Raw genomic sequence first — 72,089 nt, 5'->3', positions numbered from 1 at the left:
ATACAATTATAGTCAAAATAAAATATGTAGAAAGATACAGAGACATCCCAAGTAAAATCTAGGCAAATATACCCCACCCTCTATTACAGTTTTTCAAATGCAACCCCTCTTCAAAAAAAGGTAGAAAGATTGCTTTCATAAAAAGTAGCACTCAGTACAAAATAATTAACCAGCATGGTTAATTACAATTATCAATAAAAAAATAATGAGGGGGGGGCGTGGAGCGGGGACTGGGTGAAAGAAAGTGAAGAGATTAGCCAGATAATATATATGCATAACCCATAGACACAGACAACAGTGTGGTGATGGCCAGAGGGAAGGGGGGTTGGAGGCTGGGTGGGGGTGGGCAAAGGCATGGGGAGAATGGGGACATTTGCAATAGTACCAATAATAAAAATAAAGTTAAAAAAAGTAGCCTGGCCATTGTGACTGTGGTTGAGTATAGACCCATAAACCAGGACATCGAGGTTTGATTTCTGGCCAGGGCATATGCCTGGGTTGTGGGCTTGATACCCAGCAGGGGGCATGCAGGAGGCAGCCAATTAATAATTCTCTCATCATTGATGTTTCTCTCTCTCCCTCTCCCTTCCTCTCTCTGAAATCAACAACAAAAAGAAATAATAGGAATAGATTTATATGTGCCAAATAATAGGAGTAGATTTATATATGCCAAATGAAAAATAAAGAAAAAATTCCTAGAAAGCTTCTAAGTAAAGTACATATTTATATAACTCTACTCTTGGAATGCACCCAAATTAAAAAAAAAAAAAAGGACTCCAATATAGAGAAAGAATCTTGGTCATTAACGAAACAAACAGCCTTACTTCTATATGGATGGAAGCATATATGTAAAAAGCAACACGTTTTAGACCACATTAGAGGAGGATATGTGATCCAGAAGAAGATTTATCTCTTAGATGTTATGAGAGATGATTGAGACCCCTACAACATCCCCCAACCTGGAAAGGGAGTACTGTGTCATGCATGGCGTAGGGTCCATTTCCACAGCATAAAGAAATCTGGGAAGGCAAAGCTGAAGAGGAAACCACGTGGTCTTGATGTTTAAATTTTCTCTGATGGGCCGAGGGACTGGAGAGGGAGTGGAGTGGAGCAGGAGAAAAGTGGAAAAAATGACCTTAGAGTCAGCTGTGCCTCTTTGAGCCAAGTCCAATGAGCAGAAATAAATGAGCTCTGATTCCCTCCTCCCCAGACTCAATGTTTGCAGTTTGTCTGAGCTGGCCTTCTGCCAAGGTGACCTGTTTGTTCAAGAGGAGAAATGGCTGAAATTAGAAGGGAGAATTTCCCCCAACACATACACCACCAACCCGCCCAAGGAACCAACTGCTAGGGCGGGCAGAGCACATTGGAAGGGGAAGGCTCAGAGGTGGTGTGCAGAGAGTACTGATGCTTGTTTGAGGGCCGCCAACAGGCAGGACCCTCACGTATCCCCACTGTCTGTGGGGTCATCCGCTGTGACTGCACTGGCAACATCGTGCTGCTGCTACACACATTTCAGAAGGAACCACCTCCAAGCTGCACTGCTTCTTGGTCCCTCCAATGGCATCTACAGGGAGAAGCTAGGGGATGTGGATTTCAGCTAAACAAAGAGGGACCTCCAATATTCAGGGATGTTAAAACATGGCCCGTTGTCCCTGGGAGGAACTGAGAGTCCCATGGGTGGGCATTACAAGCAGAGGGGCTTCCCTATGACGGGGCTTTCGATCACTCTGGAAATTGGAGGGTTACTTGTTGCTGGGACTAGGAAGAAGGGGATATAAAAGGTGAATGTGTCAAAAGCACCTTAGGCACCTCTGATTGCAACTTGGATGCACCCCCACGTGTGGTTCGAGCTGTGCCGTGCTCCCTCCACTGCAGAGTGAGACTCGTGCTCCCACCTTTCCCAAGCCACCGTGGTGAAGAGCGAGCCTGCACGGCCCTCAGAGCATGGGGGTCCCGCCTCTCCTGGCTCTGGAGGTCTACAGTCCAAGGTACATTGCCATGTGCTGAACCTTGAATCCCATGGTGATGTCTTCACCAGTAACCCTCTCCATGAGCATTTAGGGCTAAGAGGAAAGTGACTGTTTTCTGTTGTTTTTACCTGTTTGAGTGAGCTTAATGCTATAATTTCTACTCATATCTTCACAATTTCCTTCCATCGGCTTGCTTTGCATTTATTTTGCTCTTCTTTCTATAGTTTATTAGGTGGAAGACTGAGTTAACTATTTGAGACTATTTTACTCCTCAGATAGGTTGTTAAACTTTAACTGCTACTTTGGCAGCATCTCATAAAGTTGAGATTGTTTTTTAGATTTTTATTTATTCATAAAATATTTTATCAAGTTTCTTAAGAAAAAAAAAAGCTCACTGCTATGGAGAAGTAAGATAGAAGGTCCCACAGGTGTGGAGAGCGACTGGTGCATAGACTGACACGTGCCAAGTTTATGACGGGAATTGAAGGCAGTGGTGCTTCTAAGTGACCCAGATTCTCCCAGCCCACAAGGTCTTTCTGTATCTGAGTCCTGACTTTTCCCTTTTGTTCCATGAAAGCACATGTGAAAGGCAGAGCTATGTTTTATCAAGAAATCATTCCTCGCCGGAACCGGTTTGGCTCAGTGGATAGAGCGTCGGCCTGCGGACTGAAAGGTCCCAGGTTCGATTCCGGTCAAGGGCATGTACCTGGGTTGCAGGCACATCCCCAGTGGGAGATGTGCAGGAGGCAGCTGATTGATGTTTCTCTCTCATCAATGTTTCTAACTCTCTATCTCTCTCCCTTCCTCTCTGCAAAAAATCAATAAAATATATATATATTTTTTAAAAAAAGAAATCATTCCTCCTTTGTTTGTTAACATGACACCACAACCATTAAAGGGCCATCTACACCTCCTATTTATAGTCTATCAATCATGAAAGAGGGTTGTATCCACTCTTTCCATTGCTGGTCGTCAGGAAACAGCTGGCATTAGCTGATACTGTGTCAGTCTGTGCCCTGCCTGGCATGTGTGTTGAATAGCTAGTGCCCAGGGCATAAGGGTCATGAGGTATTTTAAATGCCTCCCCTGCCTGGCACCAGCCCTCACTGCTTCCCCTTCATGTTGCCAGTCTCCCTTCCACAAAATGCTTCCCCCAGCCAGATTGGACAATGCTCCCCAGAGCCCTGGCCCTGGTGTCACCTTGCTTATAAAACTCTGACCTTTCTCATTTGTCTTCCAAAATTCTTGGTCATTCATGAGCTGTCCTCAATGTACTTTTTCTAGTCTTAGTTTCCATGACTTCTCTATTTGACGCTCTGCTTTTGGCAAACCTGAGTATTCCCAGTTTGCAGTTGACCATCCACTTACCAGTCTACACCTGGCATTGCCATTAGACATACTGACTTGTACATTGAACTGAATTCTGTGGGAGAAAAGAACATCTGCTTCACCCCTAGACCCTCAGCCCACTCTGGAGGCCCCAGTAAATTGGTTACTCTCCTTGACCCTTTCTCCCCACACATGTTCTCTCCCTGCCTGCAAGGCCAGTGATTCCCAAAGATGACCTTTAGCATAGACCTCCCCTAAACACAGACCTATTGCCTTTCCAAGCATCTCCTGTCAGATGATCCACAGCCGATGAAACCTAACACCTGCACACATAGCCTAATTGTTCGCCCCATGTGTTTGTTTTTGTTTTCCTGCATTTCTTACCCAAGAGGAGGAGTGGATTGAAGCCAGCATCCTCTATCTTCCTTTTATGTTTTGTTTGATTTTTTTTTGAATTCTTACCTGCGGATATTTTTTCCATTGATTTTTAGAGAGAGTGAAAGGGAGGGAGAGGGAGAGAGAGAAACATGGATGTGAGAGAGAAACATCCATTGGTTGCTTCCTGTATGTGCCCTGACCCAGGCCTGGGGATCAAACCTGCAATCCTGTACATGCCCCTGACTAGGAATTGAACCTGTAACCTTTTTGTTCACAGGCCAATCAGGCCAATGCTCTAACCACTGAGAAACACTGGCTAGGGCTTACATTTATTTTTCAATTACAGTTTACATTCAATATTATTTTATTTTAAGTTTAAGGTATACAGCATAGTGGTTAGATAATATACTTTACCAAGTGTTCCCCCAATATTTCCAGTACCCATCTGGCACCATTCATAGTTATTACAATATTATTGAATATATTCCCTATGTTGTACTTTACATCCCAGTGAGTATTTTGTAAGTGCCAATCTGTACTTTTTTTTTTTTTGAACCATATATGAGCACATCTTCCAATACTGCTGACAGTGTGGGAGAGCAGCAGGCCATCCACAAAAATCTGCTCTGCAGCCCCCCCATAAACCAGCTGCCTAGACAGGGTAGGATAAGGATTACAGGGGGAAGCGGGGATTACAAGCATGGGGAAGTAGGAGGCTGGGATGGGACTCCATTGTTTGAGCAACAAAGTTGTGTTCCATGATAATAGGCAGTTCTTGAATGAGAATGGGCTGCATTCAAAGGTTGACTCCCAGGTCCCAGGATACACAACTCCCAGCCAGGTTAGAATGTATTTTCTTTTTTTTAAAAAAAAAATATGTTTTATTGATTGTTTACAGAGAGGAAGGGAGAGGGATAGAGAGTTAGAAACATCAATGAGAGAGAAACATGAATCAGCTGCCTCCTGCACACCCCCTCCTGGGGATGAGCCTGCAACCAAGGTACATGACCTTGACTGGAATCGAACTTGGGACCCTTGAGTCCGTAGGCCGACACTCTACTGAGCCAAACTGGTTATGGCAGAATGTCCTTTCTTTAACCAACACAAGGCAATCATGGTTAACAGAGCATGATTAATATTTCCCATAATTATAGCTAGTCCCCAACATTCTATTTTTGCCCCTAATATCTCCCCACTGCTATTTCTACCATCTTGTATCCACGAGATTAGTTTTACATGAAAAGTCTCATCCTTTTGGACTGCATCTGCTTCTGCCTTGAAAGCAGTTCCCAGCGATGGAATACACCAAATGCAGGATCTTGGATCATGTTCTATCAACGGAGAATTGCCAGAAAGATTAAAACAGCACATTCCTTTAAATTCCTCACAACCCTGGTTATGCTGCAACAGCAAATAATCTATTGCTTACCTATTTTTTAGAACTATCTCCCTGACCTGGCTCAGCTCTTGATTTACCCCATGTATAGCCCTGGAGGTGGCATTCAGGGCTTTTTCCGTGCTACAAACCAGCCGGGTCACTTCTGCATTAAGGGAGCCTACTATTACCAGCATAACAAAAATGGTCAAAGCAATATAGGCAGCAGCGCTCCCCAGGTGAAGGTCGTCATTGCGGTCTGGTGCCATGGCCTTGAGAAAGTCTCTTTTGGTTCACACTGTGATGTTTCTGAGGCATTAAGACAGTTAGTCATCCTAAGGAACAGGGCCCCCCAATGCTGTTAGGACAGATAATTACCCCACATATCAGAAACCAACCAGCCAGCAGCTTACTATGTCCCTGACTATAAAGGAGGGTGAAATTATTAGAACAATTCTTATCATAGTTATTAGATACTGGAAGACAATAACTAGAACACTCAGCAACAGTCAGACATTTGCCACGGGGAACTACTGCAGTAACCTTTAGAGGAAACATCCTTGCATCCTTTTCCCAGACAGTGGATCCCAACATATAAAGGTCCCTGTATACAACTCCCCAAAAATGAATGGAATAATTCTATATACTATCAATAGACTTCTCCCACTCAGCAAATATAAAGGCTAGTTCTACATAGTTTCCTCCATTGCCAGCTTCAGAGCCGTTGGAGTGGTGAGAGGCATGCCTCAGGGTCTCGTCCATTTCTTCTACGGTAGGCCCATTGTCCTCGCTCTGCTTACATCTGTCTAACTGCCCATCACATCCCCCTACAAGGATCTTGACTCTGAATTCTTTCAGAAAAAAAGGGGTGCAGGGTCTCTTCTGTAACTGCTTCATGCTGAGGAGGCAAGAGATCCTTGCTCTCTGTCAAAGGGAAGATGAGGCCTGGTCATGGAAGGAGGCGGCAATGGTGTCTAGAGGTGATATTCCCTGAGTGCAAGTAGGGCTTGTAACCTGGTGGAGATAAACTGTGTTATAAAACAGTATTACCGGGCCAAGGTTGTAACAGCAAGAATTATGACAAATAGTCTGGTGGAAGAAAAAAAAACATTTCAGTTATAATAATTCCCTATTGAAACACAATTTTTCTCCCTGAAATCACCCTCATTTTTATTAAAGAACCAAGTTAAGACTAATTTATTTAGTATTAAGTCTAGTTACAATTTGGCCTGATTGTTTGCATGAACCTAAAAAGAATAACAGTTGGTCACATAGGCTATTTAAAAAAGATATGCTTTGCTGGAATTTCATGATCAAGCTTTAATTAACCTTGCAGGGCAAAGAAGCTGAGCCACTAACAGCCATCAGGTTTGCCTGCAATACCCATAGATATGGGTGAATTCCTCAAGTTGAGGTCCCCAGTGATGTCTTGAGGTTCCTTCTTTGCCATCTCTCAGGAAAGCAGCCTTCGTTCCTTACCTGGAGAGGCTGCCATGAGCCACATGACCAAGCAAGGTACCAGGCTTTCTCCAAGGTGCTCTTATTGGCTTTATTCCTTAAAGCAGCGGTTCCCTTTGGGGGTCGAACGACCTTTTCACAGGGGTCGCCTAAGACCATCAGAAAACACATATGTAATTACGTATTGTTTTTGTGATTAATCACTATGCTTTAATTATATTCAATTTGTAACAATGAAAATACACTCTGCATATCAGATATTTACATTAAGATTCATAAAAGTAGTGAAATTACAGTTATGAAGTAGCAATGAAAATAATTTTATGGTTGGGGGTCACCACAACATGAGGAATTAAAAGGTTGCAGCATTAGGAAGGTTGAGAACCACTGCCTTAAAGCTTTCTGGTGACATCCAGAGTCCGGGCATATCTCTCTCAGGCATGACATTCCAGTCAAAGTCTTGGTTACTATAGCCACAATTGGAAACAGTTCTTATTGAATTCCTGCAAAGAAACATATTGCCACTTATTAAGAATTGCCAGATTCTCATAATAGAGACCATTATAAACTTTTGAACAATAATAGATACAGAGGCAGAGCTGCCTCAAACAGATTGTCAAACTGCAGCTGGAAGGCCGGGGAGGGTGGGAGGGCAGGAGGGAGGGGGGTAAGAGATCAACCGAAGGACTTGTATGCATGCATATAAGCATAACCAATGGACATGAGACACTGGGGGGGGGGGGTAGGGGAGGCTAGGGGACTGTCAAGGGCGGGGGGGGGGTGGGAAGGACACATATGTAATACCCTTTGTAATACTTTAAGCAATAAAAAAAAAAATAAAAAAAAAGAATTGCCAGATTCTGGATGGACAGGTAGGGAAAAATATAATTTACAAAATTGCTTTAAATATGCTTCCTTATATCTGAAAAACAAAAAGTTTAAGAACCAGCAATACTTTCAACAAAAGTTATAAAAACTATATAATTATTTTCCATTCATTCAGCCCCATAACCAAATTTTTGTTTCTCCCGATTTTTCCTCCCAGCACTTCTATAAATCCAGATACTTTACTATATAGTAATGCAAATGACACGGAGTCTTGTTCTTTCTGAAAAACACAATATTCCAGAATAACAATTAAAGCTGCAAATGAAACATAATGCAGTTATTATTATTTGACTAAGCTTCCCATGTACCTTAAGCAGAAAGTTTTCCTTCATGAGAGAGAAAACAAACACTTGAGGCATTCCAGAGACTATTGGAATGATCTAAAGTCAATTTTAGGTCAAGAAAAAGTTTCTTAAAATTCAAACCCTGGAAGGATTATCAAACTTATTTTACCAAAAGATCATATATCAAAGTGTATTGAACACAAACATAGGCTAGCAAACCTTAGTTCCCATGATTAAAATGATGACTTTTTATAAAAATACCTGATTAATATAACATATAACCATTTTAATAATTTATAGAACTTTTGCTGCCTGGGTAGAAAAACAGGAAAGATCCTTTCCCTTTTAACAGACTAGAAAATGACTAACCAAAATAAGGTTTATTCTCTAACTTCATTTGTCCTTGGGTGTGGTCAGCAAATGACACTAATTGGATTTCTGCTATGTGTCTCCCTGAGTAGGTTGATATAAGCTATTTACCTTCTGGTTAGGGAGGCAAAATGCAAATCATTTACTCCTAAGTGTCCTTGGTTTAGGGAATTTAGGATTTACTAGATGGCTCCAAATTGCTGTTTAACCATCTCAATTTCCCTATTCTACTACTCCCGAATTACTGGTCTGTTTCATTTATACAACTTTCTTTCAACATTTCTCTTCACAAGCATTCTACAACTTTCACAAAACTTTCTTTAGAATCTTACAACTTTCAGAAATAACTAGCTTTAGAATCCACTTTTTTCCCCCCTTCAAAGTGCATCTCCACACCTCATGCCTTCTATTAAACCAAACCATAATTTCTTTCCAATTAGTTAGACTTATTAACCCTTAGAAAACTTAATTTTTAGGTGACTTGTAAGTAATTAACATTTCTCAGGTTAGCAATACATTCACATTTTAAGAGATATTTCAAATAAAATACAAAACTTATTCATTAACAGATTCAAATCCATCGTCTATATTCTCCATACAAGGCAAACTCAGATTAATATTTTAGTATCCTGTTATTTTAAAATACCTAGATATTTTATCATTTTTATTATTTAATCCAGCAAACTCCAGAGTTTCAGGTTACTAAAGACTGAAAAACTATGTTTAGGCACATATAATTACCATTGAAAAAGCTTTATCCTATATCCTTCATTTTAGTTATATTTATTTTGCCTTAAAAACTTTTGAGATTTTAAAGCCAATTATTATTACCCAAGGCATTTTCTTGGCAAATTTTGTAACAGGGATAATTCACCAGTCTCCAATGGCTTTAATGTAAAAGTACTACTTTCTTTTCTTTTTCCTTACAAAGATGGGGTTCCCTGCCCCCAACACACACACACTGCTATTTCTGCAGCCTGCTGGAGGGAACTTCTGTAGATCGGATTTTCCTAGGAAAAAGACTTGGGGGTTTAGAAGGTTTTATTTCCCATATTTTTTCTTTCCGAGTAGACTAACAATATAAAATCTTGCATATAAGAACAGATCTTATAAAAAGAAACAGAAAAACTCTCCAGTAAATGAATGAGTACTCAGAGAAGGATGGACTGGGAAATTAGCCTTAGAATCTTATCTCACCCTAACCCAGCACAGCAAATGGGTTCTGAGTGGCACACAGCCCAAACAGCAGAGAGAGGATTCCTTATGTTCAAAAGATGGCGAAGAGCAAAAACTAAGTCCCCCAAAGATAAGAAAGGCAGCAAAAACATCAGTAACCAAGTTATATCACAGACAGACAAGAACTTTCACTAGCTAAGAGTTTCCAGCAGCTGATGCCTTGAGAGGGAGAGCAGGAAGAGTCCCCAAGATTAAGAATTCTTGGCAGCTGCTGGGAAGTTCCTGCAATCCCTGCCATGGGTTCAGCCTGCCACAAGCAGCTGGGACCCCTAGTAAAGTGGGATGTACCCTGTCTTTAAACAAATTAAACCAAACAACAAAGAGACACAAAACAACAATCAACAGAGATACTCTATGTACAATATTTACAGGTGGGTACAACCCACAGACAAGAGCTTCACACATTGATTGATTATTTTCCATACACCCCCAAACAGGAGATAGAACCCACAACTTTGCTGTGTGTTCTGCCTGGGAATCGAATCCACAACTTTTTTTGGTGCATAGCGATGCTCTAATCAACTGAGCCACTCGGTCATGGCTGTGTATGCCTCTTGTAGTGTGAAACCAGCCACTAGATGCGTTTGTTCTGGTGCCTCTTGGGAAGGACTTTGGTCTAGGTCAATGCAGACATTGCCTGTGACCAGCTCTGGGTTACCTGTTAAGAGCTACAAAAAGATCCAAGGTTCATAGCTGTCTATGCTGGCTCTGGGTGTGTGTGAGAGAGGCCAAGGTGCATACCAAGCTGGCTGCCTCCAGTACCAGGCTTGGGGCAAGTCAGCAAAAGGTCCATGGCACCTGAGATACACTGCCATCTGCCTGCTGCCCATTAGGCTCACCCACTGAAAAAGCCTCAGGTGGTATGTGAGTTGCAATGAGTCACAAGGTAGGGCAAGTTGTGTTTACCAGGTTCACAGTGATTCAAAGTTGGTGCCAGTACTGGCGCTGAGGAAACTCAGGAAAAGTCTCAGGGTACGGCAAAGCCAGCCACCACCTGCCTGGGGCCTGGGGACCTTTGTGATGGGGCGGGGTCTCAGGGACTTATCAGTGTGGAGCCACTAGAGTTCATTAGGCTAATACAGATTGAGATGTTCCCAAATAGAGGGAGGAGTCTGCAGAGGGATGGTGGCACCTGTCAGGTATGTGGGGAAAATGTCCCTCACCTTACAGCCTCTCCCTATGTGTCTCTGGAACCCCCTGGACTTGCCTGTAATTCCTCAAGTGTTTTTCAAAAATGACCAGATCAGGGGCCCAGGCTTAGCAGGATGGGGCTAATCAACTCCCCAGGCTGATGCCGTGGGGAGAGCCCAGCACAGGAATAGTGTAAGTGTTGTGCCTGCAGGGAAAGTTCCCTCACTAAAGGCTCACCACTCAGTCTCTCTCTGTGTGACTCTGACACCTCTCAAGGTGGTCTGGTAACCCCAAAAGTTTTCGAAGAAAACTGCATTGAGGGTCTTGGCTGGTTGCCACTAGCAGAGCCCACAGCTGAGTGCAAACTTCTCAGGGCTGGGCCTCAGGAAGTTGGCAGGGTGGGGCTAGTATAGCTCTCCAGGCTGATGCTGAATGGAGGGGAGTGTTCGACCCAGGAAAGATGGCATCTGGGGGTGGTGTGGCAGAGGGACTCAACCAGGAAACATTGCGGCTGTCCCTCCAGCTCTCTCCCTGAAGGTACACAACCCAGTCTCTCCCTGCATGACTCCATCTGTGCTCCCATTCCTCTGCTGGAGCTCAGGGTGAGAGCTTGTGAGTGAGATTTTGTGTGTGGTCCCTTTAAGAGGGTGCCTGGGTTTCAGCAGCCCCCCATCTCACTCAGGTGGACAGAATCCCTGTTCATTTTCACAGCCAGGTGGTATGTGGGCTCTTCTTCCTGCACTAGTGCTCCAGGATGAGGGGCCTGGCATGGGGCTGAGACCCCTGGTTCCTCAGGGGAGACGTCTGCAGCTGAGATTCCCTCTGGGTTCTCAACCACAGCACATAGCTGTGGGGGCAGCTTGTTTTGCATCTCTACCCCTTCTACCAGTCTTGGTGTGGCTTCTGTATGTCCTCGGTTACAAGGCTTTTTAAACAAAATATATTTTTATTGATTTCAGAGAGGAAGGGAGAGGGACAGAGATCAAAACATCTTGCACTCTCCCTACTGGGGATCGGGCCCACAACTGGAACATGTACCCTGATCGGGAATTCAACGGTGACCTCCTGATTCATAGGTTGACACTCAACCACTGAGTCACACCAGCCAGGCTATAAGACTTCTTCTTTTCAGCTAGTCTTGGTATGGTTATCCAGGTTGATTGTTCTATAGTTCAGTTGTAATTTTCACGTGGTCCTTGAGGGAGGTGCCCGTAACTTCACCCACGCTGTGATTTTGGACTCGTCCCCCATCCTATATCTTTTCATTCACCCACTATTCTTCTTCACTCCTATTTTCCACCAGCCACCACATTCAAACAGAGTTTCCACCTTGACTTCTCTTATATTTTCCTACAGCTCACCAACTCCAAATCTTATAATCTAAGCTGTTTCTCAGTTTTCTAAAATTATTCCATTTTTTAAAAATGCTTTTAAAACTTCCAGTGAAATATAACTCTCCTCAAACTGAGTTGCATGGATCCTGGGGGCACTTCTCTGGGTTCCAGGGCACTTGAAGCCTCGTGGGAGATGTGGGATATTATTCTGGAGTATCCATTTTACTCAATGATAAGAACTATTTTTGAACATTAAAACAAGTGTCAATCTAGTACAGAATAGAAGAAAAGTTGGAATAGTTTAAATAATCTCATGCACTGGGTTTCCCTTCATCATGGCCTAAGACCCTTGGGGGGTATAAGATTTTTCTCCTTATCATTCTGAAAGAGACCATTCTATCTAACAGTATAAACTTCCTGGTATATCCTCTAAGGCCCTGATAGATCTGGCCTTCTCCATTTTCCCAATCGTATTTGTTACCATGTCTTTCCTCAGTGCCCATGCGTTGGCCACACTTCACCCTATTATGTTTTTGTTTTTGGTCACAGAGGTTTCTCTGCCAAGATTGCCCTTACCCCATCCCTTTCCACGTGATAAATGCATATTTATTCTTCTAGCTTTAGCTCCCCATTTACCTTCTCTCCAAAACATCTATTCTTTCCTCCCCAAGTGGAGTCACACGGGCCCCTTCCCCCTAAGCTTTCTAATACATTAATCTTGGTAAAGTGACGTTACAGCTTTGGTGTCACAAACACTAGTAAGAAATTCTTTTCTACCTGAGAGTGTTTTAGTGGAATTGGAAAGCAGTTTCCAGCTAAGGAACCTCCCTGCCTAGACAGCTTCTCAATGACAACTCTTTATGTAGAAATGTCACTTAAGTGGCCTTGATTCTCCCTCTTGAGTCATATCACTGGGTTACATTCCGGGTAAAATCCCATGATCATTTCCCAGCAGTATTTCCAGGACTGCCACTGGGGGGACCCTGCCAGGGGCTGCGTGGAAGGACCTGCTCTCCTGCCATCACCTATGAACACCCAGCTTTGCCACGGGGGTCCTCTCCTTCCCATCCCGTCTCACTTGCTTTTGCCATTCTTTCCTCCTTGGCTATGAGAAAACTTCTCGACACGACCTCTTTTATGTTCCTTTAGAAGATTGCAAGCTCCAAGACTTCGAGAACTCGCACTTTATTCCTAAATGTATAGCAGGTGCTCAGTAAAGACTAGTTGGCTGATTGGATGAAGAGACCACTGCCATGCATATTTTTAAAGTCAGCCTCAGAAAACCTGCCTCTCAGTACAGTGTTTTCCTCAGAAAGGAGGAAGCCCCTCACAGCCACAGTCTTTCCCTTCGACAGGACTGTGCAGACATCGCTGAGGAGCACCAAGCTGGCATTAGCTCCTGCGCACACCTGCCTGGTGACGCAGGAATGAATATGACTCCAAGCACCTAAGAGCCCTACGGGCATGCCCCAAAGCCAGTAGGACTTCTGCCCTTTCGTTCCCATCACTGAATGTGCTTTCTTGAGAAAGACTTATTCACCCACTGCCTTGGCCAACCCACACCATGACTAATCCACTTTCCCAGCCACTGGAGCTTTCTCTGTCATGTGGTCTCCAGGCTCCATTTTCTTTCCGGGACAGGCAGCTTCCTATGACGCCAGCATTATAGGTGTTCATGAAGGGCTGGGTGACCCCAGGAGTGTGGATTATGCAGATAATTAGAGGATAATCAGTGCTGTAGTGGTGGCAAATAAACAAGCAATGCAGCCATTGATAGAGAATGAATAATCCTTCTTGGAAGGAAAGGAGAGTAGGGAGCATATTCACCAAAGGGGTGGTATTTGACCAGAAAGATGGGTAGGTAGCTGAAAAAAGCAGAAAGAGAATATGAAGAATTCTTTAAGTAGAAAGGAGAAGAGTCCACAGAGGAACAAAGGTATCCCTGGCCAAAAATTATCCTTCAGTCCAAAAATTATCCAGGATGTGTTTATTTACATGCATTAATGTTTTCTCTCTTTCCAGGGGTAATTTTATACCTATGGAAACTACTTAAAAGCCCTTTTATTTATGAGAATTAAAAAGTCTATAAGAAAAAGATAAAAACAGTGTGACTAATGTTATCTCAGACAATTCAGAGCAATTTAAATTGACATCTGGAAAGCCCATCAGCAGACATCCTCCTGTTGCTCTCTTCTCTTCCTTCTCTTCCAGCACAGTTTCCTCCATCACTCAGACCCATGTGTGTGCATGCTGGGAGCGGCGGGGAGCGGCGGGGAGCGGTGGGGAGAGCGGGGAGCCTCAGCCCCTTGGCTGGCTGGACACTGGCTCGAGATTGGCTCTGGCTTCCAATGGAGACATGGAGTCTGACTTGGAATTCCCCTGCACAGTCCTGGTGGGGTGACCTCATGCGCATTCTATCTTGCGATGTGTTTAGAGTGTGTGAGTGTGAACTTTCTTTATGCACAGGAAGCAAAGGAAGGAAAGTGAGTTTAAGACAACAATGGCAATCTTTAAAAATGGGTCACATTTTAAACAAAAGTATCCTAACCTGTTCCATATTTCTGCTTATTTGGAAAGAGTGCTGTGAAGCCGTCTCGACTGGCTCCTTAGAGTGAGCAGAGGCTCATTTCATGCTTTAATGTGGAGCTTGTGGTGAAGTTTGGTGAAATGAACCCCTTGGAGTTCATAGGCTGACACAGCCCTGAAAAGTCAGAGACAAAACTCTTAGCTATTAAAGAGCTCTTGTGATTAGGTTAGTCTTGCTCAGATCATCTCATTAATCTTATGAACTATATTATTCAATCCTCACTGGAAGGTTTTATATAGAGGCCTGGTGCATGAAATTTGTGCACTCAGGGGGGCCTCTCAGCCTGGCCTGCACCCTCTCTTAGCCTGGGAGCCCTCGGGGGGATGTCTGACTGCCGGCTTAGCAGGCTTAGGCTGGCAGTCAGACATCCTTAGCACTGCCATGGAGGTGCCACCGCTGCTGTGCTCGCCAGCCATGAGCCCAGCTTCTGGCTGAGAAGCGCTACCCCTGTGGGAGCGCAATGACTACCAGGGGGAAGCTCCTGCATTGAGCATATGCCCCCTGGTGGTCAGTGAGCATCATAGCAACTGGTCGTTCCGCCATTCGGTCGATTTGCATATTAGCCTTCTATTATATAGGATGAGAAAACAAGCTCAGAAAGTTGTTCCTTGCCTAAATTCTCAGTACTAGTGAAGTGGGGCAGAATCTTGGGTAGGTTCATTGGATGCCAAACACCATCACACAGTGAGGACATAGAAAGAGAACGGGGGGTTGATTGGGGGGGGGGAGGACCAGTGAGTGCTGGCCTGGCATCCAAGCCTGTGATTGTCTCCGTTGCGGTACATTAACATGTTTGACCAACAGTTGATCCCAATAAGGGGACTTGGAAAGACAAAGAGAGTAATAGCAGTCATATGGTAAAAGTGTTAGGGTTTGTAGATGTAATGAATCAATTGAAGAAGAAAATAGTGAGGCTGAGAGGAGAGAAATAGCTTCCCCAACATCCACGCTCAACAAATTTGTTTTTGATTCAGCCTTCCACTTTTTAGTCCAAGTACTACATCATGTCAGAATGTTCCTGTCTTGAAATAGTAATCTAATAATCTCCAAAACCTTCAGGGACATGGAGCATCATTTGTTCCCTTCACCTTCTGCCCTTATAAAACACAGGTTTTGGACAATTTTCTTTGGCTCCTTGGATTTAAGCACCTGGGGGATGGCATCCCGGTGTGGTTCAGAACAGACGCATGCTCTCCTCAGGCCTACACAGCTCCGGCTCCAGGGAGCCACCCTTGGCCTCAAGTTCTTAATCTTGGTGGGGTAAGCTGGACCCTTCACCTACTTTACAATTCATGACTGCTTTGAGAACGGAAGGCGGGCCCTTATGAGCTAGAAATAATGTTCTTGGCTGCCACTTCCTTCTCTTTCTATTTTAACCCTCAGGGACATGGTTTTTTATTTTTTTTACTTCTATGAGATTTAGGAATCTTGAGGTTTTATTGCAAAAAGAATAATTCTGTGTGGTTTTAGAAGGCAAGTCACTTTGAGTAATTCAAACCCTCACTTATCCAAACACAAAGACTAAAGGACCGTTAAACAAACTGGGCCTCATGTGACAAAGCTTTTGGCACAGAGTTGATATCTGCTTTGTGCACTGCCCATATGTTTACCAAGCAAGTCCCATAGTCATCTTACCAGTCAGCCTGGCCCTACTCGGTTGTCTTCATGGGTGTGCGTGTCATGCACATGTATGCAGATGCCTGTGCTCAGGAGCACGTGTGTGCATAGCGTCATGTGGAAAGAGGAGAGTTTCCGGCTGTTTACTAAGCTTGTAACAAATGAGGTTCAGGGATAATTAAGAGTAATTCCCCTTGGCAAAAACGTGCCTGTTTGGGTCTGCTTCTCATTTTGGACAATTGGAAAAGGCAATCACTCAAGTTTTATTGATGCCAAAGAGGTTTTCACCATCATCAATATGGGTTACAAAAGTGCAGTTGTTGACATCTTATTTCTGGAGGGTTTTCCTTTAGATGATTGTGAGCCCTCAAGCATCATATATTCTGAAATAAGGCGGTTCCACTCCATAGTGAGCGTTCCCAATGCATTGCATGAAGTTGATCTCTATGAGAGTTAGGAATCTTGAGGTTTTATTGCAAAAAGAATAATTCACAAACACAGTGCCAAATCCCGGGCAGCTACATCTGTATCCATCAAGCCCATTTAAAATTTCTCCCTTGGCTCTAAGACTGCTTTCTTTGGTCTTACTTTTACCCAAAGGTGCATGAGATAAGGTTTAAATCGCATGTGAACATTTTTAGCCATCTTTTTCACATTATGTATCCTATATAATAAAGAGCTAATATGCTAATTAGACTGGACAAAGCCAGGGCTGCAAGGGCCAAGCCCCTTGCACGAATTTCGTGCATCCGACCTCTAGTGTATATATAAATAAATACATATTTATTAAACAATTTTTATAAGTACCGCGCGCTAACCGATTGCGCCACTGGAGCTCCTTATTAAACAATTTTTTTCAATTAGAGTTTACATTCAATATTATTTGTATTAGTTTCAGGTGTACAGCATAGTGGATCTAATCTCATTATGTTTATACAGGGTGGGGCAAAAGTAGGTTTACAGTTGTTTATATGGAGAACAATACAGTAATTCGTAAATAACAATACAAGAGTAAACAGTGGTTCAGGGATCACACACCTCCTTTTCCCCCATCCTGTGTTATTGGTAGGAATGCCTAGGTTGTGGTAAGTGGACGTTGGCCCGCTCCCTGGGCCCCACTTTGGCTGGGTCTCCTGGACTATTTGGTTTCTCTCTTGGAGTGATCCAGTGATGAGCTCCTGCAGGTCCTCAGCACTCAGAAGCCCACCAAGGTCCCCCACAAGCGCTCACCTGCCCTGATGGGACTGGGAGGAGACCGAGGGAGAGCAGCTGGCCTGGTGCTGTCCCCGGCAGCCTTTGTCCCAAAGGCTGTGGGGCAAGGACAGCCAAGAGGAGAGTGGGAAGCTGGCTCGGCTGGTCCAGAGCTGCCCTCTGGGAGCCTGTTCCTCAAGTTGGGGGCCAGGCTGACCTCATGAAGGGGGTGCTATTTCCCTCAGGCCACCTCCCTCCGGGTTCAAACCAGGTGCACAGGAAGCTGAGTCATGATGGCTGCCCTGCTGCTCTCAGCCCAGAGGGGCATGGGGAAGCTCCTGACAAGCTGTAAAGTCCACACCATAAAAGTACAGGTAGCACTACCCCAGGCAGGAAATGGGTGACCCGACAACAATATGAGACACTGAGTAACTCCATGGAAGTCAGAAGGTCAGCTGTACCTTGCTTGAAATGGAGAGTTAAGTGGAATGATGGGATACATGGAAAGGACTTGTCAGACTGTAGTGACGATTTCACTTGCTTTCAATCATTACTGAAGTCAACTTCAGGAACTGAAGTTTTTTCTTGCCAAGCGACCCTCCTCAGGTGGCTTTATTTATCGATTTCCACTGAAGCCCATGTACCCTCTCCATCTCCTTTCATGTACAGGGAGCTGAAAGTTAGGCAAGATTCTCAAGGCCACAGAAGATTTTAACAAGACCCGAATATTTTTCTCGAACCACCTCTCCATCACTCACCTAAATATGTGTTTCTCCCTTGGGACGAGTGTGACAATGCAATCAGTGGCCATGGGGGTGAGTAGAGATCGTGAAGCATCTTTGTGGCCTGAACTGCAGACACACGGTGAGCACAGGGCCAGCCAGCGCCTGGAGAGTCTGCGGGCGCCTGGGGAACCTGTGGGGTCTGGCACATCCCTGCTGCACGTTTAAATGCTGACTTCACATGAGGGGCTGCCCTGGCCCTTGGGGTAGAGAAACGCCTTCTGTGAACTGCTGATGAGAAAGGACATTTAAAAAGGAACCCTTTGTAAGTGGTGAATAACATTCTTTGCTCCCCTGCTCACAGGTCTGAATTTGTGAGGTACAAATGGCCCTGAAAGAGCTTTAATGTTCCCACAACTCCCTGAACTCTGCTCATGGCATAGTTGTTGTTTGCCTTGCCCCTGTCTTTCTGACATCACTTACAAGGTGTTCCTTGTAACTAATTACCTGTTCCTTACAAATGCAGATGAAGTCATACAGCATGCGAAAAATCTGAAGTTTCAACGATATGAATATATCGACTACTAAAGGTCTATAAAGATTTTCTATTTTTAGATCTTGCCACTGATGAGGGGACTGGGGTCTGAGCCTGCTCCAAAGCAGCTGTCTCTGTTTTCTGCCTGTCGCAACCGCCCCGCCCAGCAAGGCTGCTCCATATGGCACCATGGCAACCCAGCTAAATCCTGTTTCTTCTGAATTTTGAAAATGAGACACACAGAGGGATACCAACATTGGAATAGCACATGCCAGATAAGAGAGAGGGGGAGGAGAGAGAAAGAGAGAGAGAGAGAAGGGGGGGAGGAGAGAGAAAGAGAGAGAGAGAGGAGAGGGAGGAGAGAGAGAGAGTTATTGAGCAGAAGCCTCCAGACAGTGGAGCCAGTGGGAGCAGACATATATTTAACAGCAAAACAGCAACAAACGAAGACACAGAGACAAGAAAAGCTCAATTTCCATGTGAAGGACGCATGGGCCGGGCAGTGGGCACCCGTGTAGAGGGCTGCCTATCAGACATTTTGGTCAGTGATGTTGGTTTCTCCTCTCTCTTTCCCGTTAGGATGAGCTGACGGGGTGGGCATCCTGCAGCTGTCTGCCCGCTCATGCCTGGGACCCTACCTGCCACAGCTTCAGGAAGCGCTCTGATGGAAGTGAAATCACAAACATCACAGGGTCAGACTAACCCAGCAGCATCTGGGGACCCATCAGGTGGGATAATGGCACGCCGAAAAGGGGAACCCTGATGCCCAGCCTCTGCTTGGCCACGGCCACAGGACCAGGCGTGGGAGGCAGGACAGAGGCAGGTCTGGACATGCAGTTTACCTCAGAGTGAACACGACACCATTTAAAGTCTTTTACTAGTAAGCATTTTTCCACTTCCTGATTTTCTCCCCTTTTCCTCCTCTTTGTTCCCTCCTGCTTGGAGTCACCTCCATTCAACTTTTCATCAGCTTCCCCGTGTTGACTCCAGGCCTCCAGGCCCACTCCTCTGAGGAAACTGGTGTTATCACATCCTGGCTGCGGGCGAGGAGCAGTCAGGGTAATTAGCTGGCGACTCCTTGGAGTGGAAAAGTTCTGCCAGAAATGCTTTGAGTTCAGGGTGAGTGCCTGAGTCATTTTTGAGTTCTGATCTACAAGCTTGAGGGCAAGAGATCAGGGAAATTAATAGCTGGCATCTTTTCTGAAGTCCATTTCTCTCTGGAGGTCAGTAGTGAGAAAGTGTGCGTGGGAGTAGAGTTGCGTAAACTGATATGAGCAGCTACACCATAGTGTATAGTGTCAGGCTCTGTCCTGAGCACTTACATGTGCTAATCTATTTGCTTTTCACAACAACCGCAGAAAAAGGTACTTTATTATCCCATTTTCTGGATGTGGAAACTGAGGCCAAAAAGAGGTTATTTAAGTTGCACAGAGACTGTGTGAGTAAATGATGTGCCACACACCGTGGCTCTGAGAATGATATCCATGTTATATCACTCAGCCTTCCCATGAGTCTCTGCACCTTTCTTCATTCTTCATCCAGTGAACTGTAGGCTTGGCTATGTCTAGAGCTCTCTCCATACTAGAGTCAATTCTATTTGAAGCCAACACCTAGAATAGCCTTCAACATTTTTTGGGGAAAAAAGAAGTCTTCCTATAGACTTCGCCAATAGGAGGAATCCGTCCAGTGGAGTGTCTTGCCGGGACTTGGACTCTCATGAGGTTGCCCAGGTTCCCTGCTCAGCCTGCTGCTCCTTCCCTTGATCGCAGGGAGTGTGGTGCTTCAGAATTATGCTGATGAGGAGGCGAGGGTGACAGGGAGAACTAAGGATCCTCCAAGACCCAGAACTGCCTTCAAAGACACACTTGACTCTGACCTGGATTCTTTTAGTTTCCAGTGTATTTTATTAAAGCCTAATTGTTTGAAAATCATAAATGATGCTCTCCTCCTGGGATCATTTAGGACAGCATGGGGTTGGCTATTTGACAGAGTGAAGAAATGACTGCCCTTGACCCTTCTTTCCAGGACCTTAAGCTCAGCTGGAGGTGCTGCCATGCCCCTTCCATTGACAGGAGATAGCCAGCTGAGACAGGGCTGCTGCAGGTGCCTGAGCCCTCTGATCTGCACAGGAGTGCAGTGAGCAGGACCCAGGAGGGCGGTGGGGAGGCTGTGGAATCACATCCTGGTCTTGATCGAGCCTTTGTATTTGGGCAAGATTAAACTTGAACCCCACCTTAGCCTGCAGCTCTTCATCTTTGAAATGGGGGTCATGGTAAGGCACCTAGAACTGTGCCTCACACAATAACACAGAACAAGTACTCTGGCCATCCATGAGAAGTCATCCCTAAGTGATGAAAGTGACTTGGGACATATGGGCACAGATGAATAAACACAGATATGTAAACTACCTCATCCTCTGCCTTTCATTCTAGTCATTACAGTACATGTGTCCTTCAATTCTACATGCCCCATACAACTCATGGAACTACAAGTGCTCAACACCAGCCTGCTAAGTGAGGATTGAGCTCAAGTCTGCCTTAAATCCCTCAGGTCCTGGGATAACGGCAAAATGCAAGGTGTCTTTGCTCATCACGGGCTCTATAGGTGCATGCAGCCCTTTGCAGACCCTCACATTCATTCCAGCTTCATCTCTGAGCTTTTTTGCACTTCAATGAAACTCGAGCTCCTGCAAGTTTATCTTGCTGCCTGAGTGCCTAGAATTTGGTGCCTTGAGCTGTTTCTGATCCAGCAACCATGAGCCCAGGCACTGACATTTTGTTTTTTAAATAGAGCAGCCCTATAACTCAATCCTGCTTTTTAACACAGAAAAAATAAAACACTTAATTTTTATCTTTTTTTAGTTGATGTTCCCCCTCCAGGATGTCTTTAATCTTCCAAACTCTACTGATTCTTTAAATCCCCTGTCCCAGGCTTGTGCCGCCCCCCCCCCGCCCCGCCATTCATACCTAGTAACTAAGAACAAAGTACACAATGGGTTCTCCAGGAAAAAGAGAGCTCCCAGTAGAGTTGGAAGCTTGTTCTGAGGCTTTCTTTATTCAATTTATTGGGGGGCATTGGTTAATATAATTATAAAGGTTTCAAGTGTACAATTCAATGCTGTGTCATCTGTGTGTTGCATTATGTGCCCATCACCCAAAGTCAAATCTTATTGCATCACCGTATATTTGACCCCCTTAACCCTTTACAACCACTTCACCTGGGTCTTTCACTTCTAAATTTTCCTGAGCCATTGCTCCATCTGGGAACAACATGATCCCAAAGGGGTTTCTCCCCTCCTCAGAGCTCAGCTACCCCATGTGGGGAATTGGGTCCAGTATTTTTGCCATAGCGTCTTTGCTGTAGCATCTTTGCTTCAAGTATTTTTGCTGCAAACACATTTACCCCATAACTAATTGGCCATAAGTTAATTTTGCCATAAAAAGATGAAACAACTGGTTGACACTTTGATTTTTGTTTGTTTGGTTTCATTTCTCCATTGATGCAGTGGTGGTAGTCTTAAAATAGAGAGCATTTCTTCCAGATGACAAGGAGTTACCCAAAAGCTGGTTTTTTATTTATTTTTGTTTCTTATTTTTAAATACACTTCAGTGGGAGGGGAGAGTGAGACACCAAGGACTCTCTCTGAGGGCACAGAGTTGAACGCACCTTCCCCATAAAACAAAGACTAGTGCTTAGGTGCAATCCACAAAGTGAAAACAGTTCTCTGTGCAACATTGCCATGAATCTTCACACATTTTAAATGTACACAAATAAAATCTTTTAAATTTTATGTCCTGTTAATATCTCTTTTTATTTTTTGTAATTTTATTTTTTTATGGCAAAATTACCTTAGCTATGTGGTGAAATGTTTGTGGCAAAAACGCTCATGGCAGATACGTCCTGGGAAAGGACCCAGTGTCATGAGGAATGACAGTGGATTGGGTCCATGGCACCCTCAAGATGCTGCATCTGGCATCCCAGCTTTCCTAGTGCCTGGATACCCGCTTCCCAGGCGAATTCTTCCTCCCATCAGCCTCTGCCTCCCCTCCAGGGCCCCGATCCTCTTCTCCACCCGGGTCAGCATCAGCCTGGCTTCCCCTCAGAAGGAGGTCTTCTCTCTGCCTCCCCAACTCCACCCCTTCTCTGGATCCAGGCTATGTCCTGTCACTGCTCTGCTCTGCCACCCAGAGACCGAACATGTAGAATGAGAATGATTTCTGTGGGCTTCGTTGGGTGCTGGCCAACTTCCTGCTCTAGCACACGGTCTTCATGGGACCAGGAGCACAACTGTCATGCTCATCACTCTGTTCCCAGGACAGGTGTTCAGGCCCCCTCACCGATTGGCCACCATTGTGTGCCAAGAAATGTGCACCCATTCTCTCCTAAGTGCTCTTACCACTCCCATGAGGGAGACACTGTTCCCATCACCATTTCACAGATCAAGAAACTGACTCAGCCCTAACCGGTTTGGCTCAGTGGATAGAGCATTGGCCTGCGGACTGAAGGGTCCCAGGTTCGATCCTGGCCAAGGGCATGTACCTTGGTTGCAGGCACATCCCCAGTGGGAGGTGTGCTGGAGGCAGCTGATCAATGTTTCTCTCTCATCAATGTTTCTAACTCTCTATCCCTCTCCCTTCCTATCTGTGAAAAATCAATAAAATATATTTTTAAAAAAAGAAACTGACTCAGAGTAACTGAGGGAGAGATTCCCCAAACTGGCTGACCATCAGAATCACTTGGTAGTGTTTGGAAAATATATATTTCTGGACTTCTTTCCAGACCTCCTAAATCTTCATTTCTGGAGTCTAAGTACCTGTAATTTCCACGAGTTTACCGGGGCCTTCTGATAACAGCAGAGTTTGGGAAGGACTGACTTAGGTGTTATTCAGGACCAAAGCTAGTAGGGCAGAGGGTCATGCTTTTCATTTGAATAGAGCTGGCTCCAGGCCATCTGCCTGCCACAGAGTCCGTGGTGTGAGGGAAACTCATCCGCCTTGGAAAATGGAGCCTCTCTGAGGTTCCAGGTCACAGTGAGCCAGCGCCAAAGCAGGACTTGAAAGCCAAGTCCCGACTCTGGTCCAATGGCTCAGTCCCTTCCCTGGGCTGCTTTCCTGTGCACACTGCCTTATTAGTTGCTCTTGGCACCAACATTTAGATAAATGATCAGAATTACTTTAAAATGTTGTATTTATATGTAAAAATTAAGTAGTTGGCCAATGTAAGATGACAGAAATGAGTGCTATGTCACAGTTTTAGGGGCTGATCATTTTCAAATGAGGTGACATCTGAATGCGGCACAAGTGAGCTTGCTCTGTGGGTGGGGAGAGGCCCTGTCTACCTTCCCTTCTCAGAGGTACATGGTGGAGGAAGTGGGAGAAGCCCTGCCTACCTCCTCCGAGGAGAGCATTGTGGGTACTGACATCAGTCCATTTGCTGTGCTGGGAGGTGGTGGCAGCTCAGCTCTCTCGGGGCATCAGTGCTTATCGGAGCCTGTGTTAGAAAGCAGGGTGGAGAGGAGAGAGCGTACACTCACTGCTCCGCAGGGTGCACACACAGCTCAGCAATTCTCCAGCGCTCCTCAGGAGAGTGAATGGAGGTGCTTCCCACCAGCTGAGCGAGGATGGCCTGACTGCGAGTGGCCAGGAGGTGCCGGCCTTGCAAAGACCCGCAAAGTAGAAATGACAGGAGCAAATATGTGAGTTGAGTAGATCCTGTATTGGAAAGCGGCCAATTTGACAAAAACGTAGAGTATGTGAAAGAGAGAAGTGTCCAATGAAAGTCACTTGTACCTACTTTTGGAGATTTTTGATTGCTTTGGTGGTCAAAGTGATTACTTTTTCATTTGATTTTATTGGTCATTTTGATTTTTGTTTGTTTCTGTTTGTGCCTGCCTGGCGTCTATCTCTCCCTCCGGTAACAACTGCTCTACTTTGCATTGGTGGCTGTCTCTCTCCATTGGGTAGCTCTCTGGTGGGACTGTTATTCAATTTGTCCTGACCCACCCCGTCTCTGCTAACCAATGAAGGAGGAGATGACCCAGGTCAATTCACAATTCTCTCCTGGGTTTAATTTGCATCTCGCTGACAATTAGTGAACATGTTTCCATATGTCTATTGGCCTTCTGTATGTCCTCTTTGGAGACGTGTCTATTCAGATCCTCTGCCTATTTCCACACCTGCCAGAATGGCTGTCATCAATAAATCTGCAAACAAGAAGTGCTGGCGCGGATGTGGAACCCTCATGCACTGTTGGTGGGAATGCAGACTGGTGCAGCCACTGAGGAAAACAGTGTAGAGTTTCCTCAAAGGATTATTAATGGACTTGCCTTAAGACTTGGTGATTTCACTTCCAGGACTTTATCTGAAGAAACCCAAAACACCAATTCAAAAGAATATGTGCACCTCTATGTTAATTGCAGTGTTATTTACAATAACCAAGCTATGGAAGTAACCCAAGTGCCCATCAATAGGCAAGTGGATAAAAGTGCTGTGGTGCATATATACAAGGGAATATTGTTCAGCCACCAAAAAGAATGACATGTTATCTTTTGTGGCAGCATGGAAGGACCTAGAAGGCATTATGCTCAGTGAAACTAGTCATTCAGAGAAAGACAAATATTATATGATTTCATGTGGAAGCTAATGAACAAAATAAACTAATGAATAAACTAGAAACAGAGGCATAGATACATGGAACAGATCCATAGCCTCTAATACAAAATAGTTTTGCTTTTATAAACCACAGTTGTTTTCTGCTGCTACCACACATGTGCGCTCGCATGTGTGAGTGTGTGTGCGCGCGCACACACACACACACACACACACACACACGGGATACATGAGGCTAAGGAATAACCTCTTTATCCTGAGGGTGCCATTGAAAGGCACCATTGGAGAATTGCATGGTATTTGCCCTATGCTTTAGGAAATAACCTGGTAGCAATATACAGAATGAATGAGAATGAAGAACATTGAAAAGTCAAGGTCAGTTAATTTCAAAACCATCTCTACCATTGGCCATGCACCAGGACCCGAGTTAGCTACTAGTATGTAGAATTCCAAATTAAATGGAGCCAGGACCCTCTCACTCTTTCCCTTCCCCTAGTCCTAAAGAACTGACCGTCCAGTAGAGAATATAGTTAAAGGACTAATCTTTGACTTACCTGAGGAGAGTTTGTGGTGCTATTCTTAGTTTCATAGAACTTTCTACAAAAAATTCCACTGTTTCATAATTTTAATGTGCTTGTCTGTCTTCCTTACCAGACTCTGAGTTCCACAAAGGCAAGGCTTGACTCATAGGGCTTTAACATGTGATCATTGAATGAATAGATAAGTGGATACATGGGACATTCAAGCTAAAAATAAAGAGGTTGGGCGATAACACTGGCAACACACAAATATACGTGTAATCTGGACACTGCCGTAATGAATCCAGCACTAGGCAGGTTTGTGGGTGTGGCATCAAGGAGTGGGAAGACTTAGAGACAGGAGTCTAGCTTCAACCTTGAACTCCTCTTTGCCCTGGGCCATGTCATTGCACAGCCTGCCCCACCTCCCCTTTCTCCAGTTCTGATCTCTCTCCCATGGATTTTTTCTTTTTTTTGGTCACATACCTCGCTTCTCAGATGACCTTTTGACGTTGTTTTTGTTAAGGCACATCCTTAATCCCTTTTAGCTGTGGGGTACTTTTGTATCTTACAACTTCTTTTCTCAGCCAATTCTCATGAAGATGTCAGTCTATCTTTGCATTGGTTTCCAAAGTGCCACTTTCCTTTGAAAGATAAGAGCAATACTGACAAGTATGCCATTTCTCACCACACCATTTTCTTCACTGTAATAAAAGTTCTAGCCAATGAAATAGAGTAAGAAACAGAAATTAAAGTTATTCAGATTAGAAAGAAATAAGCACAACTGTCTTTATTTACAGACAACATGATTGTCTACGTAGAAAATATGATGCAATCTACAAAATAAACGCTATTAGAACTAATATACGAGTTTAGCAAGATTGCAGGACAAAAGGGTAATATTCAAAAAATCATTTTAATTTTTATATACTAGCAAAAAATCAGTAATTAAAATTAAAAAACAATACCACCAAATTATTAAATAGAGATAAATATGCCAAAAGATGTGAAAAGCCTCTATCTACACAAGAAAAAAATGTTGAGAAAATTAAACAATTGAGAGATATATATTGTTCATGAAATCAGAAAACTTAATATTAATTTAGATGTCAATTCTCCCCAAATTAATCTACAAGCAATGGAATCCCCCCAAAAATTCCAGTAGGCTTTTTTTGAGGAAATCATAATTTTATTCTAAAATTAAAATGGCAGACCTACAGTAGCCAAAACAAGTTTTTAAAAAACCCACCCAACTTTGAAAGCTGGATTTAAAGACTTATAAAGCAATAGTAATCAAAACAATGTGAGATTGGCATCAATACAGACAAAAAGATCAATGGGACAGAATAAAGAGCTAAGAAATAGACAAGCACACACGGAGAGATTATTTTCAAGAAAGGTACAGAGGTATTTCAGTGTAGAAAGGATAATATTTCCACAAATGGTTCTGGAACAATGAATATTTATATACAAAATAAAACAAACTTTGATTCATGTCTTTTATCATATATAAAATCTCAAAATAAAAATGGATCATAGACCTGTACATGAAATCTAAAACTATAAATCTTTTAGTAGAAAATAGGAGAATATCTTTAAGAACTGGATTACAGCCAAAATTTTTAAAATAAAAAAAAATGGGTGAACTAAACTTCATCAAAGTGAAAACTTCTGCTCTTAAAGAAGGCATTGTTAATGAAATGAAAAGACAAACCACAGTCTGGGAGAACATATTTGTAAATCAAAGATCTAAAAATGAAATTCTATGTAGAATATATAAAGAACTCTTAAAACTGAATAATAAGAAAAAACCCTAACAACTCAATGGACAAAAGATTTGAACAGACATTTCACCACAAAAGGTATGGGGATAGCAAGTAAGCACACGAGGAGATGCTCAGCATCCGAAATGACAAAGACTGAACTTACCAAGTGCTGGCAGGAATTAAAACGTTAAATGTATATATATAGTAATTCCACTCCTATGTATTTACCTAAGATAAGTGAAAGCATACTTTCATACAAACATTTGTACTTAAATGTTTATAGAAACTCTATTTGTAGTAGCCCCAAAGTAGATACAATAAACAGATTAGTGATAAACAATATCTGGTATCTACATGGGCTAGATTATGGTTCAATAAAAAATAAACTACTGATACATGCAACATGTGCGAACCTCACGATTTTTATACCGAGTAAAGTAAGCCAGACAAACAGGAGTACACGCTGTGTGGCTGATTGACTTGCACTCGGCATCCGGCTCGCTCTATGTGCTATGCTCCCCCGTGACAAACCCCCTAAGGGCAGTGATATTTCCAAGTAAAATTCCAGCTCCTTAACTCTATTCCACTTTTCTCGGTGTCTCTCAGAAATTCTGCTGAAATATTTAACTTCATTATTTCCCAAATTCCTAAGCCCAAAAGGGGTCCCAAAAGAACTCTACTCAAGAAATCAAATATGAGACTGTCTAGGAAACACACTGGGTGTATTTCTCATATTGTTAGATCAGTGAACTGGAGCTCCTGGAGCTAATGTCAGCCCTCAGCTTCCTAGAATGGCCACGTTGACATGTACTGTTGTCAACTTGAACAGCAAACCCAGTACCCAGCTTCCCTGGCGCACAAAAGGCGCCTTTAATCCTTCCTATCTTGTTAGCTCTCGTCTTGGTTGTAGGGACATTGAGGCTTCTTTGAGGTCTAACAAAGCTTCTCCAAGGCAGTCACAGAAGAGTGTTCACCTCTGCCTTGGGGTTTCTTCCTGATGTGACTGCTCTTAAACCCCCACCCTCCTCGGGAGGATGCCATGCCCCTGAGCAACTCAAGCTTCAGTGAAGACAGATGCCTTCCTCAGCAGCAAGGCCGAGGCAAGGCCATGCCATGTCGACAGGACTGCGCTGCAGTCAGGGATCACTGAGAAACATAAATATGAAGGGAGCGTTAAGGTGGGTGGTCTGGCTCCCGATTCTGAATGCTCAGAGGACATTTGCGTTTAAGCTTCTGTTTTCCTCTACGTGGTGGGCTCTGTCTCCATGCTCCATAGACAAGAGCCCACAATGAGTCCTCGACCCTCCCAGGTCCAGAAAGCAGTGTGCGCTCCCTGAGATGCAGAGGCCCCTTATCTGTTGGCCTTAGCAGAGAGGAAGTTCCCATTTCCTTTCCGATAAACCCTTTCTTCCAACCATTGCCTTCAGGAATGCCCACCCCTCGCACCCACTTTGGGGAAATCTCATATAGCCGCCTGCCTTTCAGGCCTCCCCGTAAGAACTGGGTTAGAATGCGATACAATGGGCTTGATATTTATTACCACAACACTGCCATCTCCGAGGCCCAGGGCCATATCACACTGGACAGAAGAGCAAGGAGTGACCCAGCAAAAACAATATCCACATAACCAAACCAGCAAGTCTCACACCTTATCAGCTGGAGAGGACAAAGGCAGTCACATTTACATTTGTGTCCCTATCATAAACACTAGATTTCTGTACAATGGCACACTCTCCCCTCCTATTCCTCTTCGCAGGGAGAGGTCTAGTGTGGCCCTGGGACTTCTCTCCACAGACATTCCCAGGGATTTGAGTGGGAGCATACCCTTGATTTTGGTGTCAGGCCAGGCTGCCCTCACAGCTTGTCTGGGGTTGGGGGCTGTTGGTGACTCAGACCTGCGCTCAGAGGGAATTCTCCCTGCCTACCTCCACTACCCAACTTCCTCTAACAGTTGTTGTGATACAAATTCCTGCACATTACTGTTGTCTCTCATAAAATTACAGCACCGACACTGACCTTCTCCCCAAGGACTCTCGGCTTCCCTGTGGCCCTGGTGGTGCAGGCTCACCACCCTCAGTGCTGTCTGACCCTGGAGTGGCAGGCCACTCTGGATCCATCATTAAGACAAGTCTCAAAGGCCTGAACTCTGAGTGTTGTTACTTTATATTGTAACCAAAAGACATACATTTTCCCTCTGGGCTCAGACATACTGACAATGTGTGTGTTGCGATGAAATTCAGTATAAGCTGATGTGAGGACACTGCCCTCAGATGACCGTGCCCTTGTTTTTAAGATGATTTCCCTTGCACAAGTCCCTGACCCTTTGCAGCCTGATCCTGTGTGGGCATCTCCATCCACCAGCTACGGGTTCATAGCTCTGAGCCTCAGTGAAGGGGATAAAAGCTCATTTCCCAGGTCTTTTTCTTCCAGGAACCCCTTCTATCCCTTTCTAAATTGATGGAGGTACACAGATACTGGGAAAGGCATCACAATCCAATTCCTCTGGCAAATCCTGAAAGGCCTTGGCCTCAGAGAGTGGCCCGAACACTCCGTTCTGAGTTGAAGAGCTTGACTGGACCAGAGCCTCTGTTTCCCAGTGACTGGGGAGAGAGGACCGATGACTGTCGCATTGAGGTCTGATTCTGCACAGCGAGCAATGGCCCGTGTTAGGATTAGAACCAGCTGGGATTAGAGCAGTTGGCCACCTCGGCAAAGGAAGCCGTTAAACAGAAAGCATGGCAGCTTTCTAAGAAACCCGAGAAACCTTGGGTGGGAGTGGAGAGCTCTCCAGGGCCTGACACTGTGCCCCACTTTCTTGTGAAGTTTGACAGGTCTGATGACATGTCCCTCCTTTTCTATGCTTATCTGATTAAATCCTACAATTGTGTTAAAGGCAGAACCAACATGAGGTAAGTGAGGGCACGTACCTCTGTCAGTGGACAAAAATGCTCCTGAAGGGGGTGCTCTGGGACCTGCAGTGCTGGGGGGCAGGCCAGGCAGGGCTCACCTCCTGGCTGTCTGCTGCTTCAGTTTCTGTTCAGTCGCCACCTGGGAATGACTTCAGGTGCTTGTCGTTGTGTGTGTGTGTGTGTGTGTGTGTGTGTGTGTGTGTGTGTTTAGTTCTCACTGAGGACATGATTTTATTGATTTTAGAAAGGAAGGAAGGGAGAGGGAGAGAGGGAGAAAGGTAGAGGGGTAGAGAGAGAGAGAGAGAGAGAGAGAGAGAGAGAGAGAGAGTCTCATCTGGGATCAAACTGCAACCTGGGTACCTGTGCCCTGACTTAAACCCACGACCCTTCCCTATAGAGGAGTATACTCCAAGCAAATGAGCCCCAATGGCCAGTGCTCAGGTGATTGTCTTGGTCATAGTGCTCAGAAGGTCAAGACTTCAGCTAGCCAGGGGGTATACTCAAAGACTTCAAATTCTTTTCAAAAGTGACTTACACCCTCTGCCCCATTCAGCAAGTCTGAGAACACAATGGATGGCGGGATTTCCACGCCTTCCCAGCTCCTCTCAGGGGCTTGCAGACGGTAGGTTTTAAAAATGTGTCTTTGAAACATTTTTCCATGGTCATTTGAATTCCAGCTGGCGGAGTGTACTTGGGGTCAAAATGAGCCTTCTAGCTCAGAAACAACAAAACGGCGCGGGCCTGAGTTATGCTGTGAGCGGAAGGGCAGGTTGGTGTGTTGGCTGCACAACTGCACACACTCCAGAGTGGTGTCAGCTACTGGGGCTTCCTCAGAGGAAAGCTCTGGGCTTCACCCCAGAGAAGATGGATTCACATCCCCATGCACTTCCTCTCTTCTCCACATCCCTCACATACCTCATGTCTCACCTCATCATCTCTTACTGACCAGCTCCTCCAGGATAGAACATGGAGCTCAGCACCTAAGAGAAAGCTGCTGTGAGGCCCTTCCTGGGAAAGTGTGGGGCCTGTTATGGGCCGAGTGCCCTCCAGAATTTGTACTTAAAGTCCTGTCCCCAATACCTCAGAATGTGACTGTGTTTGGGGACAAGGCCTTTACAGAGATGATTAAGGGTAAATGGGGTCATCAGGGTGGAGCCTAATCCCAAGGGTCTATGTCCTTAAAAGAAGAAGAAGAGACACCAGGGCCAGAGAAAAGGCCAGGTGAGGGCACAGCGAGAAGATGCCACCTACCGCCAAGGAGAGAGGCCTGAAATAAAACCAACCCTACCAGCACCTTGAGCTTGGATTTCCAGCCTCCAGAATGGTGAGGAATGAATGCTGGGGTTTAAGGCCCCAGACTATGGTACTTCGCTATGGCAGTAGGAGCAGCTAATCTAGGGCCCCTCTCTTCTCATACCTGGGAACTACTCTCTTCAAACCCAGGAGGGGCCTTGGGACCCAGTACAACACGAGCAGGAAAACGTGGGCCCAGGAAGGCCAGGGACAGGGTCGCTGGTGCAGCTCTCTTCTTGGAAGGTCCTCTGTCTAGAGTGGGTGTCTGGACAGAGCCCGTGTTTCCTGGGAACATGAGATAAGGAGAGGCCTCAGAGGTCTCAGGAAGGCTCAGTTAGGGAGTCCTATCCGGGAACAGGCTGAGGTTAGTCAACATTGGATCTGAGGACCCCTTGGAGGGAGCCTTTGCCCCTGGCAGGCAGCGTACAGTGGAAGAGAAGCATAACCTTGAGTCCCACTGCCAGCCCTGCTGTTCTCAATCCCACACCCCCTGGCTCCACCTCATGTACGTAATCTAGATTATTCTAGATTCTTCTAAGCTAGCACTTCTCAGACGGAAGTGCTGGGGGTTCACCTCTGAATCACAATACAGCGTCTCCATGCTCATCCTAAGCAGCATGTGTCCCTCATCTCACCCTCTGCTCCACAAGCACTTACATTCCTGATGTTTCCAGCTCTGGGCTGAGGGTCAGGGACATGATGAATAGGATGGCAAGATTCGCCACAGGTCCTCTCAGTGAGAATAGCATGTCTGATGCTGGAGCCTTTGGGTCTGGATGAAAACAACAACTCACTAGCAATATGAGTCTTAACCACTTAGACTTAGAGACTTAGTTTTGTTTTCTGCAAAATGGGTCAGTAGACCTACCTCATAGACATGTTGTGAGGATCGATGGGACAACATATATAAAAACCCTTAGACGAGGACCAGGAACAGGAGAAATGTTAACCCTTTCTTCCCTTACTTGCACACAGGAAAGTCACAATCCATGGGGGAAAGTCCTGGAAGCAAACTACCATGAGAAACATACTAACTGAAATCGAGACGGGGCCACATGGGGGCACGGGGCCAAGGGTCTGCTCTCCCAGGAATTCATGGGCTCTGCCTATCTGTGCTGCGATCCCATCACTCAGGACAGTGTCCAGCCCATAGGAGGTGACCAGAGCAAGTGTAAGGAGTGTCGAGCTCCAGTTAGGCTCTGTCCCAGCTGCTTAGCATAAATGAGGAACAAGACTCAATCTTGCCCTCAAGGGTCTTAGAGTCTGTTGCAAGAATCGGTGAGGAATGTTCTGGCAGGTATGAGGCCTGGGGCACATGGAAGGGTACTCCCCGCTGTTCCTGGAGTTGAGAGCTCAGAGGAAGTTTTCTAGAGAAAATGCATCTAAACTGGGGCCTGGAGAACAGCAGAATGTGGTCAGACAATAGGCTGTATGTGTGTGTCTGGGTGGAGGCTATGTGGTGGGGAAATTGTGATGAACACTCTCTATTTCCTAAGATAAAACTAAAATTTTGGTAACCTTGTGCATAAAAGGAAAACATGAACTCTCCAGGTGGCCAGTGAGGAAGCTTCATGGTCAGAGAGCTTTGGGAGGAGACGAGGTCTCACCCCCATATAGAGTAGGAGATGGGGTATTGGACTGTACCTGAGGGAGGCAGCTAGAACTGAGCCCCGCATAAAGTCTAGAGCAGTGGTTTCCAATCTTTTTATGGCCATGTCCCACCTAAGCATCTCTAAAATCCCGATGCCCCCCTGCCCCAGGGACATATAATTCTTATTATTCAAAAAGTGAATTCCTATTCATGTGGAGGAAGCCTAAAAGGCTATTCACTTGGTCTAAACAAGCTTCCAAAGAACACGGCATCCATGAAAGAGAAAAATAAAAGAATAAAAGGACAGTTGAAGTACTAAGGAAGAAATGACTAAGAAATTGTTAAAAATATAATAATAATTTGAAGCTATATGAAAAAGTAGCAAATAAAGTTTCAAAACATAATAGAGAACTGAAATGCATAAATATGTCACGTATATATTTATGTACTGTATATGAGGCCCCTAGAACAATAAGAAATGTAAAAACTTCACTGTTAATAACTCCTCAAATTTCCCCCTTTAAAAATCAAATTGCCCCCCCCCCCGTGAGGCAGGTGCCCCACATTGGGGACCACTGGTCTAGAGCTTCAGAGAGCTGTCCCTTCCATTTAATAGAAACTAACATACTCAAGAACTCTATAAAAAATAAAAATAAAAATAATAAAAATAAAATGCTGTATTGGAGGAGAGCAGGGCAGAGGAAAGACACCCATGAAAAATTGAAATTCCAGGCTGTGCACACACAGATGTATAACCCATATTTGAACTACCAGCCTGGTGTGGGAACTGCAAGTGGAGAAATTAAAATCACCTTTCAGGATTTTTGCAGACACAAATTTAAAGTTATTGTTGCAGAGAAGCTTTCACAAACCAGGGGTCATGGGACTCCCTCAGAGAAAACAGTGCCACAATCAGAATTATATACCAACTACCCAAGAAAATGAACTACAATGAAGGAGAGTCAATAAAATAAAATAAGCACCTTTAACTGGAAAGAGTACCGACAGTATTAGTATGTTTCAAAGTATTAAAGAGATAAAAGAATAAATGAAAATAGTAATAAAAAGGTTAGCCAGTGATTTAGAGAGCCATGTAGGAGTTCTCTAGGTGAAAAATGTCATTGAAGCCCTAGCTGGTTTGGCTCAGTGGATAGAGTGTCGGCCTGGGGACTGAAGGGTCCCAGGTTCGAGTCCAGTTAAGAGCACATGCCTGGGTTGTGGACTTGATCTCCAGTAGGAGGTATGCAGGAGGCAGATGATCAATGATTCTCTCTCATCATTGATATTTCTCTCTCTCTCTCTCTCTCTCTCTCTCTCTCTCTCTCTCTCTCTCTCTCCCGTCTTCTCTAAAATCAATTAAAAATGTCATTGAAAAGAACTCAATGGGCAGAATAAACTACAGTTTAAGCACACAGCTAAAGAATTGGTAAATTAGAAGGTAGTGCTGAGGAAGTCAAATAGAATGCAGCAAAGAAAGGAAAAGATGGAAAGGTCAGCGAGAGATATGAAGGATGGGGTAAGCTGATTCCTTAAAATGTGAATTCCAGAAAGAGAGAATAAAGTAAATGAAATAAACCACCAGCAATATTTAAAGAGACAGTAACTGAGAATCTTTCAGATTTCAAGGAAAACATACATTTCAATCTAGGAAGCACAGGAGTTCTGAGGAGAATATATGAAAATAGAACTCTACTGGATCCGTTAAGACTGAAAAACATGAAATAAAGAGGAAAGTCTTTCTCACAAAGACAATATACTGATGAAAGATTCCTCACCACCACAATTATTGCCAAAACAAAGAAATAATGACATTTTCAGGAAAATAGGAACTAAGAAAGTCTCTCCCTTAGAAAATTACCAAGAAACTTCTAAAGGACAGGCTATAATAAAGTGGAAAAATGAAGCTAGATAAGAGTCAGTTGCCAGGAATAATAGTGACCATAAAAATAGTGGCAGATATATTGGGAAATCTAAAAGAACATTGACAAAAACAAAAAAGACAAAATTTGGAAGGCTTAAAAATAAGATGCAATTAAAATACTAAAAACAATAGCACTAAAAACAATAGTAGGAGGAAGGGTAGAAACCAGAAGTGATGTATTCCAATATCTTTGTGTGTTTAGGAAGTAGATAAAAATAATGACAAATATTATATTTATTAACTTAAGTCTATGAAATAAAAGTTTAGTGTAACTACATAAATGGAAGTAGAATACAAATTTCAAAGTCATTATAAGGAGAAATAAGAAAAACCTAATCAATAGTCCTGGGCAAGTAGCTCAGTTAGTTAGAGTGTCATCTGGATAAGGCAAGGTTGCAGTTTCCATCCCCAGTCAGGGCACATACAAGAATCAACCAATGAATGCATAAATAAGTGGAACAATAAATCAATCAAATCTCTCTCCCTCTCTTTCTGTCTCACTCTCTCTCTCCATTCCTCTCTCTTTAAAATCAATCAATAAAATATATTTTTTTAAATTAAAAGAAAACCTAAAAAATTTGACAGAAGTTAGGAAAAAGAAACAAATGAAATGAACCAAAAATATGGTAAAGAGAAAACACTAAAAAAGATGACTAAAATAAGTGGAAATAAGAGTAATTAGTAATTCTAATTATAAATTGAGTGATTTTTATATGTGATTATAACAAACAAAACAAAATAAAAGTCAGCCTTAAACTTCTACCTAAAATAAGCCGGCAAAGAAAAAAATTAAAAGTAAAGAGATGAAAAAATATACTATGAAAATACTAAAAAACAGAAAATGGTGTGGCAATATTAATATTAGATAAAAGGCAAAGAATTTTAGAAATTAAACCATTTATTATTTAATAATAAAATATAAAATTTCAGTAAGATATAATTGTCCTTAGCTTAAATGCCACTAATAACAGTCTTAAAATCTGTTAAAATAATTAAACTCAGAGAATCACAATCAGAAATAATAAATTTATAGGTACATTGGGAGAAACTGAGTTAACCAGCAAAGTAGTTAGTTGTAAGAGTGGACAAGATCAAATAAATGTATGAATAAGCTTATTGTAATGCATAGCACATAAACTCTGCATCCAGTAATGAAAGAGTACATGTTGTCATATTGTCATTATTTGCAACTATGAAGATATTTTGTTTTTCTTTAGTGAAAATCTACTTTTAAATGACACATATAAGGAGGAACAAGTCTTGGCCAGCCTAAGAGTAGTCTCTCTTTACCTGGGGAAAGGATGCAAACCACATACGTTGTCACATATGAGCTAAGTAGATGAGTTAAAACAGTAAGAGTTCATAGTTGGAGTCAGAAAGGCCTGGGTTTGAACTGAGTGCCACTGCTTACCCGTCCTTATTACCTGTGTAATGGGTCTAATAGCAGCACCCACAACCTAGGGCTGCTGTGAGGGTCAGGTAAGATGGTATTTTAAGTGCCCCGCTCCACATGTGCCTGCTCCCCAGTGTGTCACAAATGAGCTGTTTCCATATTCATTGTTCTTACTCTAATGTCCTCCACTCCCGCATTGAATCACTGTACACGTTCTACTGAAAAATGTTCTTTTCAGTTTATCAGCTGTATTCTTTTAAGAATCTAGACTCTGAGTTAAATGTTTGTGTCCTGGACATCTTCTTGTTTTGAGGTGTCTTCGTGTGTTTTATTATAAAGTTAGGGTACAAGATCAGTGAAGAGCCTCAGAAAAACGTAGGTTCAGTTATTTTGGAGGGACTATGGTAGAAAAACAATGAGACAAGAATCATTATTCAAAAATTATAGTAAGGACTTCACACATTAGTGAAGCAGATGTTGAAATTCCCAGAGGCAAGTAGTAACTGTTTTTAGTTGTAGTTCAGAGTTTGGAGACATTTTAGTCCTATCTACAGCGTTACTAACACAACACTGAAGGACTCTTAGAACTAAGGGAAGTATTTTTGGAAAAGTTTTTTTCTACTTAACCCCAAACTTCTTACGCAAAACCTGGCTTTGTTGACCTATGTCTTCCAGGATGATAAAAATTCATTAGATATAAACTGGAAATTCCTTATGAAATGTGTATATTTTGCATTTCAGGAGCCAGAATAACAGCAACCTCATGGTTTTGTTGAAATACTTTCAAAGCACAGCCTGGTAGCAGATTTTAATGGGGCCCCACTTTCCTGAAATGAAGCTGTGGGGGTTTTTGCCAGGACTGAATGCGGAGTGGGACAGGACAGGGACCTGTCCATGACCTGGGGGAGCTGGCGTCCAAATGTCTGTTATCATCGCAAATAAGGTTTCACTCAGGGCAGCCCCATGCCAAGTGCCGTTTAGGGGTCAAGGCTGGTAAGCAAGGCAGGGTCTCTGCTACCTTAGCGCTGCAGCCTGGAGAGGCAGAGGGCCCAGGAGGAATTGAGGAATGCCAGGGGAGAATGCAGCCTGCATCTGAGGAGTAAACGACTGCTTTGGTGTGATTAGGTGGTAGACGCCTTAAAATGGCATGGAATGCTGCCAGAGAGGATCTTGGAAGCAGCGAGGGACCGGCCCACACAGTGGGTTCCAGGTATGGGAGCTGCCACAGGGGCCTTCGGAGGTTTGGCCTGGAAACAGGTGCCAGGCCAGAATGCGCTCTGCCAGCTCACAGTGACCCCTGTCCTTGAACTTTGGTCAGGCTGACGGTTCAGAAAGAAGCCACTTCTCGGAAACTTCCTTTGTAAAGTCTGGTTGTGGCATTTGGGTTTGCAATTTTATACACATTGCCAACTTCAAAACTTCAATGATGACATCCTGTGAATTGGGGTAATAGTTCACATTGTGTGTGTGTGTGTGTGTGTGTGTGTGTGTGTGTGTGTGTGTGCCCAATCAGAAAGGTTTAGAGCCTGCTGGCCGGGTCTTTTTGTAGCTCACCTTAGTTAAACATTCCCAGAGAATTCTGGCCTTTTATTAAGGTTCCTTCCCTTGTAAATTGCAGCAGAAAAGCAAAGCTCAGGTTTTGAGACAAAATCCATCATTTGGAGGCCTAGCTTCCAAAAGAAACTTCCAAATACTTCTCCTTGCAGACCCAGACATGCGAGGCCTTGTCACAGCGGAAAACGTGCTCATTCTGCTTGGTCGGTCCGAGTAAAATTACTCAGGGCATTTCTGAGTTCCATGAACAGGAAAAAAATAAACGTTTTCAACTTGAAAAATAAATGCAAGCCATTCCTTTTGGAAGCAGATAACTCCCCAAGATGTGACCTTTCGCATTCACACTGCCCACGTGGACCGTTGCCTCGGAGCCATAGAATCTGTGTGAGCTCAATCAAACACGTCGAGGAGGAAATGTGAAGTGATGGAGGAAGAAAAATTGTTTGTAAGACAAGGAAACTTAGGAGCCAATTATTCTCCTAATTTCCTGTAAGCCACTCCATGCCCAGGTTTCACTGTTGTTCGCATTTTAAGTCATTTTAATAAATACAGTGATTTTACTTAGAAAAAGTGGCTATTATGGTAGCTAGAAAAATAGGTTTCTATAGGAAATGTGATAATTTGATAGCTGCTGGGTAAGACGGATTTGTACTGAATGTTGTGCAAACAACGCAAATGGCACTTTTCCCATGGTGGTGTCCCTTGGTGATCAACCTAACAGGTTCTGGAAATGGACCATTATGAAAATTCATAAATACAATGAGATCTTTTCACGTTGGAATGTTTACATCTCTTTTCCTTGGAAATAAGATCCATAAACGAAAAGCTCAGTGGCAGTGTTCCGTGAAGACTAAGACCATAAATGCCTCACCAGGCAAAAGAAAATAAAAAAGTGCAGCTACTTAGAGAAATATTAACTCAGATTTGTGGCTGAGATATTGTGGATTCTCTCGAGGACTGTATTTTACTGCTCTTGTGTTATGGCGTGGCCACAGGCACTGCTACTTTACTTTACCCCCCCCCCGCCCCGTCCACTTCGCCCCCCTCAGCGGTGAGTGCAGGGGTTCCGTGAGGAGCAAGGGCCAGTCCCTGCCTCTGGCAGCTTGGTCACTCCCTGGTCACTGGCTGAGACAGACACAGGCAAGAGCCTTGGTAGCTACAGCACAGAAGTGAGGCTATGGACTATGGAGGAGGTGTTATTGGCCAACACTATAAGGATCTTGAAGCTTACAAAACACTCTTTCTGCATATTTTTATTGAGAGCCTACGATAAGCTAGTCACTCTACATTCATCATTTCATTTTAATTTTAAATAATCCTCCCAATATTATAAAATAGAACTCCACAGCAATTAATACACAAAAAAGTGGCTTTCATGGTAGCTCTTGTCTTTCCTGGTATCATGCACGAGAAATCCACATTGCCCAGAGACTTACAGCAAGAGGTCAGAGGTCAAAGGAAAGGCTTCCAGGAGACACCAAGAAAAGCAAAACAAAAGAAACAAAAAAGAAAGGAAAGGAAACCTAAGAGCAATAATTTGAAAAACAAACACAGTAATCCCAAAGCACACAAGAGGATCCATGGGACCAGTAAAGTATGTTGCAACTTAAAGCAAAATACTTTAAGGTTTTTGCAACTTAAAGCAAAATACAACAAGCAGGAGCAAACAGAGCTTGCTGAGAAATTCCTACGTTGGTTTCAGAGGCTGCAGGCAGCAGACCCTGGGAATGACTTTCCTGGAGAAAGAATGTGGGTGGGAGCAGCCGTGGCTCTACCACCAGGGGACCCGGAGGGGCTTACAGGGGAGCCAGGGGAAACTGAGACCCCGTCAACCACCGGAAAGCAAGAGCAACGCTGGAAACCAGGCCTTGAAACAAATGTGTTACGTTAAAAAGTCAAGAAAAGTTCCTATGCAATCGGACCCTGTGCCTAGACAGCAGTGTGGATTAGCTGAGCATGTAGAAAGCAGAGAAGCAAGGCTTATGTCTTCCAAACTGCCCCAGACCACGATGCCCTCTGGGAGTTTCTATTTTTGTTACATTTGTTTGTCTAATAATATTACCTTTGTACATTTCTGATGACTACATATGTTGGCATTTCTCTGTTAACATTTTAATGTCATTGAAAACTTAATCAGTCATGAATTTCCTTGTCTAAAATCAGAAAAGGAAGAGTGACTAACTTGCTTTGCAAATCGTTTTCGTTAGTGTCACCGCCGCACATTCACGTAGCTATCGCTACAAGAGGGTGAGGAATGAGTGTGGATTGTTGGTATTCTTACTAATCTGGAACCTGAAGGAAGCCGGGAACCCCTTGCGAGTTTCAGCGCTTATTCAAGTGTCTATAGACACTTCAGCGGTAAGCGGAAATCCTGCCAGTCCCCGAATTCCTGAGAATTCTTCCGCACCCTCCTCACCCTCTCACTGACTAGCCCAGGGGGGTCTGGAATGACTCTGCTGCTCAAACACGGCACCTGGGTCCCCGGGATGAAAGGAAATCTGCATGGAGATGCCGACCTGCCTGCTGGGTCTCTGCTCTGCTTTCAAGGGTTGACTCTATATTCTTATCATCTCCGAGTCACGAACCATTTGGTTAAGACCAACAATTCTTATTCTAGCTCCTGTCTGTGCAGTTCCGTCCAGCAGAACCGTCTGCTTCTGGAAATCCCTCCATGTGAGTGACTCCCAATTGTAGCAAAGGAAACCAAAATTTCCCCAGTTCCCATGTTTCTGCTCAAAAAATTGCTGCTTGATTCCTGGGATAGTTAAGTAACTTCCTTGCTTCTTTTTCACACCTGACTCAGGGTATGGAATGATTTGTCTGATGGTCAGCGGGCACACTTAGGTTAGCCGTTCTTTTAAACTCTGCTTTGTAGCCCCCTGCACACAGGATCCGTGCTCATCCAGGCCTCCCCCTCAGCCCTGTCAAGTCTTTACTTAATTGCTACCTCCTCAGTGAGCTCTGGTCACCTTATTCACAACTCCACTCTGCTCTAACTGAACACGGCGTATCCCACGTCACTGCTTTAGTTTTCTCTCTAGTGTGCACTGCTCTCCAACTTACCGTGTACTAGTATATCTTAGGCTTATTCATGTTCTTCATTGTTTGACTGCCCCAGTGTTATTCTGGCAAATGCTTAACAACTGGCTCCAGGGGGCAGGGTGGGATGGGGTGAACGCCCTGATGTGCAGTGCTTGCCTGTGGGGTAAATATTCCCACTATGGCCAGTTGCAAGGCCGGCTGTGTTGTACAACTGGCTTGCAAATTCCTGTTTTCACAGTTTGTTCTTGTGAAACTGGTTGTCCCCACATTGGGAAATGCCCTGAGGGTACCCATGAGGGTATGGGTTTGTGTGCACTTTGTTTACTGCGGGAACCTCAACATTCCACATAGTACTTGGCTCATAGTAGAAGTTGCAGAGATAACTGTTAATGAATGAGTATAAAGACATTTTTTTAATTTGGATCATCCTGTTTAAAGAACAATGTATCTGTCATCTTAAGCTCATAATAAAAATTTGTCCATGCTATTACATTATTCTGCCTTTTTTTGTGTGTTAATTCTCACCTGAAGATATATATATTTACATATAAATACATATATATTTATATATAAATATATATATATATTTCCCATTGATTTTTAGAGAGAGAGAGTGGAAGAAAAGGAGGAAGAGGGAGAGAGAGAAACATTGATGAGAGAGAAATGCATCCATTGGTTGCCTCAACGCACCCCAACTGGGGCTGGGGATCAAACTTGCAAACCCATGTATGTGCCCTTGACTGGGAATCAAACCTGTGACCCTTGGTGCAGAGGCTGATGCTCTCATCACAGAGCCACACCAGCCAGGGCTATTCTATCATATTTTAATGGTGCTATGACACTTACATTAGGGTACATATTGCACCACTGCTCTTTGACATTTAGGTATTTTTTATGTCATTTAAAATACTATTATAAATGTCTTTGAACATAACTCTTTATTCAAAAGAACTAATTCATATGTAGTGATGTATTGTTTGTTTAAGATTCATAACATTATACTAAAAGTGGTGTGGAAAATAAATTTGTGAGGATTTCAAATGATATTCTAAAATTTAAATAATATAAGAATGCTTGACCAAGTTTATCTGATATTATAATACATTTTTAGGAAATAAAATATGGGCCAATGAAACAGACCAAAGATCCCAAACACTGACTCTCCTTAGGTTTAAATTTAATATGTAAAAAACTCCCATAAACAATTAAGACTGTACATTTTTCTAAAATGAGTTGGAGGTAATTTGCAACAATATGGAGAAAAAGTAATTTAGATCCATACTTCATATTGTAAAACAAAATAAAGTCACTCTGAATAAAATAAGAGAAAATAAATAAACTTAGAAAATATATTTTATCCTAAAAGTACAAAAATGAGAATTTTCTAACAAAGCAAAAGAAAAATTATAAAATGTTTAGTAAATTTGAGGATAAAAGGAACTTAAAGACTTCTTTCTCACAAACACTAACAACGTTAAAAGTAAAAGAAATAGTTGTGACAACTATGACAGACAAAATTTGTTTTATCCAAATTTGTAAAAACTCTAGGAAGTCATAAATGGATAGAAGGCTAATGACTATAATAAGAAATTATATTTAGAGTAAAGTACAAATGATGAACATACACTAGAAAAAATATAAATCAGTTCAACCTGTTGCTCACTAGTTAAAGCAGTTGAAGGTAGAATTTTGTTAGAAGAGATTATATGCTTAGTTCAAGTCCCTTTTTATTTATTGCACCACCTGGATTGATTCTATTCTTTTTTTTTTTTTGACCAAGACGCTGGTCGAGGAGAATTTTTATTACTTTTATGTACAGCAAACTCAATGGTGCACACTTAGCCCAGCTTAGTGGCCAGCTCCTTCGCCTTGGCCTTCTCCAGCTTGGCAATGCGAGCCACCGACTTTGGACCCAGGGCGTTGCCTCCCCAGTGGCGGCAGATCTCGTCGTATCTGTCGTTGTAGTTGGTCCAGATGGCCTCCACCAGCTTAGCCAGAGCTCCCTTGTCTTCCGAGTTAACCTGTGTGAAGGCGACGGTGGTGCAGGTCTTCCTGTGGACGAGGCACCCCATCCTGGCCTTCCCCTTGATGATGCAGTAGGGAACCCCCATCTTCTGACACAAGGGCGAGCAGGAAGACCATCAGCTCAATGGGGTCCACGTCGTGTGCTATCACCACCAGCTGGGCCTTCTTGTTCTCCACCAGGGTGGTGACCGTGTTGACCCTGCTCGGAGGACAGGAGGCCTCTTGGTGGGAACATCCCCTTTGCTGGCAGCTTTTTTCTCAGCCCGAGCCAGCAACCTCTGCTTCTTCTCTTGCTTGGTCTCAGGCCTGTACTTGTGGGCCAGCTTCAGCAGCTGAGTGGCTGTCTGGCGGTCCAAGGCCTGGGTGAACTGATTAATGGCAGGCGGCACTTTCAGCTGCTTGTAGAGAATAGCCCTTTGCCGCTGCAGCCGGATGTAGCGGGGCCACTTGACAAAGCGGGTGAGGTCCCTTTTGGGCTGGATGTCCTGTCCGATGCCAAATTCTTGGGCTGCTTCTCGAACAGGGGGTTGACCACCTTCTTGGCCTCCTGCTTCTTCACGACTGCAGAGGCCGGCGCCACCTTCTTCCCCTTCAGCATCTTGGGTGACAGGAGGAGAGAGAGGATTGGTTCTATTTTAATTCTCCTATACCTTCATTGAACCAAATGTGGATTGATCCAAATGTGGGTCTCAGTTTATCCATTCCTAATTCAGTCATGGAGATGCCAAAGGAAATATCAGAAGCTTGCCAAGGTAACCAGCAGGGCCGAGAGCTGATGTGTGACTGTATTGTCCTGAGAGATATTAGAATAACATTTTCTTGTTCTTTCTAATGAAAAGCAAAGCCTCAAAGAGTCAACAAGCCAGAAGCATATATATTTCAAACTCAAGTGCATTGCCTTAAGATTACTTCATTTTTGGTCCCTATATGAAGCTCAAAAACAGATGTTGGTACCTTCACTTGCTGTATATGCATTGTGATCTGCCAGGGTCCAACCCCAGCAGGTCCAGGGGTCCCCAAAGGTATGGACGGAGTCGGCGAAGAAGGAAGGACACGGAGACAGGGTTCAGTTGATCAGCAGCCTAGCCAGGATCTCCAGCCAAGTTCTGGTCTCGATCTCCAGAGAGGTTCTGCTCAGGTTCTCCAGTCAGGTTCAGTCACCAGGTTCTAGTCAGGCTCTCCTGCCAATCTCCGCAGTCAGGTTCAGTCCAGGATCTTTTGCCATGTTCTCCCGCTAGGCTCTGTCTCTAGGCTCCGTGTAGGTTCTGTCTTCTGAATTCTGTCTCCTGAGTTCTGTGTTCTAAGTTCTGAGTGTTTCTGTCTTGTTACAACTGTATTTATACCAGTTGATTCAATCCTATCAATCTCTATTACAAAGGTTAGGGCGTTTCTTATCTCCATTCCAGGGAGAAAAGATTATGTAGCTTAAGCATGATTGTTCGTAGTTAAAGGGATTAATTACCCGCCTGGCACTTAGTTGAGGGGTTTTATTCCCTCCCTAACTTCAGGGGAAAATCCCTACCTGGGGATTCAACCTTTCTCGGAGAGGTGACCTTGGTTAAAACACAGCGCCAAGAAGGTGAGCAAACATATTAAGAACCGTATGCCATATATGCCAGGTCCCTTGAAACAGCAAGGATGGACCGGCTCCCGGCAGTGATCCAGTGGTGCAGTTTCATTATGAAAACAATTGTCATTAGGAATATTTCCAACTTTAGTGGTGGCTCTAAGTGGTTAAATTACAGACTGCCAGGTGGTGGAAGAGATGGTAGTTTCTGTTTGATCCAAACCTTTGTGCAGGTCTTTGTCTGCCTACATACTAGGTTTGGCATCAAAGGCATTTCCTTGGGATTCTATTTCAATATCATCTCCATGGCCTTCACAAAAATATGATTATAATGATCCTGAGAGCACCTGATCAATTTCTAAAGATTTGGGGATAAGAAGTACAATTAGTTATTTTAAAGGGATGCTATGACTTTTGAGAGATGGGAAACATGACATGGGTTTTATGCTCACTCTGGCTTTCTGCATGGAGGGACTTCCCAAACTTCACAAAGAAATAAAGTCCAATAGAGAGTTGTGGTCTCACAAGTCAGATAAAACAGATGGTGGTCAGGGCCCTGGAAGTAGTCAGAGTTTGCAGGAGATGCTACTGGAAGGAAGAGACTGCTTGAGGAAGGGACACCAGCAAACCTATGAAGACCCCGTTGGGTCTGTGGCCAAGCACCAAGTGTCATGCATAAGACTGAGAGGCCTGGCGGCTGCCGGGGGCTATGAATGAAAGAGATTGTAGAAGTCACATATTTCAGGGACAATTTGGAATTTCACAACAAAAGTAGAAATATCCCACTGAACACCCAGGGCCATAAGTTGAGGTCCTAGATAAGGAATGCCTTAAGAGTGGGATATTTCATTCTTAGAGTAAGAACTAGTGTAGACATGCCTTAACAAAGCTTAAGTTCAATCATTGACTGACTTATGCTGATCCACCAGGAAATAAACTGCCTAACAGAACAAAATCAGCATTCTTGGAAGGAAGAAAACCAAATCCATTCTCTCAACTGGGTAATATATGATAAAAAATTATTAGACATAAGAAGAAGCAGGAAGATGTAATGCATAATTTTCAAAGTCAATATAAACAGACTCAAAGATGAGACAGATCTGAGCATGGACTTTAAATAAGCCAATATGAGTATATTAAAATAGTTCAATGACAAAGTAGGGATAATATTATATAGAAAGAGAATCCCATCAGAGACATGGAGACTAGAAAGTGAACCAAATAAGTATTCTAAAACTAAAAATCGCTAGATCTAAAGTGAACAGTTCAACAGATGGGTTTAAGAAAAGGCTGTCTATATAGAAAAAGAGGACATTGGTGAACTGGAAGACAGAGTTATAGAAACTATATAAACTGAAGTACAGAGAGAATGGCTTAAAAAAACACTCGAGCCCCCTTTTAGAGAAATAAATAAAGTCTGGTGTAGTGAAGAGAGCATGCATGGGCTTGGAACTGGTCAGGCCGGGACTTGAAACATCACTGTAATGTGTCTAGGTAATTCATTTAACTTCTATGACCCCAGTTTCCTGACTTTTAGGTGGGGACATTGGGGAGAAAGGCACACATTACATTAAACAGTCAAATTCAAAGAGAGAAATCAAATGTTTTTCTTCTGAGTCCCAGCCTAGGGCCCTCCCTTTAGGAATGTCACAGGCCAGGCAGTGGATGTGCCGCTGCTTTTTCACTGGTTCATTCCTGGGCTGTGTTTGGGCTGACATGTTCATAAAATGACATTTTAGTACTTCTTTCAGAAATGGGATTTGGAAAATTGCGATGTCCTAATTGCGGGAAAAAGCAAAGACCCCCGAATCTTGCAACCAGTTTTAGGTAGGTCCAGTCAGCAGGTTTTCTGAACCTCCATCACACACGGAAAAATAGACGATATAATGCTGGAGTCACAGAGTTTGATGCATATGAAGTTGAAGCATATAGGAGCAGCCACATCCATCACACATGTCTTTCCCTACTCCGGATCAAGGGTATTGACCATTGCCCATCACCACACTAACCTAATGAGACACAGGAATAGATATTCTGGATCCTTTGTTTATTCCGAGAAAACAAAGCCCAGTGTCACTAACTCAGCAGCTGAAGTGAATGTGGGTAAAAGAGCACTTTTATAGCAGTTGCCCAGCTCCCCCTTGTCTCAGAAACACAGGCCAGTCTGCCAAAGCTATCAGTCTGGCTGGGCAGCCCCCTCAGAGTTGAGGTTCTCAGATTCTACAGGGTGGCCTCATCACCTCCTGCTGAGGTAGGAATACCATGCTAAGTGTCAACAGGAACCTGGAAAGAAGACAGATCTTCCAGTTTTCCTAAAAAGAGGTGCTATGAAGGAGGAAAGACCTGCCTGTCAAATTCCAGATCTACCTGGAAAGGCCTGTGCAGGGCCTGCCACATCAGTGTTGACAAACCCTAAAAAGATAAGTTCCCATTCATTCAATCAGCAAACATTTACTGAGCACCAACACTGTGCCAGTTGCTGTCCTGGACCCCAGAATAACACCAGTGAGTAAGACAGACCCAGGCCTTGCTTTAATGGGCCCATCACACTCTGACTTGATGATTCCCCTAAAGTTCTGGGTACAGGGACAAGAATTCCAGACTTATTAAGCAAACCTGGAGAGACAGAACTTTCCAGATGGAATCTGGGAGAAAAAGCTTAGCCCAGGGTCTGAGCAGGCCATTCATAATGATCTGGTTTCCAACGTTCTTTCCTTCTTCCTGTCAGACCCATAAAGACCAGGGGAAGCTTTCAAATACTGAGCATCAGTTTAGTGTACAGAGGAGGTTCAGTGAAGAGCTTTGGGGATTTGGAGGACCAGGGCTGGTCAGCTAGTTGATCCCGCCCTTTGGTCCTGGCAGTGCTCAGCTCTGCGTGGGCACTGGCAGGGCTGCGTTACTCCTGTTGCCCGTGGTTGAGTGTTACTGCTAGAAAGCTCTTCCTCTCACAGAGCTAAAAGCTGCTTCCCTATATCTTCTGTTCCAGCTGTGGTCCTATTTTCTGTGTCTGGGATGGCTTGGAGCCAATCTGTGCTTCCCAGGTTCCCCCTAAAGCACCCAGAGGGTCTTCAAAACATAGGCCAACAATGAGATGTGCCCCTATTTGGGGAAATTTAATGTAGCCGAGGAAAGAATGTCATAGACCCATCTGCTCCCTGCCACCCAGAGTGCGCCTGACCTCACTGGGAGGGCTCAGCATCAGGGACCCTTGGCATGTGGGGCCTTTGGCTCCACCCTGACTCAGTATCTCGTCCAGCCAGAGGTTCTAGTTTTCACGGTTCACACGTTTTCTCCATGACAGTCGGCGTGCTCCCAAAGCTGGAAATTGTTCCCCTTGTTTTTAGGTGAGGGAACTGGGTCAAACAGGAAGACTGCAGGGCCCAGGGACAAACCTGGTAAGAGACAGAGGCAGAGCCCAACCTAGTCTCTGCCTCCTGGGCCCTGGTCCTCCCCAGGGTGTCCTAGGGCTCCTAGGTGTGGCTTCCCATCGCAGGCCCAGGCGCTGCTCTACAAAGGGCCCTCCTGCCAGATCCTATTTTGAGCCCTTATTGTGGGTGAGAGAACAGGAGCCTACGCCTGTCCTCTGGCTGCCTGTGGCTCAGCGCTCCGCGGGGCCTGGGTGTCTGCTGCCTCCCATTGTCCTTCTCACCACGAAGCCCGTGGCTCCATGGCAAGCCCATTGTGTGCTGGGCCAGCAGCCAGGCTCGCTCTGCACTAGACTCTGCCACGTCCCCACTTTCCTGGAATTCAAGGAGTGAGAATAAAATTGACTCCTTATTCACTCCCCAATTATTTCCAGCTTCATTTTCAGGCTCCCCCTATGGTATTGTTTTCTCAGGAACTATGAAGCAATGAAACTATTAAACAATTCAAACACTATGCATGGACTGTTTATCAAGAAAACAATCATAGAAAATGATCCTGAAAATTTGCCCAGCGAAAATCTCAGTGTGGGGAGGAGGGGAAGGAAATGGCCATGGGGAGGGTCAGGTTTCCCCCTAAACTCACCACTGGACCAGGGCTGGGGTGAAGCTCCCATAGACCTACACGTGCACACAGCGCGAGATGTTAGGTGTCCTGCTGTCTCGTAGGACTCTTCTAAGAACCGGAATGATTCAGATTTCCTTTTAGATAATTTATGAAGAACTTTTAAACATACCCACTCCCTCGGGGGAAAGATTTCAAACACCAACCTCACTTTTATTGATGGATTTTTGGATCCTGGGGATATTAGTTCAGCGTGATTTAATTTGTTGGTTTGGTTGAGGAGAGCAGCACAGAGGCCCAACTTGGTTGAGTAGAGAGACTGGGACAGAGAGAAGCCTGGGCCCTGGTCTTTCCTCCGTGTCCTCCCAGCCTCCTGGCCAGCTGAGCCCAGCTGCAGTTCTTCGCTGAGCAGTGTTTTGTTGGTGCTGGGTATGCTCCTGCCCGCTTTCCCCCTGTGTCAGCATCTCAGTCCAAGTTTAATCCAAGGTGGGAAGCAGGGCGGGTCCAAGCCCTCTGCTCTAGGGCACCTCTCCTGGGCACCGTTCAGAGCACAGGGCGAGTCCAGGGGCCACGCTGGGCCCGGTCACTGCACGGGAGCTTGCTGACTCCCCATCACAGCCATCGCCTGGGGTTGGGATGCTGTGCTACCCAGAGCTCCAGGGTTAGCAGGACTGCACCAGAGGCCAGAGGAGGCTGGGCTGGGCTGGGCATTTCTCTCCCTGCTGGTCCATCTGTGCTTAGCCTTTGGTGATGTGGCCCTGGGAACACAGCTCACAGCCACAGCAAAGTAAGGTGTGTGCAGGGCCTGGGGAGTTTTCACCACCCTCAGCTGGTAGAAATCACAGGGCCCTTCCAAAGTGGAAAAAGAGAGCGCTTACCTAGGAATGTAACTGGAGGCTTCTGGTCTTACCCGCCATCTGCAGTCATTCCACCCCGGGCCCCGAGTGGCTGGGTGGCCAAGGTTGGGGCCCAGCGACCATGGAAATACACATTTTCTCTGCGAATATCCCCAATCCTGTGGCTTGGGGGACTGAAATGCTCAGCCGTCCATTAGAGGCAAGTCCAGATGGCCTTGCCCTGTTCCTAGACCAGCTGTGGGCAAACTACGGCCCATGGGCCGGATCCGGCCCGTTTGAAATGAATAAAACTAAAAAAAAAAAAAGACCGTACCCTTTTATGTAATGATGTTTACTTTGAATTTATATTAGTTCACACAAACACTCCATCCATGCTTTTGGTCCGGCCCTCCGGTCCAGTTTAAGAACCCATTGTGGCCCTCGAGTCAAAAAGTTTGCCCACCCCTGGACTAGACCCTCAGGCTACACGCTGCTTCAGCAGCCGCTTTTCTCTAGTTCGGAGTGAAGACGGGGCTTGGCACAGCTCTGGCTCTGAGCTTTCTAATTGGGCCACCAGCTGATCTGCCCCAGCCTTTCCTCTTTTAACCAAGTTCAATTTCTAACGTGAGTGGGGAAATGCCTATTCACTGAAACTGTATTTTCCATAGCTACATAGAAAATCCCATTTTATAAGCCTGGGTTCGCTCACAGAGTCATGAGACCACTTCAGCCAGGCTTCCTTCCAGCAGCTGGGGATGCAGGGAGGCGATGAAGGGTCTGGGCGGGAGGCGTCGTTTCCCGCTTAGAAGGGAAGGGGTTCATAGGGCCTGGATGGACTTTGAGGGGCCGGGCTAAAGGAAACAAGCCGGCCATGAAAGGCCCTATACTGTATGCTTTCACTTATATGAGGCACTTAGAGGAGTTAAATCATGGAGACAGAAAGTCGAATGGTGGTTACTGGAGGTGGGGTGTGTGGGGGGTATGGGGGATGTGGGGTGTGGAGGGGGATAGAAGGAGAATGTGGAGTTCCTGCTTCAGTTTGGAAGATGGGAAAGTTCCGGAGATGGAAAGCAGTGACGGTGGCATGACTGTGTGAACACACTTTCCACATCTATACTGTACATTCAAGATGGTTATGATGCTAAATTTTGTGTTATGTGTGTTTGTCCAAATTTAAACAAAGAGGGGAATTCAGCGCAGCAGACCCTGCTGTACTGCAGAGGCGTGGGAAATGCACCCGGGCTCCAAGTCCCAGCCCCGCAGCCTCGGGCAGCTCCTGCTCTCACTGTCTCACCGGGGTGACACCCACGCTGTGCTCCTTGTGAGCCACGGGTGGTGCCCCCTATTCTGGCAGAGACAAAGGGCCCGCATCGCTATCACAGGCGTGGAACTGGGTTCGATGCTCCATGTTTCAGCCTTAGCATATGCTGCTGCTCATTGTGCAGGTGCAGCCATTATGCTTCTCTTCATTCATTTGCTGGTGCTTTCATTCATCTCTAGCCACCTTTCACTGGGAACGGGTTTGGGGCAGCACGTGTTCGGAAAATGCCAAGGCCCAGGCCGCAAGGAATGTGGGGCCTGACATGCGCTCACCTACTAAAGGCTGTAAGCACTTGGATTCTGAGGCTGTAGAGTGCAAAGCACATGTCCACATGTCCCTGCGAGGAGACCTGCAGATGAAAATCTTCGCTGCTTCATCTGCACCCGCCCCCCCCGCCCCGCCCCCTGCCCCCAGGGTAGTGTGGCTAAGCAGCCGCAGGGCCCTGGGCACCTCTCCACATCAGGTGCCGGCTGTAGCGTCCCAGCTCCACGTTGGTGACACGTGCTCAGCATAAACCTTCCTAATGCGCTGGTCACAGTGACTCACTTCAGCTATTTGAGCCAGAAAAGCCCCAGGTGAGCTCTCAGTGAGAACTGGCTCCGATCAAGTGGAAGAATGGCTTCTTAGAAAAAGAAAACTCATGTGAAGAACGGAAGGCAGACCTGCGCTCCCTGCCGCCCCGTCAGGCTGGGATTCCCGGAGGAGGGCGGGAGTCTTGGGACCCAGTTGGCTGATGAAGTTGTGTCTGCTGCAGACTTGCCTAAGCCAGAGAGGAGCCATTAGCCATGACACAGACAAAATAGGAAACACACTTTTTTTTTGGTAGCAGTAGGCAACGGTGCTTTTGTTGGCTTTTGTCGGCAAACCTTAAACCCTTCACCTTTTGAAAATGTACAGAATAGAAACATTTGTATTTCGTGTGAACCTCACTTTCCCAATTCACAAAGGCCAACTCCAGAAGTCCCAAAATCCCAAGTTCAACTTTTGACAGGAATATTGGTGCAGAGCCAGAAGGTTGTAAGAGTTTATATTCTTCTCTAGGCCAAAGGCCCTGGGGGACAGTGGGGGCTGCTGTTTATTTTTCTGGCTCAAAGAGCAGAGCCTCCAATATAATACAAAATAGGTAATATAATAAAAAGACTTTATAAATCAGAAACGCTGTCTGGTTAGGCTTATGCTCTGTCAACTCTGAAATACACATCAGGAACCCTTGCTGACTTCATTTCCTCTTGGTTTCTCCATCAGCGCGCGGCCCCAGTCTCTCCCCAGTTTGTTTTCCTGAATTCCCCAGCCCATCCTACACCAGGTCAGCCCTGCTGCAATTACCAGTGAACCTTGCCTTTGTCTGCAGTGTGGCTTGGAGAAACATGTTTTCCTTCCTTCTCCTGGTGGAGTGGAGGGGACAGGGCTGAGCCGTGGCCTGCACAGCTGGCTGACCCAATACACATCTGTCACCTGTGACAGGGAGGGTGAAGTCTCACCACAGCACCTCACTTATAAGACTGGCTTTCACTCCTTGGTGGACTTGCCTTTGGAAAATTGTGCAGTGCATACTGGACAGTTACCTGGGAAGAAGGGACGCCTGGCATGGCAAGCCTGTTCAGGGTCACCAACCTGCCATTTGGCATGAGGACAATGAGACGCAGGCAGGAAAGCCATTTGCCCGGGGTCACTGATCTGGGAGAGTGATGGAGTCTGGCTCCTCCATTGGTAAGAGAACCATGAGAACAGCTACCCCATCACTGAGGCGTGGTGGGAGCCCCTTCCCTGCTGCGAGGTTCCGCTTCCTCATCACTCTCCTCTCCCGGCACAGGGACCCCTGTGCTCGGTGAGATTCTTCACATGAATCTCAAATCTGCCCCATCTTTGATTGCCAATCACTGGTTCTCATTTTGTTGCCTGAAATGAAATAGGTTATGGCTCGTCAAAAATCTTGAGGCTTCTAGAATATTCTCCTCTTGTAGATTAACCACATTCCTTTGATACTTTCTCAAACTTTCCAGACACTTCTATTTTTCTTTTTTTTGTGTATTTGGGAGAGGGAAAGAAGGTGGAAAGAGAGAAGCATCAATTGGCTGCCTCCTGCATGGGGTGTACCAGGTATCAAGCCTACATTCCAGGCATGTACCCTGACCAGGAATCCTCTGGGTGCATGGGTCGTCACTCAACCAACTCAGCCACATGAGCCAGGGCGAGCATCATTCTTAACACATCATGTTTGACATGGATTGTATTTCAGACAGTGATCTAACCAGTGTGGTTAAAGGTGTCCCATACCATGTGACTCATGTTGGGCATACACATTAAACTTACATATCTGTAGGTCCTCTTTGGTTTTTTAGTTTTGTAAACATCAGCCATTATCTTTATTTATTTATTCAACTATTTATTTCTTGACCCTATCAGCCCTAAAAAGATGACCATTCGAAATATAATTCAACCATATGTAAAAATATTAATTGAAGAAACTAACAAAAATATATAATACATACATGAGAATAGAAAAATGCAAAAGTTACACTATTGGTAGGTAAACTGCATCCCAGGAGATCCTGTAACCCTGCTAGAGGTGGGCCACACATTTGGCTTTGAGTGTCTTAGCAACAAGTGGAAAGATGGTAACATCATCATGTATGTGTCAGACTGTGCATAAATGGAATGCCAGTAGAGGCGCAGGACAATCAAGGCTGTTTCTGGTGCTGAGAGCAAAGGGAAACATTTTCCACTGGTCCTGACAGAGGCCACTGCGGGTTACATGGTCAACAACATTCCCAGATCAAACAGTGTATTTCCTAAAGCTCTGGATACTCACACGTCCTTGAACCGCTGGTGATCTTATGCCCGCTCCAAAACAATGCTCTTTGGCAATTGACTTTTTTAACCACATTTTATCCCTGCTACATTTTAATGTGTAGTTTGGAAATTTTTATCTAATAAAAGGAAGAAGAAGAAACTGCATGGGAGCATCCAGGTCACGCAATGTTTATAGATTACCTCTTAATTTTCAAAGTTCTATGATTGTCATCCCTTTGGTTATTGGATCACATCGTTTTGATATTCTCCCAGAACTGTATTGTTGTTGTTGTTATTTAAAAATGCTTTGAGGTCAGGGACATTTGCAGGAACCTTTCTGATGTTATAGAGCAAGGCAGGTCTAGCTGGAAACCTGGATTTATGCTGGGCATGTCTCTTTAAGGGTAGAATAACCAGAATGCTCTTGAAGTTCTAAATGCCAGGTGTCTTCATGCAGGTGCCAGGAGAGGGCAAGGAAGGGATTGTTTCCATGCCTCAGCCTGAGAGGCCTTGGTGATGGGGAGAGAGAATAGTTTTGTGGATGTTTTTGTGGTCAGCATTGAATCTGGGGCAACTCCATCTTGATGATCTACTCCAGGGGTCCTCAAACTATGGCCCGTGGGCCACATGCAAATACAAATATTGTATTTGTTCCCATTTTTTTTTTACTTCAAAATAAGATATGTGCAGTGTGCATAGGAATTTGTTCATAGTTTTTTTTTTTTTAAACTATAGTCTGGCCCTCCAACGGTCTGAGGGACAGTGAACTGGCCCCCTGTTTAAAAAGTTTGAGGACCCCTGATCTACTCAAAAGGTACTCAAATGCACATCATGGTGAACTCAGTTGTTTAACAGCTCATCCTTGGATTTTGGCCTCTAACTGATGTAACTGACTGACTGTGGTCTCCTCTTCTCCCCACCCCACTCAGCAGAGGTCAGGTTCCCCATCACCCAATCCACTGCCACTCTCAGCACTGCTGTGAGCAGCCAGTAAAGAGGAGGTTTGGTCCCAGGTGTGGAGCCACTTCTGATTGCTTTGCTTGGCTTTTCATTTCCTCACTTTCTGCTTGCATCTGCATGGAACATCCTGAAGCACTTTCTCCCTCTTAATGTTAATATCATCCACATCTGTCAGCATTGTGTCCTCTCTCAGGCAAGCTGCCACCCTTGAGTTTAGTGAATTCTAGCTCTGTCAGTATCTCTAGACCTTTTTCCATCTCCATGATTCTCTGAACGCTTAACAAATTGTGTAGTTAGTGCAGGTTCAATTCCTTTGAAAAGAGTGCAGTTCCAGCCACTGTTTCAGAGATAACGATAGATAGATAGATAGATAGATAGATAGATAGATAGATAGATAGACAGATAGATAGATAAGGATAGATAGAGAAGGGAACTTTATTTGTGGAGTTTTTTCCCAACCCTGTAAACAAGTTAACATAAAGAGTATGTAACATTTGAGTCCAGACTCAGGGTGCTCCCCTCCAAACCAACCTCCCAATTGTCCAATGAAAATGTACAAGACTTTACATTTCATTCTGTACATAAGGCCCCACAGGCACAAATCATTAAGACAATTTTCACAACTCAGGGTGAGGGAAAAACAGAACTCCATCAGTATCTGGGTCTGGTCTAGAAAGTCGAATCAAATCCAATTTCCAGTCTTGAACTGGGTCTTAGAACTCCCAACTAGCAAGAGTAAACAGTAATAATTTCTATTTTGTTTTCATTTAAGGTGAGCCAACCCAAGGATAGGAGGAGAGGAGAAAGGGTCTATGTGCTCTGGGGAACCAGCGTGTTGGAGAAGACCACCTGGGATGAGCCCTGAGGCTCAGGAGTGCTGTGTGCCTGGCAGCTTCTCTGGTCTGTACTTCCCGCTGCAGAAAACTAGGCAAGAACAGGAAGAATATTAGAAAGTTTAGGAGCAGCGTCAACCTACAAACATTATGCAAACACACAGTGATATTTCTGGGGTTGCAAACACATCTGTACATATCGTATCCCATGAAATGACCACGCAGCTCTGTGATGTAGGAGTAGTAGCAGTAGCATGACCCCTATTTCCCAGATGGTGAAAGTGAAGTGTGTAGAGTGTAAGATATGTTTGCGACAAGGGCCTTGAAGGAGGTACTTGAGACCCATGTGACCTCACCACCTTTGACCCAATACCGCAGGGTCAGGCCAGGACTGCCTGGCACCAAATTTGGCTTGCCACTGCTCCTTCATGGCCTGTGGTGTACCTTCACCTTGATGGTGGTCACATTTGGAAACACTGGGGCTCCCAGAAGCAGCTGCCTCAGCTTTGAGGAATGGGTTGTGCGACTCCTGGTAGCTGTCCACCTGGAGGAACGGGTGAGGGGGGTAATTTTTTAGAAGATGACACATTCTTTGTTATTATTGGCACTCAGGGCACTAAACTCATTTCAGCTGAGTAAGCACTGGTGACTCATTCTAAGAGCACCACGGGCTTATCTCACACTGTGTGGAACTGTTAAGGGTTATTGAGTGTTCCCTTCATGGCCCCTTAAGATCGGTGAAATAAATCTCTGTCACTGCAAATGCTCTGAGGGCCTTTCCGTCTCCACGCCCCACTGCAATGTCACAGTATGGCAGGAAGGCATGGCTCCTCCTGCTTGGGAGGCTTCATAGAGCAAATCAATGATGTATGCAAACAAGCTGGAGGCTTCCCCAGGATTTCCGTGAAAACGCATAGACGTTCATCTGGCATTGCCGTTGTGTGTTAGCATGAAAACCATCCTGATTTGCAGGTCTAAGCATATGGTAGATGTCTGGTGTCATTGGAGGCCCCCCAGATGGAAGACTGACTTTAAGGACTCCTCTTTGTATGGAAGGGCTGCTACCCAGAACTCCTCTTCCCAAGGAGCTCAGTTGCACAGAGCAGCCAATGCAGGGGACAATCTTCTATGGGGATAGCACACTGGCCTCCACCCCCCCTTTCAGCCTTCAGGCCTGGAAACACTATGTTGGGAATTTGACCAGATCTTTATAATTGTTGTTTTATAGATGAAAGAAGTTGAAGCCTAGAATGCATTTCTTTCTAAAGTAAAGCAAAATCAATGTGGGAGGTATTGGAAGAGAGAAGACCATCTCTAAATGGGCATTGCACCATTGAAGTGACCACAGGGGGCCAGAGACAAGAGTGATGCCCTCTGAGTTTTGACATTGGAATGCACATGGGTATGAGCCATGGGAACTGAGAGCTGAGGGAGCAAAGGGCCACCCTGGTTGTAATGACTGAGTGAGGAGACATCAGAGATCATGTGCTTGCAGGGTGAGCAGGGACAGCATCTGCTATGCTTGGGCGCTATCTCAGCCAGGGTTGCTAGCAGTGAAGTTGGCATATGAAAGGAATGGGAGTTGTCTGGAGAGGTGGGCATGCTGTCTGACTGGGCTTAAGGCAGTGGTTCTCAGCTGGGGGTGACTTGGCCCCCCAGAGGACATCTGGTAATGTCTGCTTTGGTTAACAGCTGGGGTAAGGGTGCTACTGGAATCTCATGGGTAGAGGCCAGGATTAAACCCCTACAATGTTTAAGATGGCTCCCCACAACAAAACCATCTGGACCAAAATTTCAGCAGTGCTGAGGTTAAGAAATCCTGGTTTATGAGTTTGTGCCATTAGTGAATGTTTAAATCAGTACCAGTTTCCACGTTTATCTAGCAATTCTACTACTTTGATTTCAGATGAATTCTCTCATGCTTTGCAGAGTCATTTTCCAGCTCAGATGATAATGTCATGGCCTAGTGGGGAGAATGTTTAGAAATATTTAAGAACATTCTTCCAGTTTATACCTTCTTTCTCTAAAGCTGATGGCATGCTCTGATTATTGGCACTCCCCTGGGCTCTGTCTGTCTTCCCAGGGATTTTGAAACATCAGCTCATCTGAGCCTGAGTAATTCATCACCTACCTATCACAGTAGCCAGTTGAATGTCTTGTCCTTAGAAACTACTTAATAAATGTTTGCAACTCACTTGGGGCCACAGGGGCTGACCCAAAGCTGACTTTCCAGGCATTTATTCTACTGTGTTTATCTTTGGTTTGGGAAGAGCAGTTATATGTAATTCTGGGGCCTAGCTCCACTAGAAGAATCCACGGAAGGAGTGCTTGCACCCGTTAATACTTTTTCCTATCAGACTCTGAGACTCCAGCTTTTTCTCATGTTTATGGCTTTTGAGGCCCCATGGGAAATTGAAAATGGCATTTTCTTCACCCACCCAGCCTCTCGTCCCCTGCCCACATACAAATATCTCTGTGTGCTTCTTGTGCACTCAGTAAGAGATTGTGAATGAATGAATCTCTGCATGGCTGTCCTAAGTGACCCTGGTGGTGTGAAGAGGAAGAAACCATCCATCTCTTTATAAATTCTCACTTCAGTGAAGGAGGCAGGTGGGCCCATAAACCATCATGATAGATGGATTAAATGCCTTAGCAGAAACATGCACAGAGAGAAAGAAGACTGTCACGGGGCCTGGCAGAAGGGAGGGGATGGAGAGTTAGGCAGGGCCACCTTTGACCTGGTCTTAAAGGGAACGCAGAAGAGGGAATTACATGGAATGATTGCCTGGAATGGCTTCTTTCTTCATCTAAAGCAGCGTTCGCCAACCTTTTGGACCTCACCAATTGGTCTGTGGACCACCGGTTAGCAACCACTGATCTAAAGGGACAGGTATCGGCCCAAACCAATATGCTCAATTAATATTTGACAAAGGAGGCAAGAACATACAATGGAGCCAAGATAGTCTCTTCAATAAATGGTGTTGGGAAAATTGGATGGATATATGCAAGAAAATGAAACTAGACCACCAACTTACACCATACACAAAAATAAACTCAAAATGGATAAAGGACTTAAATGTAAGACAGGAAACCATAAAAATTCTAGAAGAATCCAAAGGCCACAAAATCTCAGACATATGCCGAAGCAATTTCTTCACTGATACAGCTCCTAGGGCACTTGAAACTAAAGAGAAATGAACAAATGGGACTACATCAAAATAAAAAGCTTCTGCACAGCAAAAGAAACCATCAACAAAACAACGAGAAAACCCACTGTGTGGGAAAACATATTTGCCAATGTCATATCTGATAAGGGCCTAATCTCCAAAATTTATAGGGAACTCATACAACTTAACAAAAGGAAGATAAACGATCCAATCAAAAAATGGGCAAAGGACCTAAATAGACACCTTTCAAAAGAGGACATTCAGAAAACCAAGAGACATATGAAAACATGCTCAAAGTCACTAATCATCCGAGAGATGCAAATCAAAACAACAATGAGGTACCATCTTACACCTGTCAGACTGGGTATCATCAACAAATCAACAAACAACAAGTGCTGGAGAGGATGTGGAGAAAAAGGAACACTTGTGCACTGCTAGTGGGAATGCAGACTGGTGCAGCCACTATGGAAGACAGTATGGAGTTTCCTTAAAAAACTGAAAATGGAACTCCCATTTGACCCTGTGATCCCACTTCTAGGAATATATCCCAAGAAACCAGAAACACCAATCAGAAAGGATATATGCACCCCTATGTTCATAGCAACACAATTCACCATAGCTAAGATCTGGAAACAGCCTAAGTGCCCATCAGTAGATGAATGGATTAGAAAACTGTGGTACATCTACACGATGGAATACTATGCTGCTCTAAAAAGGAAGGAACTCTTACCATTTTCAACGGCATGGATGGAACTGGAGTGCATTATGCTAAGTGAAATAAGCCAGTCAATGAAGGAAAAATACCACATGATCTCACTCATTCATGGATAATAGAGACCACTATAAACTTTTGAACAATAATAGATACAGAGGCAGAGCTGCCTCAAACAGATTGTCAAACTGCAGCGGGAAGGCCGGGGAGGGTTGGGGGGCAGGAGGTAGGGGGGTAAGAGATCAACTGAAGGACTTGTATGCATGCATATAAGCATAACCAATGGACATAAGACACTGGGGGATAGGGGAGGCTAGGGGACTGTCTAGGGCGGGGGGGGGGAATGGACACATATGTAATACCCTTTGTATTACTTTAAGCAATAAAAAAAATAAAAATAAATAAATAAAAAATTTTAAATCTATTAAACTTTTTAAATGAACATACTGAATAAAAAGAGGAGACTACAAATGTAGTCCATTATAGTTGGGAAAAAAAAAGAAATTATATTTTCAAACATTATATCTGTAAAAAAAAAAAAAAAGGGGACAGGTGTCCAAGAAAGAAGCTGTGGCATCCACACTGCTGCCAAAGAAACCTGCCCATTCTCTCCTCAGGGTCACATCCAGGCCAGGCCAGCACCTGGAGATTGAAAGCAGTGGGCGAATCCAGCTTCCTGAACCACAAGACTGCAGTCTGGACATGACGTGCACATCACCCGCACCCCAGGCCCTCCCCAGTCACAGTCCTCTTCATTCCTGGTTACGGCAGAAGGTTCTTGACTCCTCAGTGTCACTGTGTCTTTCCCCCGCTTGGGAAGCATTCTCCACAGGTAATGTTTCTACCTATCACAGTCTCCCTTTTCTCCAATCAGAATAGAGAAATGACTTTCTCCATGCAGTGTCTCCACTCACCCTTGTAGAAATTGTTCCTTTTGTCATAGATCATCACGCTCTGGTTTTGCCTCACATCAATGCCATGAGCATTCAGGTCTGTGTCTCTAATGTGCTCCTCGAGGCCACGGATGGCATTTTTTACATATATTTGTGTATTTATTTGCACCTCTCTCTCCAATCAGCTTTGAATTTAATGAGTATGTAGTAGGTGTGATGTTTGCTGTTGACAACGATGATAATATGAAAACTTCATAAAAATTTCCAGCAATAAGTACGTATCTACCAAAAGGACTCACTTACTTCAAAGAAATACTGAATCTTTTCAAAAGCTCCACCAGTGTTCAGTTTTTAATGGTGTTCCTAAACACATCAGCTGCCCTGGTTGGAAGATATTAAAGTTCAAAGAGACATAGAAATCAGGTTAAAGATGGTAAGTGATCACACTCTTAAGGGAATAAGAGCATTTCCTCCTTTTTGGACTGGAGCAGAAATGTCTGTAATCCAGATATTTAAAACGCGTCTGGGTCAAGAGGTGGGGGAGGTTTCACAGAGCAGCCTGGAGCAGGGTCCTTGGGGACGAACTTGGTGTGATTGTAAAGGTCGTATCTAACCCCAGAGCTCCGGATGGATTCCACGAGAGCACATCTGCTTTTGATTGCATGGTCCTAGCCCGGGCTCGGGCAGGACGCCATCTGAAGGAGGAAATCCAAGCCTGTCTGCAGGTCTGGATGCTCCCACGGGGAGTCCAGCTAAACCCGCGGCCACGGGAAGACACTGGAGCTTTGTCTCTGAGGCCCCCCACGTGGACAGCCTTGCATCCCCTTCAGGCTCTCAGAACAAATGAAATGGACACCTGGGGACCAGAGGCTGGGGGAGTGGGCTTGGCAGGGGCAGAGGTGACTGGGAACGTGGGGTAACGGGGCAGCTACAGGGAAGGTTCAGAATCAGTGTCAGACCCACGCAGCAATTCCAGTCACACCACCACTGGCCCCTGTGTGACCTCCAGAGGTTGGCTGATTCCTCCTTTGTGAAAAGGCGGTTTATTGAGATATTGAAACATTGTTTGCAAAAGACTTACATTCAGGCACGTTTGGGTGCCATTATCTTATAATTTAGCTTTGGCTAGTTTCATCTGGAGAGACAAAATGACTCTGAGTGCTTTGAAATTTGCAAGAAAAGAAAGAACAAACACACCACGGGAGTATTATTTAGAAGAGGGGAAGTCTTACCCCTGAGCAGCGCTGGCTTCCTGCTGTGCACAGATGTGCAGGGCCAACTTCTCCGGCAAGTGCACTTGCTACCCAGGGAGAGATAGCCCGGGCCACGATTCACATGGGCAGAGGCGGAAAACTGCAAAAACACATGTGGCAAGAACAGGCGCAGGGAGGCGGTGCTGGCCCCGGGGTGCCCGAGGCTGCAGGGGACCTGGATTCCGTGGAGCACTGCAGAGGCCAAGACTATGCAAACAAGAGATCAAAAGAGCGCTCCCCTGCCCTGCAGTGTGATACATGTTTGTCCTGAATGTGCAGGGGACGCAGGCCACCACACCTTTTTGTGCGGAGTTTTAAGAGGACCCAGGAGAAATGTCACTGGTGCGGGTGACTTTCAGCTGGCTGTTCCCCTGGTGGCTGGGCCACCTTCTGGGGGCAGACAGCCCCCTGCATTTTCAAAGCCCGGTCTGCCTGGGTGACCCCTCCCAAACAAGGGGCCACAGAGCAGGCTGCTCAGGGCCTCCATCAATCTCAGCCAGCTCGACGTCCTCCCCCAGGCGTGGGAAAGAGAGGCTGGCCTCGTCCCAATGATGTCCATCACCCTGGGACCACCAAAGACCATGTCTGTGAGCAAAGAAAGGGGGAGTTTAACGGAAAGGAAAACAGTGCAGCCAGGTGTGCGCAGGGTCCTAAAACCCAAATTAGTGACAGCAGCTCTTCCTTCCATGCTTGCCTCTTGATCTGGGTCTCAGCGAGACCAAGCCCCTCGCCTTGGCTGCCACTGATCTGGCCTCTCGCTGTCTTACCTGGGGCATCTTCTCTTAAAAGCAGAAAATACAGAAGAGAAGACATTTCCTGTTAAATGTCCCAAAACATGTTTTTGTTTAGGTCCTCCTTTACAGTGAAACTGACAGGCCATTATGACTCAAGCAGTTCCCCTGGACTGATAGACAAATGGACAGACAGATCAATCAATTGATAATCTATTAGATGTAGACATCATTGGGATGATTGAACATAGCTCTCTAAGGTCTAACTATCTCCTACTTCAATATGAAGACCACAAATGTTATGATCTCCTCTAACCATTTATCATTCTGCCTTTTCTGTCAGAAATGCCAGATGAAGGTTCAGGCCCTTGCTCACTCTTGTGAGTTCATTTAGGAAGCACGGGCAACAACGCCACTTGTCTGAGGACGGTTGACTTGCTTTGCTTTTGTTTTCTGGCTCCTGCATTGCATTGTTTGGGACCAGAAAGTGATTGTTAACACCGTGCCTGAGAGAAAGGGCCCAGGCTAGCTCAAATAAGTGTCCAGAAGGTCAGGGCTGAGGTCAGTCCTAGGCGTCCAGTGCGGGTCAAGCTGAGAGGCATGGGTGAGGCCTGTGGGTTCAAAATGGTCTTGGAGGATGTCAGAGATGTGTATGTACATGCATATGTATGCATGTATGTATGTACATGTGTTCATGCATGCATGCATGTGTGCATGAGTATAGTATGTTAGGGCTGGGGTATGACGATGGTGGTGGTGGTGGTGGTGGTGATAAAGCTGGTGACTAGGTTTTATGTTGGGGTATGAATAGCTTCCATCTGTGGTCTCTTTGGAGCGTCCGTGTTAGAGACTGAAATTCCTCTGCAAGTTCCCGTAAAGCACAGCAGTGCTGCCGGCAGGAATCTTGGGCAGGTAGCTGCCTTGGAGGATCCCAGGCCCCGAAGGCCCTTTTCTGACTCCGGAATTTTCTGTGGTGACCATCGGGCAGCCTCATGGAGAAGGTTGGGCGTGCAGGCCGAAGTGCAGGCACCCAGAAAAGTCCAATCTCAGTTGGGAAGGGCTTGTGGGCATGGGCCCCCGCAGGCTGTCCCCCACCTGTTTGGGGCCCTTCAGGCACGCCCTGCTTTCTGCACCCAGTGTCCTCATGTGGTAGCTCTCAGACACCTGTTTCTCTGGCTCTGATTGCAATAAACTACCTACAACAGCGAAATCTTTTTAGAAAGTAATGAACACTGTTCCATGTTGGGTTTTATTGAGGCAAATGTTGCACACTCACTGGAACCAATCCATCCCCCAGCAGAGGGCACACTGGGAGGTGACAGGGGAAGGGGTGCAGACCCCAGGGAGCAGGCTGTCCCTGGAAGGCCGAGGGAAAACCAGGAAGAGAGAAGAGTGGCCTCATCTGTGGGAGCACAGCTCTCAGAGGACACGCTGCGCTGGTTACATGGGCGGGGCAGGTCTCCAGGCCCCAGGGAATCCACACCTGAGGCTGTGGAGGCACCATGCCTCGCCCAGCCTCCCAGCTTAGATGTAACAGCGCCAGGGCTGCAGGTGCTGGCTCCCATCCATTCAAGGCCAGGTCGCACCCTGCCCTCCTGATCTGGTGACTCTCCGATGCAGAAACCAGACCCGAATTCCCCTGCTGCCTTCTCCTAAGAGGTCAAGGGCCAAGCCAGGCCCAGACTGAGAACAGAGAAGGCCTCCAAGACGGGCCGTGGTCTTCAGGAGGGAGCCTCAGGAGCAGGGGCCGAGTCTTCCTCACTAGGATATGATCCAGTTTCTCCTGCCCATCTGTGACTCTCTGCAACTTTCCACAAAAAACAAAAACAAAATCAAACAGCACACAACACGGGAGGGCCCTTTACTAGTAGGCAGACCCCTTATAAACACCAAGTGCCTTTACGTCTTTACTTTTAATAAAAGGGGCTCGTTTCAGGGCCGTACTCCTGAGTGTGGTGACCGGCAGCCCTGCAGCTGTGGGATCCGAAAGATGAAGGACAGAAGACTGTGGCCTCCGAGTCAGAGGGCCTGGGAGAGAAGAGTCATGTTCCAAGTTCCCGAGGCTTCCATCATGCTAAGTACCCGTCCACTTGTCCAGAACTGGAATCCAGTTACAATGTGTCCCTTGTTATTTTTAGAATTCAGATGATATTTTCCTATTTTAGTTAATGGCCTGAGAATGAGATTTTAGTTGTTTGCAATAAATTGCCTGATTTGAAAGTATTGGTGCGGAGGGACTCTATAACTCAAAGTCTTTTTATAGCACTTTTCCCCCCTGGTCTGGAGAATTCCTTTAATCAGGTGGTGGGAGTGATTAATGACCCCACGTGTCTGTGTGCAGATGGGGCCTCCGTGTCCTCCGAATGGTCACGACAGCAGCAGTGCTGAGAAGGGGAAATCCCAGGACCGTATTCTCCACCAGAAAGCGCATGCCTGCAGTGAAGGCCCTGCCAAGTACCGCAAACACAAATAGGGCCACATATGGGGATGGATGGGAGATGCTCAAGGCTCTGTCCTCAGACTGCTGGCCCAGAAAAGCAGGGGGAGGGCGGTGTGGAGGACATAGTCCACCTTTTATTTCTTCTTTGTCTGCTCATGATTTCAAGAGGAAAATACATAATATCTTCAATCAGCGTTTACTAAGCACTTATTATGTGTTGGGCATTAATGACAGAAGAAGGAAAGACTATAAAAAGAAGTATAGTTCATCCCTGCTCCATGGAGGTCACAGTTTAATGAGAGAAGCATAGAAACAAGTTACGGCACCTGAAGATGGTGACAGGACAGCAGGGAGCTGTGCCGGACAGGGGTTGAGAGAGCTCGGTGGATCTTAGGATAAGATCCAGTCTCTTCTGTCCATTTGTGACTCTGCTTTTTCCACCAGGCGGAGAAGGAGGGGAGGGAGCTCCCAGGAGAACTAACAAGATGTGCAACACCCTGGTGCCTGGAGGAGAAGGGGCGAGGCCCGCAGGGACAGGGGAGCAGTGGGGCATGGATGGATAGGTAGTGGAGCCCAGAACACGGCAGGTTTAGATGCCCTGTAGGGTCTGGATTTACATCTGCAGGCAACAGGGAGCGAAGGCTGTCCTAAAGCAGGGGATTGAAATGGAGTTGACTTTCACAGCTGCACATACCTCACTGTAAAGACTTGGGAGCTACGGCCGGTGTAGAGTCTGGATAGAAGCCACGTCAATGGATGGTGATGCTCACCCATCCCTGAAGCAGTTTTTGATGCAGCCATGTATTCTTATTAATATCTCCTCTTTTTTCTTTTAAAAAATACTATTTTATATACTTTCGTAGTATGTTCCTCACAGGTATTAATTCCTGGGCCATCGTTTACAAATCTCAGTTTTCAAATTGGTCCCACCTTTACTATACTGGGCACACTTTCTGATAGTATTTTTGGATGAGCAACAAAACAGTGAAGTTCTCCACAAGTCTAACTCTCATTTGTTTTCCTTTTTAAAAATATATTTTTATTGATTTCACATTTTTCTTTCCTTTTTTAAAATATGTTTTTATTAATGTCAGAGAGGAAGGAGAGGGAGAGGGAGATAAAAACATCAGTGGTGAGAGAGAATCATTGATTGGCTGTTTCCTGCACAGATTCTGATCGGTCGCACCTCTCTGCCTCCCCGGCTTCCTGGCATACGGTGGCATTCCTTCTCCCAGCCTCTCTCTGGGGACCACCTTTCCCCGGTTCTGTCTCTGCCATCCTCAGGGTGTCGGCCCCAAGCTCCCCTCTGAGAAGCCTGTTCTCATCACACAGCATGTCCGTCCCGCCTGGCCTGGGTTTCTTTAGGCTTTATTGACTGCCATTAGCAATCAGTCTCCAGCTAGTCATAGACTCTGGAGCACAGAGATGCCCTTCACAGGATGGGCTCCATGCTGCAGTGCCTCCTGCCCAGATGTGGGGGTGGCTCACCAGCCCTGACCCCAGACAGAACATCGCTTCTCTGGATGGATCTTTCTGGAAGGTGTCCATGATGAGCTGTGCTGAGGAGAGCGGTCACCCTGAAGGGAGGTGGCCACATCGTGCTGTAACGCCACAGCGTGGACAGTGGAAAGAGCTGGGTTTAGAATGAAATAGATCTGAGTTAGTTCTTCATAACTAGTTCTTCATAACTCATCAGGGAAATTCAGATTAAAAACACATGGAGAACCAATAGACTCCCCAAACAAAGCAACTGACTAAAACGACTACTAACACCAAGTGCTGGCAGAGTGCAGACCCCAAAACAGAGCAACTTCATTTATTTTTTTTAAGTTTTTCATTTTATTTTTAAAATATTTTTATTGATTTCAGAGAGGAAGAGGGAGGGAGGGAGAGATAGAAACATGAATGATGAGAGGGAATCACTGATTGGCTACTACTGGGGATTGAGCCTGCAACCTGGGCATGTGTCCTGATGGGGAATTGAACCATGACCTCCTGGTTCATAGATTGATGCTCCACCACTGAGTCACTGAGGCTGGGCAACAGAGCGACACCAAGTGCTGGGAGAGTGCAGGGCGACCCAGTGTGTGTCTGTGGCCAGTGGAAGAGTGGACGTGTGCGACCACTTTGAAAGCTGCCAGGATCTTCTAAAGTTAAACACATACATGTGTGGCCCCAGAGCTTCACTCCAGGCGCATCTCCCTCGGGAAGGAGTGCTAGTGCCCAGCAAAGGCTGGTCAGGCATGTTCCAACTTCAGTCCTAAGAGTCAAGAGCCAGGGAGAACCCAAACTTCCAACAGCAGGAAAGTGGACGAACAGATGAGGGTGTGTCCACACCAAAGTCAGTCACTCCACACAACCTGTCCTCCCTCCCTTGGCCCTGGTTTATACAAAATGGGGAGCAGAACCAGACTCCAGACTCCACGGAAGCAGGTCCCCTCTCAGACTGGGTGGCCTGAGAAGTGCTGATGGCAGACCCAGGTACTAACTAGGTCACCAAACTCCAGAACGGAGAGTGGGCCTTCGCATGACACATGCGTGACCAGCTTGCACCACTCATGCTGTGCATGTCAGCAGATGGAACAATGCCTCCCACCCTGCTGGGTGGTGATGCAGGAAGGGGAGGGACTTTAAAAACAGGCCCTACTGTGTGCTCTCCATCCTATGCGCTGCAAATCCTCTTGGTGGCTGTTCCTCGCCTGGCGCTGAAGCCACATGGAGGAAGGAGCACAGCTCTGCCCTCACTTCCCGCCTCTTTCTAGAAGCCAGGAGGCAAACTCTGCAATGAACAGCAGCGTGCCACTAGGGTTTCACCCAGAGAAATACGTTTCTCATTTTCCATGGAGAGCTTTTAAAATGACGTTTCCTTGGAACCATCGGTTATGAGCATAAATATGCAAGTTCAAATGGTATATCCAGTTTTCACAGCTGTCTCTGTGCTAAATTAAAAAAAGAGAGATGAAAAAACAAAGAGAAAGAAAAAAAAATGACCCACGGCTTTTTGCAACAGAAGGGAGGCCCTGCCTGCCCAGCCCGGCGAGTCCCTCCTTCCAGATGGGGCTCCACTAATTGCTTGCGGCCGGAGTTTTGCACTTTCACTGGAGCTGGTGTTTAATTTTCTTGTTCTAGTGCCCACTTGAGCATCCTCTGGCAGTAAAACATCCCGGGAGAAGCTATAAAAACATGTCATCTTGGTTATAACATATGGCTAATTGATTTTTGAGAATTGCTTAATTGTATGACTTTAGTTAACTAAACAACAATGCCCATTTTCACACCCCTGGTATTAGCTCAGGCTAGTTCATGGCCGGCCCCTGCTGAGACACATCGTATTTCTGACTGTAAACCCTCCCATGGCGAGGCCTGCGTCCTTGCTCCAGCTTTGTTGTGGTGTTTTTACTGCAGGTTGCCTTTCTTTCTTTTTTCTTTTTTTTCAATTTATAGTGGGCAATAAACATGGAGAAAGGCTTAAGGGTAGAAAGTGTTTGTTTCTAATCCACGTGAGCTGCATATTTAATTTCTTCCTTAAATAAAATAATAAAAGGTGGCTTTCTTCATTTCTTGGCCCAACATGTATCTCTGTAGGTTCCACTTAAATGGTATGTGAGAGAAACACGAGCTGTGGCCTTTTTACAGAGTTCTTCAAATCTCTGCAGAGTTAACTTAATTGCTTGGGAATTTCACAGGGGTCTGTGTCAGTTACAAGGAGGTTTTAACTTGGAAAAGTCAGGATGATAGGCATCTGGGAAGAGGGCCTGAGAGAGAGAAGGGGCGGAGAGAGGGAAACAAAGGCGTTGAGGCCAGTGGGGAAAACCTTGGGGAATAAGAAAGGGGGCGCTCAAGGCTGGGAATATTTCCCCAGATTGTGATCCAAGCTACAAAGAAGGGCGGGGTGGGGGGAGCTCCTATTCCAGGTTTACCCCTCTGGAAATTGCCTGATGGATCATAGACAGCCACCATGGCATTCTACAGTGTCAAGGTGCAAGGTATTAAAGATATAGAAAGTCACAGCCTTGGATGTATGAAGTAGCCCTTGACTTTCCATAGCTCAGCTTGAGGCTGCTGACTTTTTCTTTTCTTTCTTTCTTTTTTTTAATTGCTTAAAGTATTACAAAGGGTATTACATATGTGTCCATTTTATCCCCCGCCCTAGACAGTCCCCTAGCCTCCCCTATCCCCCAGTGTCTTATGTCCATTGGTTATGCTTATATGCATGCATACAAGTCCTTCAGTTGATCTCTTACCCCCCTACCTCCTGCCCCCCAACCCTCCCCGGCCTTCCCACTGCAGTTTGACAATCTGTTTGAGGCAGCTCCGCCTCTGTATCTATTATTGTTCAAAAGTTTATAATGGTCTCTATTGTCCATGAATGAGTGAGATCATGTGGTATTTTTCCTGTATTGACTGGCTTATTTCACTTAGCCTAATGCTCTCCAGTTCCATCCATGACGTTGCAAATGGTAAGAGTTCCTTCTTTTTTACAGCAGCATAGTATTCCATTGTGTAGATGTACCAGTTTTCTAATCCATTCATCTACTGATGGGCACTTAGGCTGTTTCCAGATCTTAGCTATGGTGAATTGTGCTGCTATGAACATATGGGTGCATATATCCTTTCTGGTTGGTGTTTCTGGTTTCCTGGGATATATTCCTAGAAGTGGGATCACAGGGTCAAATGGGAAAAACAAAACCCAGAGCAATCATTAAAATCTGTACTAAGAGCTTGATATGTCCATGCTACTTACCATGTGCTAGAGCAGTGGTTCTCAACCTTGGCTGAACAGTAGAATCACCTGGAAACCTTTTTAAAATCCTGATTTCTGGGACTCATCCTCCAGAAATTCTGTTTCTTTGTTACTAATGTTGTGGCCCCACCCCATAACGAAGAAACAGAATTCCCGGAGGATGAGGCCCAGAAATCAGGATTTTCAAAAGTTTCCCAGGTGATTCTCATGTGCAGCCAAGGTTGAGAACCACTGTGCTAGGGCATAGTCTGGGTGCGTTGTTATTCCCTCAAGCCTCACAAGGACCCTGTGATGAAAGTCCTGCTATTCTCCCATTTCACAGATGAAACTGCAGAGGCACACTGAGGTGAGTGCCTTGCAGTCACACAGGTGCTGTGTGGCAGAGCTCCAGCCTCCGTCCTCTAAACTGTGTTCCCTTGTCTCTTTTTTGGTTGATTCCCAGATAAAGGCTTTAACAAGTCCCTGGGTGCTGAGCCCCCACCTGGATGCTGGGAAAGGACAGGGGCTGACTCCCAAGGTGGAAGGATGTGTTCCTTCCTTGCCTTGCTGCACTGGCCAGAACCTCCAGAAGGAGCTGAGCGGCAGAGGAGAGGAGACAGACAACCTTTCCTCATTCCCAGGGTGAGGAGGAAAGCATTAGCCCTTTTGCCACTGAGCATGGTGTTGGCTGCAGGTTTTTGTTTATACTCTTTACCAGGGCGAGGAATTTCCCCTGGAATCCCAGTTCTCTGAGGCTTTTTATCCTAAATGGGTATTAAACGCTCTCAAGTGCTTTTTCTGCATCCATTAATATGACCCTGTGATTTTTTTTCCTTTTTTTAAATATATATTTTATTGATTTTTTACAGAGAGGAAGGGAGAGAGACAGAGAATCAGAAACATCGATGAGAGAGAAACATCGATCAGCCGCCTCCTGCACATCTCCCACCGGGGATGTGCCCGCAACCCAGGTACATGCCCCTGACCGGAATCGAACCTGGGACCTTTCAGTCCGCAGGCCGACGCTCTATCCACTGAGCCAAACCGGTTTCGGTGACCCTGTGATTTTTTCTTTCATTAATATGGTAGATTACCTGGATTAATTTCTCCATATGGAACCTGCTTTGCATACTGGAATAACCCCTACTAGGTCAGGGTGTATGTTCTCTCTCTTTTTTAAAAAAAGTACATTTTATTGATTTTTTACAGAGAGGAAGGGAGAGGGACAGAGAGTTAGAAACATTGATGAGAGAGAAACATCCATCAGCTGCCTCCTGCACACCCCCTACTGGGAATGTGCCCACAACCAAGGTACAGGTCCTTGACCGGAATTGAACCTGGGACCCTTCAGTCGGCAGGCCGATGCTCTACCCACTGAGCCAAACCGGTTAGGGCTGTATGTTCTCTTTATGTTACTAAGTTCTGTCAGCTAGACTTTGTGAAAGGTTTTGCAATGACAAGAGAAGGAAAGGAAAACCCAGACAGGGCCTTCACCTGAGCGGTGGGCAAACCTCGTTGTTTGAGATTCTGGCCCCCTGGGCCTCATCCTCACCAGGTCCTGCTGAAGAACCTGCTGCCGCAGTGCCAATGGGGCTGGATTAAATGGTGATGCAAACACAGAGCAAGGTGGGCAGACCGGGGTGTTCTCACCGGGGCCATTCCAGAAGCCAAGTCGGAGGCTTTGTGTGGTTCTCAAGAGAAGGTGTTGGCCACAGGGCACTGGGGCTGTGTTTCATGCCAGCTGCCAGGTAAGACCCACAGCTGCCAGGTAAGACCCACAGAAAAACCAAACGCATCCACTCTCCTTCCCTTTTAGTAGCAACATAAAATTCCCCAGCAATTTTCATTGAACAGAAACAAGACACTTTAATTGCCTCTGGCATCTACGTTGCCCAGGCCCTCTCACCCCACCAGGACCACCACTGTGCGAGCCAGGCATGCCCTGGCCCGGGACACCTGCAGGAAGGCCCTCCTCCTGCCTCAGGCTGGGCACGCTCCCTGCCTTCCCAGGGACACCAACCTTGCTGTGCACCTTTGGCTCATTTCTTGTGCTGACCCATCAGTAACCTCCCTAATACTGAGGGGGAGATATAATTTATCTTCCTAACCAAGAATGAGGCACATTTGAAAGTGTTTATGCCAGAACAACAGGCCTGACCTGGAACTGTTATGAGCAGAGGAGCGTACACAGTTGACCGGATACTTCAGGTGCTCTGGGATCTGGATTTCATGCCAGAGCCCCTCTGCACCGTGGTGGGCACACAAGTTCCCCCAGTACCCTGCCCTAGCCTCCCTCTTCCAGAGGTTTCCACTGCTGACATGCTCTGGAATCTCTAACAATTAATTACCTGGCCCTGGACCCCCCCCCCCCCCCATGGAATCCTGAAGCCCATCAGGACCATCCCGGGCAGGACTGTGACCTGCTGGTGCCTTGCCCTTTGGCTGCTGTGTTGCGGCCTCCTGCAATCTTCTGGATTTCACTTCAGGACATTCACTGTGTCCCTACTGCACCCCCTCTGTGGACCAATCCGGCAGCTGCACCCACACTCCCTGCCTCTTGGAAGCCCACTCCTTCCTGTTGTTAAGATGGGTGTGGATTGAATAGGCCTCCACTTGTTTGAAATGGAGGGTTCTCAGCAACCAAATGCAGCCCTACTTTTCTCCCTACTGTTTACACCTGAGGTGGCATGATTTCCATTTTAGAGGTTAGGTCATGAGGATCAGATTAAGAAAGCAAGTACCCATAACCTCTTGGAAGGAGCCTTAGGTTGGGAAACCAGTCTAGCCAGGACATCACGTGGCCTTTGGTTACAGGGGACTGTTGAGATATCAATCCTGTCTATGATGTA

At 45.3% G+C, this 72,089-nt stretch overlaps 1 pseudogene; it reads right to left on the bottom strand.

Moving 5' to 3' along the window:
• Window positions 1-42,786: 42,786 nt before the first annotated feature.
• Window positions 42,787-43,622, bottom strand: LOC132214746 (large ribosomal subunit protein eL8-like; annotated as a pseudogene).
• Window positions 43,623-72,089: the final 28,467 nt, after the last annotated feature.

Source organism: Myotis daubentonii, chromosome 13 (assembly GCF_963259705.1).
Source record: "Myotis daubentonii chromosome 13, mMyoDau2.1, whole genome shotgun sequence".
NCBI lineage: Eukaryota > Metazoa > Chordata > Mammalia > Chiroptera > Vespertilionidae > Myotis > Myotis daubentonii.
Note: the sequence above shows the minus strand (reverse complement) of the source record. Positions and strands in the feature narration are given on the sequence as shown.